We start from the raw sequence: 72,089 nt of genomic DNA, 5'->3' as shown, positions 1-72,089 counted from the left end.
TCGTCGCCCCGCCGTTTTTCTATTAAATTGTTTTTCGTTCCATCCTGTGTGCGACTACTCCCAGACGAAAATTAGGTAGGTACTTACTACCTATCTTAAACGTACATAACATAAAGTATATTATAGTGTGCAGCAGCCAACAGGTAATTATATGACGTATACGACTGTACGAAAGAATTTAAAATGATGCTTAGACGTAAATATGTTATTATTTGAAGAGAACACAGTTAGACATTATAATCATTCATCAATTACTAAACAAAGATATATTTTCACATTCAAATCGATCGCTTATATAAAATTATTTTATACTAAACATTATTTATCAGATACACATTAAAATTGGTCAAACTTATAAAGGTCATCGCAATAAAATTTGAGCTGACCGTAATTCGGCAACCGAGAACATAATATAGAATCTAAATAATATACCATATTATCTTATGTGGTTTACTCGATGGTCGCAATGTCGCTGTCATTACTAACATTTTATCACATCGCATTCGTTTGATTTCCATAAGAATTATCGAGAACACCATCGCAGGTCGGGTTATCGCACACAGACTACTCAGCTAACGTATACTCACAACATATTGCATATATTACTATAACAATTCTTATACAAAATCATATTCACATACACTGAACATAAGTGTATAAATGTATAATAATTATTATATGTCACGCGCGCGCGTGTGTGTATGTGTGTAGAAAAGACAAATTCCCGAGTACGTATTTAATATAGTATAATAATTATATAATTAATAAATAATAACTGTTTGATTAATCATTTCGTATGAGTTACGATTTATGAATATAATGTAATCGTTTAAACTCAAGTCTTGATCGAACGTATCCTTCAAGAGGTACCTATATGTGGCCTGGAGTGCTGTAGCAGCAGAAAAAAGATGTTTAAAAAAAACATGTTTATCATTTAAGTAAAAATAATTGTTAGAAATAAATAAATACCATCCAACGATAACCGATCGTTTAGCAAGCCATAATAATGACGACTGAGTAACGAATAAAATAATATATGAATTTTTAAAACACATGAACGTATAGGTATAATATATACTATATATTATATAGTATACTATTGCACCGCTTTTGCATGAAACGATGCATATAATATTTTTATATGCATCGTTATACGGTTATACGCATAATATGTGTGTTGAAAAGGACGAAATGCGGAAATTCAATATAAAAATGATATATTCAATGGTATTAATATAATATTATTCATGTCGTTCGTTTAACAGCAACCGCGTTATTTTAAATAAAAGTCACTTATTATTCTAATCCATATTATTGTGTATTAATATTTAATACATACTATTATTTTATCGTTCATTCAACGTACCTAATAGGTACCTACCACGCTGCGCGCACAACAATAAAAATAACTCAAAATTATAGTAATAATACGTATTATATTGTGTAGTTACATAGTTATATAGTACAATATATACTATATACCATGCACACCTATATATACTTAAAGATAACAGTTAGTAATTTAAACCATATGATAAACCCGTAGGCATTAGTTAATACTGATTGACCGTTTAACTCGTATTACAATATTCATCATTGTGCAGGCAGTGCATTTTATAACCATATTATACATAATGCTTTACATTTTGACACACATATTATACGTTTATAACTTATATTGTTATACAATGTGCGTGCAGTGTACGGAAAATAATTGAAGTATATTATAATTATTTGATGTTGAATACAATGATATTATAATATAGTAGGCGGTGGTAATATTTCAACGTATGTTGATTTTAAATTTTTATTTTACAACGATTTTCACACATAATTTTATCGTGATAGTGTGTGTAAGTCGCACGCAATAAATATTATAATTACCGGAAACAATTTGTTTTTAACCGAAAAATTACATGACGTTTTACAAACCGTACGCATGTCTCCTACCCCTCACGCCACAATCTTCAAATCCCGTATTCAAAACTATTATATACTCCACCTCGGAAAATTACACGACCGAAACGTATACCTGCTAACACGCGTGCGCGCGACTGGTCTCGTTCGGACGATTATTATCATAATTATTATATTATTCTCATTTTAGACAAACGCGTCCGGTAATTTAAACGTTAATTGCCGGTTTTTGCTGTATTGTAACGAGAAACATATTAGATCGCGGTATAGTATAGTATAGTATGCAGTATAAAAATGATTATTATTATTATTATTATTATTACTATTATTATTTTTGTAATATAATCTGGTCCGGGACTAATAAAAAACTATCCATATATTATGTAAAAAGGATAAAAACAAAACAAAAACGTTTTTGGGAAGCTTATCATTATTATTATATTTTGTATCCACCTCTATTGTTTGAAATTAATTGGCACCGCCTCTCAGGATGACGGCGAGACCACCTATCTTCCTACGCGAACGCGCGCGCAATGCACAGATACACTAAGATTACACATACCCATGTTGAATATACCTAATGATACATAAACAACAATCGAAACATACGAGAATATATGATCAACCACTTTAATTTTTACAATATGTTTATAAATATATATCGAAATAAAAGAGAAAAACGGAAGTCCTCGCTGATAGATCTATCTAGATTATGTTAATCGTATAGACTATCATACGCGTGTATTGTTATTAGTAATCGAATGAAACTCCTGAAAATATAAAAAAATTAATCGCGAAGTTCACTTGCAAACGAATTTCAAATTTTTAATATTCCACTACAATCCAACGTAAGTTTATTTTTAATTTTCAAATACTTACTACGACTTTTATTTAATAATATTGAACTAAAGCAAAAAAAAAATTGAAATAAAAAGTCAACAATTTACAAGAAAATTTCGTAATGACAAATTAATTTATGATTTCAAGTTTTATTCGATAATAACTATACTGAATAGTTGGTACGATTGGTGTATATGATAGAAAGTCTATTTTGGTTACCCTTATGGGGTAGTACCCGCGGTAGGTATACATATATATACCCTCATCATCATTATAATTATTGTAATAAATTATAATACAATAACGTAATGACACGCGCATTTGGATTTTGGATGTGGTCTGTAGTGGTGCTGTATGTAGAAGTATAAATATATATAAGTGTACTCATAAATATCTACATAATAAATGATATAAATAATATATGTATATATATAGGTACGACGTCCGAGCAGTAATTAATAATTAAAGGCGCTTGATAACGATATTTCGTCGGGTTGATAAGACAGCTGGACATGTCATCGCGTGTGTACAGCAAGCGGATAAGATCGCGGAGATAATTATATAGTTACATATACACATAATAATATGGGGAATAATTTCACATACTATCCCTATAAACATTTTATCGACAACGAACGCCATCTGTTGACCGACGTATGCATAAACCTACCTAGGCCTCAGGTATGGATTACACACACACATATATATATATATATATATATACATAATATAGTATACGCTCGCATAAAGGTATATAAACATGTAGGTATATCGTATTATAAATGTATATACATGTATATATACACGAATACACTTAATACGTATTTACGTTTTATTATATTGTTTTGACAATGGCAATTTACATTTTGTTTTTCATTTTTGTTCCACTACTAATTTATCGCTGTTAATTAACCGTCACGCCCGCACGGCCGACCCGAAACAACCACGAGACGGCGCAATTAATAACCGCGGGCGGCGCGACGTTAATTTTTTATTTATTTATTTTTTTTTTTTTACTTTTCCTCTCCGATAATATATACACATTTCACCTCCACCGCCCTGCACACTGTCCCCTCGGGCCCGATAACGTGTACACATTAGGTATTATAGGTATTAAAACATATAATAATAGGTATATAGCTATATTCATTATTCAATATTATATTTTATATATATAAAAGCGGTGCTACACGAGATTCGAAAAGCTGACCTATTATATAATTTGTAAAATAAAACTTGTTAAACACCACCCCTAGGGCGCAATCGTATGTGTACCTATATAATTCAGTAGCTCAACCGGTCGGAAACGCGTCAAATTCGGTGGGCAAGACAAATCCTATAATACGCTGAAAACCCACGCAAGAAATTCACAAAACCACGTTATTTTATATTTTCATGTTTTTATACATTATAATATCGTACATAATATGATCAACATAGATAATAAATACGGTGTTTTTCCTAATATAATAATAATACTTCATAGATTTTCAGCTGCCGGCAAATTATTTTCGTCAACATGGTTTTAAACGCGCTCCTATTTATGTATGTGTACATTATACAGCCGTACTCTAATAGTCCGACTATAGCTACTACAAATATGTAACATTATAATAGTTGTTAATTTATTCGATAAAAAAAAAAAATTGAAAATAAACCATACAACAATAAATATGATAAAATCAAGTCAAGTTACAATAACAAATAATATATATATATATATATATATATATATATATAAATGTATTATAGATACAGTGATGGAGTTAGAGGTTTTTTTTTTGCCTTTTTTATTTTATAGTAAAACTTACACGTATATAAATTATTTTTAATATTCCTCCCCCACCCGTTATCTCGAGCTGTATCTGCCTATGACCTGATATAAAACTAAAACAGTGATCAAAGAATACTGAACTATACTGAAGGCATATAATAAATGACACATATTCTGTTGACGCAAATTAAATATCTAAACAAGTGTAAAATATAAAAATACAAATTGTATTTTACAATCGATTCAATGTATATTGTCGTCAGTAATCTTGCGAATTTATTAATGTTGTTCGCAGCGGCAATATATATTTATACATATAATGTACATTTATACTACCAGAAAATTGAAAATAATCTACCAAAAAATATGGGTAAACCTAAATAGATACAAAATTTGCGAAGTATTAACTTTTATCTATAAATAATATTATATTACAATATTCATCATTTAGACATTTGTGTACGAATATCATGGTTAAACGCGTAATTTGAACGGTAGAAAGTAATATATGTTTTTTTTTTTAATATGATAACATAAAAATTGTAATAATTTATCGGATTCACATGAATGTTATATTATTGTTTGACGTAAAATATTATAATAACAAAAATCTACATGAAGTAAAGCATAAAATATGTTTGATATGTATATATAATACAAATGACGACTTAATACATATATTAATATTATTATTATTTATTATTTATTATTTGTATTCGTATTAATATTAGACATTCAAATTATTTTCAAAGAAAATTGACTAAATAACTAATAAGTACCTAAGTACACATGTAATGTATAATACCTACTACAAAATATTATACAAATCAACTTATCATCGGTAAATGAGTTAGTATATTTACTAGCATACGATGCGGGCTATGAAAAATTATGATTTTTTTAACCGATCCGCGGGCGACAGTGGCTCGTTTAACTACTCTTATATAGTTATATATGCTATCGTATATACAGAGTACACGTATTATAACAATCACAACAACATCCGTGCAGTAATTAGTAATTTGAACCTTAATGCGCATACTTATTATAATATATAATGTACCTATAATCTATATATATAACAATATATGCAACACACAGTGGCTTGTTATCGGTTACTTCATAGGATATGTTTTTTTTTTTTTTATTTAATCGAAGTCATTGTATCCCAAGGAAAACTGTAGGCAAGTATAATAATAATAATAATATATTATTATATAGGTGTACGTACAATACTAATCATATAGATGTATAAGTAGGTACAGGTTCTCTTCATATAGGTACACGGACTATTAGAAACAGTCATTGCGCGTGAAGAAAATATTGGGATGACGAAAGAAATACCCAACGCTGCAAAAATTTTGGATAAATAACATTAGGTATAAGGTATAAGTATAGTGTATAATCAACGCGTTTTGAAATGGACGTTTATTAGAACTTATAAGTATACATATTAAAAACCTCGCTAAGTGTATAGTTATAACGTGTCTCTCATAGATAATAAAGTATAGTTCTTGTTCTCTATTGTACACGGTAAATGGACAATTTCTGAATTAGCAATAATTATCGGTGAAACAGATTAAATTATTAATATTTTTTTTATAATTTCTTATTTGGTGTGCTACAGTTTAACAAAATAAAAGAACAAATTTCCAAACAATTCTACAAATATATTTATTTTCATGTACATTTTATGATCGAATGATCGTGGTTTCTTAAACACAACAAAGAGTATAGGTACTCTATTAATAATAATAATAATAAATAATAAGTACTTTTTAAAACGCCAAGAAGTCAAAATATAACTATAAAGAAGGATAATAGAATGACTAAAAGATTTTGTAAATAAAATTTAAATAATTAATAATCAATAAAAATAAAATCCTATGTACAGATTTCCTACACAAAAATACTAGGAATAATTTACAAAAAGTCTTTGGTTTGATATCATATTATTTTTTTGTTATCTTTAAACATATTACGTTTTAGTTTAAAATAATATTCGTTTTAGACATTGTGTAAGAAGGTATACTTATAATTATTTTATTTTTATAATATTACTTGTAAGGGGCAGGGGAAATTGTCTTATAGGTACATTAGTATACACACCACAACCGTACGAGCGTTCTCTAGAATATATTATACAGCATTCGGTCTCTCGTTCAAACAACCCATTCCCAAGAATGGGTTGAAGAAGAACAAATTACATTATAACAATGTTCTTTCGGTATATTGTAATATACATACATATGTGTGTGTGTGTGTGTGTGTGTGTGTGTGTGTGTGTGTGTGTGTGTATAAAACACTATATAGCGTATTAAACACCAACGAACGACAACTTTATGAGCAGTGCTCACTGCATCATTATGTTAACTTAACAACGCGTTATTATATATATTATAATTATATACAGTTATTATTATTGGACATTAATTATATGTACGCGATTATTACAATATTATTGTCGCTGCTGTAATTTATTTTTGAGTATCTAAAATACATATTATTTATGTGTTTGTGTCTGTAATATATATTATTATTATACATATTTAAGTGACTATATACAATAACCAACCACAGACAGGGTGTGTCGTGACTATATATACACGGTAGTGAGTTAAGTACCTATATATATGTACATTAAGCATATACACGCCGTGTTGTATGCACACACACAAAAAACGGAAACACGATTTGTTTACTACACACTACACACAATTGTTTATAAACAACCATGTTTTTTGTAGTTGTTTGGTTTGTACTTATATGCAACTATATAATAATATACGGGAGACTGTATTGATACACTATATTGTATAAACGAGAAAAATAATCCTACTAGCATGTGAAACAACAAATCCTCTTTAAATCTGTACCATCAAATTCAGCAATAATAATATCTTATAACTTATAAATTTCAAACACATATACAAAAATTATGTGGTGTAACAAATCTCGTTCTTACTTAGATCATTAATACCTATAAACATATACACCTATACTATATGCTAGCAGTTCTCAAAATTGTTTGATTTACGCATCTCCAAAAATAAAAAAATTCAATCACGTCTTCCTTGAATAAATGAAACAAAATGTTTTATTAGTGTATAGTACTAAATTAGTACTAGTAATGAATGCCTATGTACAATATCAATGTTTATATCGCGCCTCCCCTATTAAGTGCTTGTGCCTTTCAAGGGAGCCACAGCTCAGTTTGGGAACCGCTGCTACATGAATTACATGTGCGTTATATTATTATGTTACGGACATCGTATAGTATATAATATATAAATGCGAATAGTGTTGGCCTCTGTAATGATAATATTTGCGTTAAGACATAATATATAATATAACCTGTGCCAATGCGGTTAATGACGACCGAACACGCTATATTATGTATAGCTTTTATATACATATTGCGGACATTATTAGGCACCTACATACATCTACATTGTACGCCTATATATTATATTATACATTCTACAGTAATATAGTATGATTCTCAGATACTATAATAGGCATTAAAGATAGATACGCTCAATAGTCTTGTGCGGATAAACGTCAAACAGGAGTTAAAATGATATACAGCGTATACACATAATCAGTATTAGTATATTATACATATTATTATATTATTTATACATTCAGTGTTCTTATAATCTTATACATATATCAATAGGAGTTGTAGTTATACTGAAAATTGTTCAAGTATTTGTTATTGCTTTTTAGGAATTTATAAATTCAACATTATTTTTAACCGTTAGCACGTATTCTACTACGTAGACATGTATACATTATTATTAAGTGTTAAATCGCATACGTCACGAGGAAGACCTATAACGGGACTCTCATAATATATTGCGCAAATGCGATGTCTAAAAAAAATGTTATACAATACTACCTTAGTAATATACAAAAGGCGCTGCAGGAAGAGTCAAAAATAAAATATATATACATTTATTTGGGTATACAGGACACCCACTGTGATATACGAATGTTAGGACAAAAGTTTTATGGTGACCAAATTTTTTTTTCTCAAACGGGATCCGAAAAGCATTATAATAATACAATAATAATGATCCGCGTGTGCGCGTTGCATCATAACATTCAATAATAATAATATAACGTAGGTACACCCCGGAACACCTTTTTTTCAATACGCGCACATATTACACTGTACGGCCAAGAATCGTTTATTTACCTACTACAAGAGTATCATACTATCATATTGTTATGAGTGTAGGCGCTACTACACAACATATTATGTTTATAACTTATTGTAGGACAAATTTTTATTGGGTCATGGTTTCCTTACATCCCGCCTGCTGCCGAAGCGTATATTTATACATATACATGTGCGCTATTAGCATTAATCTGTACGCCCAAAACCAGCGCCTCCCGTCGTCTTAAATAGTTCTCTATACATAATCAATAAAAGTATATTTAGGTAGTACCGATATTTGTTATTATTTCGGTTATTATAGAATTCATATTATTCATCGAATATAACCGTACAACCTATGCAGAATTTCGACCGGCCGTGCTGTACGCGTACACTCCAGGGGGTTTCAAAACCCTATTCACATTAACTATAAAATAATATTTAAACGAATGGGGTTTTATATCTTGTCAAAGCGAAATTTACCAGAAATTCGATTTGTAAAATAATAATCTCCCATATAGAACCATAGTATTATACGAGGTATTATATTTGTTTATAGAAATAGCACATGTTGAATTGTTTTGTGCATATAATAGGAATCTACCTACCTATTATATTATATTGCGCAACTTGGTCATTTTTTCACCATAACATCAATACACTGGAATTTAGGAGGAAAAAAACAAATAAATATAACAGTACCCTTACCTTTTTTTTTTCTTCACGAATATTATTCGAATACGAATAGATATAAAATTATAAACGTTCAGTATTGGTAAAGTTGTGCGGTAGGGATGATTTATAATATACTATACAACGACTAAAATATCGACGTGTGGTCACATAAAATACGCAAATATGTTTTGTTTATTTAAATAAAACTCATTATTTAATCCAAAGATCCAATAATAAAGGTTCACCTACAAAAAGGCGGACATTGCGGCGCAAAAATATCCGTGACGTACTTAGTACACGAGCATATACGATTGAGGCGGGAAAAAAATTATGACTTACTACAAGTGAATACGCCGCACGTGTTATTATAGTATTCTGTAGTACCTATATAGATAACAATAAAATTGTCTATGGGTGTACAATGTATGTATATTTATAATATATATAAATATATGCGTTTGTTTCGTAAAAATGAAATAACTATACAATTAATATAATGTATTTTGAGATATAATATATATGTTCTATGTATATAATAATACAACGGCATAATGTACTTTATATTCCGTAAAGATACTTAGACGTGTAATAATACGTACTTGCTATATCATATATAGAATGAGATTTCATAAATTAAATATATATATTTGAATGTTAAACACTATTTTTATATTAAGAAATATCCAAATAATTGTAATTTTAACGAACTTACAATAGAAATAAACGCATGTAGAGATTATAAAATTGGTGTGATATAAAAAATAGATTATTTATGCTATATAGCAGTATTACAGCCCATTATTTATTAATACCTAAGCATATATATAAAGTTATATTTAAATAATAATTATATAACGTGATAATAATACTTAAATACACCTACCTATATATTTTACAAATATGCCTATCTAACAGTGTTTTTCGAACATCATGTGATAAAAGAATCAAAGGTTTAGATTTTTGATTAGGCATTGAAAAGTTCGTAATTTTTACGCACTACATTACACAAGTTTTGAACAATAATTTATAATATTTATGAAATATATATATAGGTATATAATATAAACTGCACTTACCGCCGGGAAACCTGTGCGGAAATATCCTTCCGTGCCGGGACAACAGCCACGGGTACAGGGGATACGTGTCCCGGGTAGGCTGGTGTTGCGGGTGGTGCGGATTCGGCTGAAAGTGGTGCGCCGCTGCGGCGGCGGCTGCGGCTGCGGCAAACGCGAACGGATGATGAGGATGGGGGTGGGCGGGCGGCGGCGTCAAAGGTTCGTGCACGTACTGCAACCCTTTGGCCAAGTGTCCGGCGGCTGCGGCGGCGGCTGCTGCGGCGGCCACGGACGATGATCCGTAACCGGCGGCAGCTGGCAGCGCGGACGGCTTGAACACGGTCGTGCCGCCGGTGCCGCTTGCCGCGGAAGTCTGCTGCTGTTCGTGTTGCTGTTGCTGCTGCTGGTGTTGGTGCACGTGATGGGACTGTTGATGTTGGTGTTGCTGATGCTGCTGCTGGTGATGGTGATGGTGGTGATGCGACGACGGCGGCGGCGGCGATACGCTTCCCGGGTTCAGCGGCGAACCGGCGGCCGAACTGCACGCCTCGCTCTCGTCGTGCGCTACCGACGAACCTTCGCTCCTGGCCGGCGACCGGGAACCCGCGCCCACTATGGACTCGATGGAGAATCCGATTTTCGGTTTGACGATCATCGGCGTCGCGGCCACTTGTATCATTTTAATCGACGCGGAAACAGTCGTTCGTATTTAATATGTTTGACAGGTATGTTTATACGAACTGCGACGTATGATTGGTGTGCTTAACAAACGAAACTGTCATTTAAATGGAAAAATCGTAAGACGCGGAAATACGATCACTCGCGCGCCAACGACGTACCAAAAGCGGCTGTTGTCCGCTGCATTCGAGCGGGTCGTCTTGTAGGTATACGCGCACTGCACTTCGGACGCACACGGCTGCAGTACTAAGCGCGGCGAATGAAATGCGACAATAACAGTACAGACGGGTTATAAAACAACGATCTGCAGAAACGACGACTGTAGACGACGGTACGGGCGCATGTAACGGACGGACGACGACGATAGACTGCTGTCGGCGGTGGTCCAGGCCTGTGCGCGGTCGACGCGGCGGCGGCGGCGACCGTTGCGGCGGTGGTAGGCGAAGGTGGACGGGACGGGCGAGCGGGACCGGTGGAGAGGGAAGAGCGGCGCGCTCGGTGGGCGTGACCGACGGCGATCGCGGTTGGGCGGCGAGACCGGCCCGGGAAACGAGACGGCCCATTGGCCGGCCGCTTGCGGCCCGCCGGCGCGCGCCGTGTTTACTTTTAGACCGTCGCCGTCGTTAACGCCATAACAAACATGTGTATTTAAGGTGTTAACTGTATACCATACACTGCACTATGGTTTAATATGTAAAACTGGTTTCGATTATTGCGTTAACTTACCCGTATAATATATATATATATATATATATATGTAGGTATATACACATTTACCTATCTTTACAAATATAATATATAATATGCGTGCTCACCACCGTACTTGTGCTGTCGCCACTTCACTCCTCTGCGTCGCGTACGCTAACCCTCTCCATGTATGATAGGTACTATATAATTCGGTATGGGTGTACATTATGCGCCTTCCCCTCGCGTGCGTCCGCAAATGACGCGGATATATAGATGAAAAACGTCGGGCTGTAATTTTTTATAAAGTATATTATATTATATTGTGACATAGGTTAGTGTATATAGTTATAAGTATATATAGATATAGGTACGTCGTACGTGGTACCTACTTGTGTATAATGTCACACGACTGTTGTTATATAGCTGTATTTAAGTAAAAGTAAGCATATAACTTATAAAGTACGGACTCTGATGCACGCAGCGGCGGCACAACATAGATAGGTATAGGTACTTCGTGCGGGATTAAATAAATTATTATGCATATATATATATATATCGGTACATTTTATTTTATAAGTATCTAAGTAAAATATAAGTTTTATAAGTACATTATAGGTACACAATTTGCTCCACTACATCATCATTTTTTTCTCAAAAGTATATGAATATATAGGTATATTGGTTTATATAGGTACTTGGTTATATATGCAAGGCACTGCAACGATATAAGTATATAATATATAATGTATTGAATATAGTATATACTACACCCATCATCGCTTATGCGTTAAATGGTACAAATATGTAGTTTATGCTTTATATACTGAAGGATGAAATAATAATTGCACGAATTACCTGCTTAATGCATTTAGGTATATATCGCTTAAGGTACTATAAATATATTTCTATCTTTATTATAGGTACTCTATTTAATATTGTTTAATATTTCCACTATAATAACTCTCTTCAATACGCATCAGCTGTTCTTATTATATCTTAAATTATATTTACCTATACCAATAATTACATAATTTAGATTTTTTAAATCAAATTCGTGTATGTAAATGTAATATCAATATCTTGATGGTTGGCATTCCAAGGATTGATAAATTTGTTTGGATATGTAGAATTACTTATAAATGTATTTTATTCCTCTACAATTATTGTAATCGCGTTCACAATGTATAATATATTATTATAATGTTGATCTATCCCATAATCGTGTTATCAAATAATATCAATAATAATAATATATCACATACATATATTATTATATGCGTATGGTCATGGGCATATGCATACCTATTTATTTATTTTTAAAGTTTTAATAATTATTAAGAGTATAATTTATTTAACCTATATAGATATTAGAAGCTACCTATAAAATATAATTATCATAATTATATACAATCTGGCTACAGGTTATATAGGTACCTTAACCATCATAGAAATTTAAAATAAACCTAAAAATGTTTTAATCTTCTGCAATAATAAAAATAAAAGGGGGTAATGGGTATAGCGTAGTCAAGTATATAATATGTGATCTATTTAAAAATTATAATCATGGTTCGTTGACCGATATAACTGACGACTATAATATTATCGATAAGTATTAAAAATATATAGGGTCTAACTTGATTATTACATAAAATACCAGCTATTATCGTAGCGATAATCCATTTGGGTAAGTGCAATTATTTGGGAGTCGAACGTTTCAACATGTTTAAATGTATAGATATATATACTGTATATTATTAGATTATGATGAGCGCGATTATAGAATATTCAAATTAATATTCATGACCTTTTATTTAAACTATTCGTTTATATTGTTTATCAATTTATATTGTATAATTTGTTATATACCTAGATACATAGCGGATTACCCGGACTATTATAGGTAGATCATATTTTGAATTAGCGCCAAATAATTAATAATCCAAATAGTTAATTTATACAATATCCACTCAACACTATAGGTATAGTTATTTAAATAAATGGTTATAAAAAATATAAAATCAAATAACAAATATTATGAATACGAGTAAATGAAAAAAAAAATCTAATTCACCAACAAAATAATGTCTGTATTATATATTTACTTGAGACAGAAGTCAGAAACATTTTCATTTTGTCTTATTGGGTGTCTACTAATATATATTCAATTAATTTTTATCCAGTTTATGTGTAGGTACATATAACATAGATATAATTGTTTTAAAACAAATGCGCACCTATTGAAATAGCTGCAGTTAGTAAAAATATTAAACTCTCAAGTCTCAACCAATAAATTTATTTATACAGAATAATTCATCAAGCATGCTCCATTTTTCATATTCACTAATAATAAAGTTATTCAAAATCTAAATTAACGATATTTACAATGGGACATGAGTTAACATTGTTAGCACTTTATAGAGACGTAAATTTTTATCCAAAAAAGCTCTTAAAGTCATAGCAAAAAATAAAGAAAAATTTATAAAATTTCGTAAAATTATTCATAAAAACAAAACAAAATAATTTAAATTTGTAAAGTGTAATGCATATTGGGTTGTAATAATATGGGGGTATGGAAACATAGCTCATTTTCAATTAATTTGTATATCCTTATCCTTCCTCCAATCATCATGAGAACACTAATGGCGTTATAATTTGAAGAACAAAAGTTTGTATCTCACGATAGATATACCTACTCCTATATTAATTAGTACAAAAGTCATAAGAATTCAAATAAATTCATTGTTAGATGGAAAAATAAGCAAGAGCATATATTTTTGGTGAATCATACTGTATATATATATATATAGTATATATTTATGTATAGGTACAATACATTGTTGATTAATTCAATAATATCATTCACACAAATAACACGATTATATACCTATATTATATATGTGTTCAATAAAGTGTTAATTGATTTAAAATTAAAATATTTTACCTACTAACGTATAATCATTGTCAATCTTATAAAATGTTTTATATATATTAATATGACTGTATCTATCTGTAATATGATGACTTAAAAATAAATAATTAATAAGCTTTAAATAAATATGAAGAAAAAAACAAAAAATAATAATACAAAGGTATATACAATTTAATTTATACTATTGATTCTAATAGTTATATTATACTGCAAATACAATATTTATTAATCTACTCGTATTATAGTTATATTTAATCTTAATTAATACCTATTATATTGAGTATTATGAAATATATTCATTCGAGAGTTCAAAACGCTATAACTAGCTATGTAAATTATATACGAGTCTATATATGTAAAACTACATCATATAATACCATAATTTCTATATAAATACGCATTGTATTTCTACATCACTATTATACTATGTGATTGTTACTAATTTCAAATATCAGTGTCCTATTAAGATTAGTTTTTAATGATTTAATACTATTTCAGTATAATTAATTTTTTATAATTATTATAATCATTGTATTATTGTGTTATAAATCTCAAGAATGAGTTTTAATATCAATTATAAACTAATACGTTTTTGGTTTAGGTATTATTATAGTAATTATTGTAAAATTATTAGTTAAATGTGATTATATTTCTATAATTGAAGTTTTAGATAACTTCTAATGAGTGTATTATTTTGTCTTTTAATAAATTAATGATTAAAATTTGAATTTAGAACCAGTTAATTATTTAAAGAAAAAATAAGTATGTAAAATTTAAATGAGTAAACTTACATTATACGGCAAATAGTATCCTATCTTTATAGCTATTTAATTAAATACATTTACTTTTTACTGTACAAGATGATCTATCCAAGCACTTAATTATATCTATGTACGATTATTTTCAAATCAAAGAAGTATGTCCACATTCAGAAACTTAAAAAAAAAAATAACGATAAAAATAGTTGTTTTGTAAACAATAAACTCATGACTTTATAACTTAAGTTGTGTAAAAAATGTTTTTAAAAACAAAATTACTTAAAGTGTTTACAGTTTGAAGAACTTTCCCCCTGCGAATTATATCTATATAATAGAGATGAAAAAGTTATTAATTCACTTACTGACTACTGTTATAATACTTAAACTTTATTTCGCTATTATATATATTATATCAATATTAATATTAAAATATTTATACTAATTATTATTGATATTTTAGATCAATATAGTAGATACAACAATTATTTATATCTCATGTATGTGCTTAATGATTTGAAAATAATATACAAGAATATTGTACCTTTAAAATAACAAATTCAACCGGAAACTGTTACTTATTGTTATTCTATTAACTTATAAATATATATATATATATGGAAAGGTAAGTAAAATATCTATGTGCATACAAAATTTAAATAAATTAACATATATAGTTTGTAGTAAGCGATATTATCTTAATTCTCTCGACGCCTACTCTTATATTCTCTGCGTGTAAATGCGCACAGAAAAGATAATAAACCACAATATTACAATATTTAATTCATAGCGACATCGAGAACAACTCATTTACGACGGTATTTTGTTACGTCTACCAAAAGGATTGAACTTATAAATATACAATGTGGTTTAAACAGAATTTAAGTACCTTATTGCTGCTTTCTTTGCAAGAAAAAGAAATAATATGGAAATTTATAATGTGACATAATTTTTATTTTTTATACCATATTATAATAAATTCTTTGACACTCATCGTTAGATTATAGAACAGACTTTTAAATTTTAATTAGGTATTTTATATGATTAAACTATTATTATTTTTTATTATTATTACTATATAACATAAGCCTCGGCATCTAGGCCATTGACAGATAACTACACTATTAGATACTCATATTGTCATATATATATATATATAATATATATATTAATTATGATATTGCGTTATCGCAAATGCATTGCATCAGTATTTATACATATTTTAAACATATAATTATAATATAGTATCTCAAAAACGTATAATAACTTTTGAGTAAATTGAATTTTAATATTTTCAGCATATGATAAAACATATATTAATAAATCAAAAAGTATTTAATAAAAAAAATTTGAAATTTGGTACCTTATTATTATTATTTATAAAAAGTGCGTTGCTTATTACTCTGTTAAAATATAATTAACAATTTTTTTCGTGATATTTTTATTTTTTTTTATTTTTTATTTACTGTTACTACCTATATATACACTAATGATTTTAAATGATCGTCATAAAACCTATTTTAGGAAATAACTACAAATTTTAATTAACAATAATATATTTATATATTAATAATTGCAAATAGTTCTTTTTAGGAATTATTAATTTAATATACCAAATGCGAGAAGCGAAAGATTCAAACCGTAGTCCGATGAAACCGCAAAAATAGAACCTTCAACTATATTAATTAAAAACACTCCCATGAACCCGATACCAAACACTGTTGAAGTTAAGTCTCCTAAGGCTAGTAGTAATTAATGTAATACTTTAATAATAATAATTATCATTTTTAAGTTATACGTTTAATATTGCAATCGATACACTACACTTGTAAAGCAAAAAAAAAAAAATATATCACATACCTAATTGGTAAAACATTTTGTACTTTTACCAACACTAATTATCTATCCTAAGATATTTAACTGATATCTGTAATTTTACCGTAATATAATAACACAACAAGAAAACTATGGCGGATAATGTCAAATTTATAGATGACCTTCGTAAATAAATAATGTGATTTTGGAAAACAGATTGATGGCTTTAGCTGGATAAATAATTGTTTCATATGATATTAGGCTTTATTGTGTAATATAATTTTAATTACAAAATTGAAAATAATATATCTTCATTAACCAATTTTCTGCAGCAGAAATAAGGATACGCGTCAAAGAACAAAATCTGACTAAGGATTTATAATAGTATAAAACAAACTATGTTTTATCAGCGACAATATAGGTACCGTACATATAAAACCTGCAAATAGTATTAAGTAATATTTTTGTGAATTGATTTAAATTGATTAAATACTAACAATGCTTCCTAACAAACCGATCTCAACCCTTATACGTAAGCTAAAGACGGATGAATTTCAAGTAACTGGATTACTGCAAAAATTGAAAGAAAATATGAATAAATTGTTGGACAATGCGAATAGTCGTTTTTGGAAACGAAAGCGGACTCATTTCAAATATTATATCAAACGTAAGAAATGATTAAAAACTCTTTATATATATACCTATTGAGTTAAGCTTAAGTAAAAATGTGTTAAATTTGAAAATCCAATTGATTTCCTTAGAAATTATTATGTTATATACTTATATATAATATATAATAATCTAATTTTTAATTATTAATTACTAATTATACATTATTTTTCATCAAAAACACATATTTTTTATTTGCCATGCGTTTTTTTGTTTATTTAGAAAGTAGAAAAGTTTAAATTGTAATGTATTTGTACATACAGCGTTCACATTTAAAGGACTATATGTCTATATGAAAATGTAATTGTTAATAATAAATAATAAACGACTTGACATTTCAATTATAATTTCAACAGTACAAATAAATATAATAATTATAATTATTTGTGTTCACAAAATAACATTAAATGCTAATAATGCATAATAGGTATGATTGTAAAGTATTAGACATTCGTTATGGGTATACAGTTCATTTATTTTGCAGCTATATATATATATATATAAATATCTATATAGAATGCACAGTTTAATTTTTAAAGCAATGGATTATTTATACAATTTGGAAGTTGTAGTTATTAATATTAGCAGTAAAATTGCAATATGAACCCGCGCGTAGTCGTATCTTAATAAAATTCATTTTATTTGTGCGTGCATATAAATATATATTTATCAAAAAATTATTAACTATTTTCATTATAACAAGGTTCAAGTGATTTTAATGAAATACTAATTTATATATACTATATTTATACCAATCTATTAATAAATAATTAATAAGTTATCGGAAATCTTAGAATCAATTAGAAATAAAGAAAAACTAGAAAATAAACGTAAAAACAAAATTGTCAAGTACACTTCAAAACAAAATATCAAATTCAATTCAATAATAGAAGACGCATATTACAACAATCTCAACGATAGAAAGTACACAACTTTATACAATCAAAAATTTCTCCTGTATCTAATGGATCATCAAATTCCACAAAACTAAACTCTGAGCTAACAAATTCAAATTCAAATTAAAAAAAAAACTTATTAAATTATATTATAGTATCACTTTTTGAAGAAATACTTTATTATATAAAATAAAAGCAATATTTTTCAAGTCAGAAATGTATTTAAGAATCACAATCATTCACGAAAATTTTAAAATTAAATAAAAATCATTACATACCTTCTCTAAAATATTATTCCATTTGCATAACGGAAACCACAACATATTTCAAAAATAGTATAAAAATATAATATTATGTAAAATATCCGGTAAATATAACTTATAAGCATAAAAATAACACTATCGTTACACATAGATACATTAAGCAAACAGAAAAGTTTAAAAAATACTTTAAATGTAAATTAATTTCTTGTATTATAGTATAAAAGAAGATAGAGGTATCTAATAATAGTAACTGTAACTAGTATTAATATAATAATATTATAATCTGTATCATCAAGTCAGGTATATGACAACAATTGAGTATCGTGAAACTATGGTTAATCAGGCAAACTTTTGCAGGTCGTAAACACACGTAAATTAGGTACTCAAATCGACAGAAAAATTAGCAATCGCGGTCTGCAGTACTGCAATAGGTATTGTAGTATTTTACGTCATTATTATGTACGTATACAAAACGGTAGATACCTGCGAGACATTATAGTTGTCAAAGGTTTAGCGTTCCAAAGCGAAACAAACGATATGAGTGGTTGATTTAGAAAAAAAATTATAATATTCTAGTAAATCGATAGATTTCCATTGACGTGAATCATTTAATTATATTCTGAGCATTTTCAAATAGAAAGATAAAAATAATAATCAAAAAATGTTCATAACATCTACGGTATGTAAACTTGTTAGGTTAAAACTTAAAACACAAAAACATCATGGGTAATTCTTCGAAATAATAAAATGTTGTTAATGAAATAAACATCAACAACGTTCAAACATACGCGTCGTCATGAATCATAATGTTATATTTATATACCTACGTTACCAAGCAATCCAGCGAGAATGGCCAATAATAAAAATGCTCACAATAGGTAAATTGTATATTAAACCAATTTCGAAAGATTAAGTGCCTATCGTACTTCGTAGTTATAAATTATAATTTGTTATACTTACATGATATAATATTTGTACGTAATTGCATTTACTCTACAGGTCTAAAATATCGTAAATTTTTTTGCACGATTCATTTTGTTATTATTGATGTTGTTTTTGGTTATTCGTACTTTAAGCACTAATATATTTGTTTGAACACAGACACAAAACATCTTCCGCGCGCTCCGGACGGATCAAAGTCTGCGACGATGCGAAGTGACAGTCTTGGCATCATAGTTATGTTCCCTCCGGGTGGTCATGCTGTAATCGCCGCCGACTTGTCGTCTCCATCCCGGTCGACCGATTTGACCGTTGTCCGTTTCGAGTTTCTGACTTGCGGCCTGGTCTTTCCGCGGTCTGTTGTCCCGTGTCCGGTACCGCCGCCGTTCCCAGTGCGCTGTTGGCGTTGTCGCGCGCACCGAGTTTTTTATGATCGCCTCAACGTCACGGTGTTTATTTTATTGCATCTTTTTTTTCTATCGTTGATCGGTACTGCTGTGACCGTTTTCGTTAAAACGGCGACATGATCATCCAAAAACCCTGTGTGCGGTCCGGGTTGGTATACGCCATATTAATAGGTACCTATCGTTATTGACTACGCAGTTTTGTGCGTGGTTACCCCATTGGACGTTTTCCAGTGCACAAGTGGTGCTTAGTGTTTACCTTTGCACGTTGCTTTTAGACCTAACCTTATCTTTGGTCACCATTCGCTTTGTTGGCACCCTGCTGCTCTGCCGTTCGAAGCTGATCAGTCAATGCTGTGGAAGTCCATCGTCTCATTGTAAGATTGTACAACAATATTATATTCGTGTTATCACTTAATGATATCCTTATTATTAGTATATATATATTTTTAATTTTTTTTATTTTATTGTCTATATGTACAATTCTATTCATTATTTTATCATTGTTATTAATATATATTATACATTTTTTTTTTTTTTTTTTGGTTGCCCGTTACTAATTACTAATAACCCGTTACAATAATAAAAATTATACAGACTCCTTAGACTAGATCTCCCACTACTCCTTTAACCGAGGATATTGGACAGGATGACGGTGATACAAGAACCGAAATAATATATGATGATATAGAGCACAAACGGTGCCCTGCGGTATTTTACACTTGTGTGTTCTCCGGCCGCTTATCGCCGTGAGCGGTTCGACAGGAGCCTGATGACTGCTCTGGTCACGTTGAGCGATAGCGGACGATGACTACGGTAGTGGTGGTGAAGACTTTAGCATGGATTTAGTAACGATATAAAGGACAGAAACACGGATGTCAGCTGCGCTGGATCCGCGGAAACTCAACGTTTCAGGGTCCGACAACGCGCGACTCTGGCTGCTACCGGATGTAGACGAGGTGAACTGCGAAATCCTCGAGGAAAGCATATCAGGACTGCGGCGTGATGACTCTCTTTTACGCTCCGAGGCAATCCTGCCGGCTAGGTCACACATCCGGTAGTCGCTATTCGCCAATTTCGCAGCATCTTATCTTCGCTTACCCGTGCTACATCGATCTTCGCCATTCGTTGTTCGCAGAGTTATCCGTAACGCCATCGACGCACGCATGACGTCACACACTTTAGCCGCTCACCGTCAATACCGTCACTGCCGTGGCCAGGGTTGTAAAGGGTAAATCCAGAATTCCAGAGGGGGGACACTGGAAGCAAGTGCCACCCCCGTTGGAAAAAAATAATATTAAAAATGTTTGTATTAGTGGGGGCTATATCTATATTATATAATTTTTCCTTTAAAGTGTCCCGATCGTATAACTGGATTCTTTCTTGGGGGCTGTCTAGTTTAACTTTCGGTCACCCGAAATCTCATTACGTGCTCGACCTACGCGCCTGCGACGCCGTTATCAGAGGGACCGGCCGCGAAAACGTTGCGGAAATGACAAGCGGAGCCTACACGGAACGAAAATTCATTAGTAAATTCAATAATGTTTAATTTTCATACTGTCCTGCACTCGTTTCACCATTTCGATATTCTTCCCATCGTTTATTGTGTTGTCCTGCCCATATACTCCTTTTCCCATTTTTTTTTTTTGTCGTTATTATTAACTATGAAATGTTTAGTGAGCCACTGGGCAACTTTTTTTTCTTTTTTTCTATTGACTAATTATTTATTTTTTATTTTTATTTATACATTTTGGTTTAATTTTTTTTTACATCAAAATTGTGCTTTACATTGAACACTTTCATTATTTATATAATTGTAATACGTTATACTCGTATTCTGATATACTTAGTATTTTGTGATTAAAAATTGTTTAAACAAAACATATCGTTTTTTTCGTATTGTGGAGTATGTAAATCATTTATTATAAAATTAGCGACTTTTAAAATCATTAAAATATTTTCATAAATCACATATTTTTGATAGATTAAAAGAGGAGGCAGCAATAAATAGGTTCAACGATTAAAACTATGAGATGAATACTATCTAAGAGACCACTAGGAAGACTGTGTGAAAACCGACGTGAAAAAGACTTAATCATTTAACCAAATGTACCATAGTACTAGCATATGTAGTATTACATAGTAATAACTGCAGAAGAAGAGAACTGATAGAGAGGAATTGGCTATGACACATCTCAACTTTTATAGACAACACCTTATTATTTCCTACAGAGTACGGATAAGTAATACATAATTGATAGGATAATTGATGTAAATATGTTTACCAAATGGAATAGTATATTATTTATATGTTTTGTCCTTCACATAATATAATGAGTGGCTTACAACAGAAATTATTGAATACATTATAATAAATTGCTCATGTAATCATATAAGTAAGAATAACATATTATTATTGAATGACATATATTTATGCAATTGATAATAAATGTAGCCTGTAGCTAATTGATTATACTTACCAATTATCAATTCTACTAAAAAAAAATACGAATAAAATATGTGGTTGAATTTATCTGCAGTATACCTAGCAAAAACTAATTAATTATTAATAATAACCAACGAATAACTTTGTTAACAACTAATAATTAAGTACAAATTTGTCCTCAGAAAAAAAAATTACAACAGAGGCGATTCTAGAGACTTAATTGGAGGAGGGGCTAAGTTATAATATTCATAATAATATCATACCATAGTATGTTTTATATTATTATCGTTTATTTATACTTCATAGTATATTAGTATAGATAATAGTCAATAAGAGATATATACACTTAACTACACCGGTGGTATTGAATTGAGTCCATGCTACTTTTATGTGTTTGAATTAAGTCCATATAGATAAAATGTCTTAACACTCATAACTATCTATATAGCCGGTGAAACACAATTAGTTAATACTTATTTAATTATCAAATTATTACGAGTGAAAAATGGAGTGTATGTTTAGATATTCAACCGTAAAATAATTATTTCTTCTCAAACAATTTTTAATATTTTGTTATACCTTTATTTCCAAAACCAATAAAATAAGTATGTACTTGAAATTTCCAAATTATTATTTTCAATATCTATATTATGAAAAAAAGGTTCAACAAATTTTGACCTTTTTTGAAATATTTATAAGTATGACAAATTTTCAACTTTTTTAGTATTTTTTTATAATCGTTGATAAAAAATTATTCTTAAAGTAAAAAATGTCTTTATACTTATTATTACAATTAAAAAAGGAACTCAATTCAATATTTGGGACTCAATTCAATGTTATCCAACTACACACTTGTACATATATAATAATAGTATAACGCGTTTTTTTTTATACAATTTTTTTAGAAATATGGGCTTGAGAGGGACATGGTCTCCTAAACCACTCCTGAATCAGTGCCAGATTTAGAGAGGGACAAGTGGATATCCTTCAAGCATTGTTACTACAGGGGCGCTCTTAAACTTATGAAAAATAAAAAATAAAAGTCATGAACATAAAATACGTATAAATTATAACATATTTTCAAAATTTCATAAAGAAAAAAAATTATATTACACATTACTTATTTAAAAATATATGTTTATCTTTATTTTTTTATCTGGTATTGACATATTTCATAGAGTTGCTATAAGTTTTTATCAATTCATCGGTTGACCGACGATAATTGTTTATTATTTTAATGTTAAATAATTGAAATACGATGTACGAATATAATATGATGATAAAATTTAAATTTCCAATATTTTAAAAATATAATGTTTTGCTAAATTAAAATAAAAAAATTTTAATTCATAATATTTTATACATATATTATGTTCTATACAAGGTAATACATTATGATGACAATGGTTTCAATAAAAATATTTTTAGGTAATATAAAAATATACTTTTTTATTTATATTTAAACATTTTGTTTTATGTTGACACCCGACGTACCACATGGAATTTACATCAAATTTTTATATTGAAAGTTTTTATATTATATTATAGGCGGCATCCTATTTGGCGATATTCGAATAGCTTCAATACAATTTATTAACGGTTCGTGAATAGGACTTCAATACGGCAAACGTCGTTAAAATAAAACACAATAATATAATAAGTACTCTATAAATGTAATGTAATACGTGGAAAAAATATTTTATTTTAATCGATTCTTATCCAATTTTATCTTTTTCTTGTATCATATTAAATGACCTGAACCATTATTGCTATAAGTATATACACATTATTGTGTGATACATATGCACTTACCGACTGACGTATGTATGTAGGTATATAATATACCTATAGTCAAATTTTTGTATCGTTCAGTTTCAACGTGTATTGAAGAATGTATATACAAGTTATATTATGTTTTTTTTTTTTTTTTTTGTTACCTATAGATATGAACAAGAGCGACCGCCCGTCGAGAAATGCTGCGCGTTTATTAGAATTCGGACCATCCGAGCGAAAATTCAAAAGGACACCACTGTATATTTCACCTTTGATATTAAACGATCTTCTTGTACATGTAATAATTTTAAAACGGTTACCTATTGAACATTGAAACCCATTTTCGTTACCCTTGGAAATACTTTTGATGTTTATATAGTTATTTGCTTAACGATCAAAAAATATATGTTCAGTATATTATACATTTATAATATATATATATAGTCATATTATAGAAGGCTGTATAATATTATATTCGTTTTATGTGTATCTATCAATGCAGTTTAATATTCTTGTATACACATTTATATATCGGTTAAATGTATATAGTTTATTTCAAACTGCAATATTAATGTCAGTTATGTCACAGACTACCAAATGGAGGTTCCATTATTCTGAAATTTTATCATTTGGTTGTGGCATAAAAAATTTATGCGTTTTTCACATACCTACAAGTTTAATTCTAGATATATATTTAAAAATAACTGTTCAAGATTTTGACGAATAAAAATGTTAAGTTATAATATAAAAAATAAATAAGTTATATGGTTACCTATGGGTGGCCACCTACTGGCTATACTCAAAAAACAAAGTACCTATAGGTTGAATTAATTTACGCAAAAACAACACTTATACATAATATACTATAATATTATTAGTCATTAATCATATTTTATTGAATATTATTAGTCAATAACGCCTTATATATTATACTATACAATAGTGTATTTGTGTGAATAATAGATTTGAAGTATGGTATAAATAACTTAAAATTATTCTACATTTAGGCAATACCTACTTAATGTCAAAATATTTAAATATTATTCAATATTTTTATAATTCAATATTCTGTGATTAATATTATTTTTAACATAATATATGTATTACAGAGTACTGATATATTATTATAAGCCCGATAAGGGGTGAGGACAACTTAGTCTTCAATTTTATGAATTTTTATAAGGAACTCCAAAATAATTGTCATTAAAGTATTGGGTAACTGATAAGTGATGCCAGCCACACCGTCCATATGTGTTGTTTCTGTCTTATAATTTACCTATTATACATTTATACAATATGGCAAATTTTACATTCAAAATAAATAAGCCATTTTATTCTAAGATATTTTCGATACTTAAGATAATTTTATAATTTACCTACAATTTTAAAATGTTTATAACTTCTTACTTCGTGATTAAAATTTCAATAAAAGTCTCAGTGATACTTTAGTTAATAATTTCGCAGTTAAATTTTAAAATAGATCTATTTACTCTAAATAAAAAAGTAAAATGGATTATTGTTAACATAAAATTGTTATGTTAATATCTTCATATAAAACATGCGGGCATGTAACATTTTCTGAAGACCAATTTTTATAATAAAAAAAATACCTTGTACAATTATACACTAGTATTGATGTCGGTGAAGAAATACATAATAAATTATTTGAAAATTTTGATCTATAATAGTTTTCAAATATTACATTACTATGGCTGAATGAATATACCAAATATAATAATGCTAAAGGCCGTAGGTACAGGGACTGCAGACAAATATTTAGTTTAACCATGTAACTCCAATAACTTCATGTTATACAAGGAATAAGTATGGATAAGGGATAGTGATTGGTAAAATATACATTTTTGGTAAGAAACTTTATATTATTTATCTATGGTTACAAGCACAAATAATAAAATCATTTAATAGTATTAAGGTTAACATTTTAGAATAAAATTACTAACAATGAGTTTTGCTTTAAAATTTAAATTATCTATTACTGCTTTAATATTTTATAATGAAAAGATGATAGTAAATATTTAATATTCAACAGTAAAAATTAATCAATAGGTAAACAATAGTTAATTTTTATACTCGATAATTTATGAAACTTACTTTTTTATACAAATAATTAATTTTTTTAAATTCTGTTTTTGAACATATATTATATTGTTTATATTAATTAAAACATCTGTAGTGATAAAAATTAATTTTTTTCAATTAATTATAACTATTTAAAAAAAGTTTACTATAATCCTGACTAGAATATAGTAAATATCAAAGTACCTTCAAGTAATATGCTTTGATTAATACAGGTTAAATAATATTAATATTATCACTGATTATTCTTTACTAAAAAAACATACCAATATTGATTTTTCTTAAAAAAAAACCAATTGAATTTTTTTTATAAATTTATCATATATTACCAAAAACAAAAACATAGTAAATTAAGCTTTAATTTTTATGCTCTTAGAAAGATTAACTTTAATACCAGAAATTTCTCCATCATAACGACGAATTTCTTTACGTGGCTCTGAAATCTGAAATGAAATACATACAAATATTAATACTTAAAATCATATAAAATTTCAAAACTAAAATTTGATTATTAATTTAGCTAACCTGTCCCTTCCTACGGATTTTGGCTTTACGATATTTCATACGATTCTTCACTCTTGGATTTCTAAGTTCTTTCTTACGTCGAGGAGTAAGTCCCTTATTCTTAGCTATTTGATAGGTTATACCACGTTTTTCATCAGTGGTCATCATTGGTTCTTCTATAACATAAATAATTTGTAATAAAAACACTAATATTTGTAATATTATATTAACATTATACCTTTATCTTCTATTGCATCATCTTCGTCTTCACTATTCTCAAATGTATTATTAGATTGGTTATCATTTGTTTTTTCCAGAACATTTTCTTTGGGTTTAATTGTATTGACAGGTTTCTGTACTGGTTTTTTCAGCAGATTAAGTAATTTTTTTGGTTTATTTTTATTTGCCTTAGAGTTAGATCTAAATTTTAAAAAGCTGTTAAGTAATGAAAATGTTTGTTAAATTAAATAATTTCTTACTCTACTATATTGATATTGGACAATATTTGTTCAATCTGAGGTAATATTATTGTTTCAAATTGTTTATTCTGTTCACATAAAATTTCACGGTATCGAAGTAATCTATTCATAATAGGATGACTTTGCACTGGTTTACGAACAGATTTCATAAGAAAATAGAATCCAATATTGGTACAGTAACTAAAATAATAATACAAATGTAAAGTAAGAATAATTTCAACAGTTGATGTAAAATATCAGTATTACTTCAATATAATTTCAAAATAACATTGTGCATATTCTGTAAACCGACTCTTTGGTATGTCTCCAGATCTAACTAACTTCAAAAAAGGAGATAATTTTTCTTGTGCATTTCTCATGTAGTCTATGTTATAAAAATAAATTGTTTTATTATATATTAAATAACAAATTATATGAATTTCTATATTAAAGAAAATAATGTTAAATATCAAAAAATAATTACTTTTGAAATCTGTGATTAGTCCAAAAAGTTCAGGAGATTCTTTCATTAATAATTTTCGTTTTTCACGATCACTCATTGAACTCAAATCTTTTTTAACAGTCATCATTTGTGTTATATCACTCGAGTCAGTTCCTTCTTTTACATTGTCTGTTACTTTAGTCCCCTAGAAATAATAAACATTAATAAATCAAAAACTTACTATAAATAAATTTTATTTACAATAACTTACAATAAAAAGTTCACTATCAAGGTCCACATTTTCTAATTCAGACATCATTCTTTGATGGATTTTACGCGCTTCTTCTTCTTCCATTTTAGCAGTTTCTTCATCTTCTTCCCCCTCAAAACCTATATAAATGTATTTATATAAAATATTCAATAATTAAATATAAATAATATGTTACCTCCATGATCTTTATCTAAGTAGTCTGTATTATAAAATGATCTTCTTAGTTGACCCCAAGCCTTGTCATTAGGTAAATCATCTGAACCACTTTCTGCGCCTTCTATATCACTATCACTAATGTGTTTTTCTTCATCATGATCTGAATATTGTTCAATATCATTTTCAACTTCATCATCTTCTTCACTGTCTTCATACTGATCTAGTTTATTACGTAGTGGAAATACTTCTTCCTAATTACATGAGTAAACTAATAATTATCATCCACTTTCAAGATTTCTACTTATTTTCAATAATTTGTAGTTATAAATAAAAATGATTTAAAAAGTTTTAAATAATTCACTATAAAAAACAAGTGTTTAAGTTAAAAATAATCAATTCAATTTATAAATATTTAAATGTTTACTTAAATAATTTGTTTTTTTTAAGCGAAATTACAATAATTAAAGAACTGTTAGGAATAAATATTTATAATATATTTGATACAAAAAAAAATCAAAATTATTTTTTGAATTTGTTTTACCTCAATAAATAAAATTTCTTGATTCAGTTTTGGCAATTTAAATAGTTTTCATTACACAATAATAATTTATGTAAGATTAGATAAAAAGATAATTTAGAAGTACTTAGATTTTAACATAGAAACCATAATGTACAAATTGTATATAATATAAATGGTGCATAAAATGAATTACTTCGCTCTCCTCATCTGAATCATATGGTCCTTGAACAAGTTCTTTTCGTGTTTTTTCTAAGAGAAGCTTTTCGTTTTCATCATAATCACTCTCTGAATTTTCACCATCAAAATCTACAGAAGCGTCATCATCGCTCTCCACTTGCTTGCGCCCCCTTTAAAAAATATTTTACATTAGATAATTAGGTATATAATTAAGATAAATAAAAATATATAGAAACAACTAAATTAATTTATCAATTGAATAAATTCATTAGATTTATGCCAAACATTTTTCAAATATTGTTAGAATAAACTAGAACAATCCAAAAAAAATTTATAAGTATTTCATCTGTTTTTGATGACCATAGTATGAACCACTTTAAGCTCTGTAACATATTTAATCAATTTATTTACAATGTACTATTATTTTGTTAAATATCTAATTCTAAAAAATGTTTAACTCATACTTTTTATGAATTTTTATAGTTGTGCATTTCTAAACATAAATAATTTATGAATTCATTGAAAATCTTTTAATTTCTTTAAATCTAGATTAGAATTAAATTTAAGATAATATCTTAGCTTTGAATTTAATTTAAAAGAATACCTTATACCGTTATACATAAAGAACACTTTTAAAGAGATGAAAATATTTCAAAATTGGAAGAATGATATAAATTATTAGTACGTTTGATAATATTGGTACTGATATTCAAAATTTAATAATATTTAAGTAGGTTGATAAATGAAAAAGTAAATAACACTAATTCAATTTATATTTAATTACTGGTATAAAACAGCAAATTTCTCAGGATATTCTCTCCAATAATTGAATTAATACTAAGCAAAACGATTAGATACAAATAATTATTATCACAAAAGTTACATTACAAATCATTGTTTCTTATAATTATTCATTTTATATAAACAATTATCTTGAAAATGGAATTTATTTCAAATAAAATAACAAGTCAATATAATACTCTTACTTTAATAAAAACGTAGTAATTAATATTGATTTGTATGTACTTACCAAGGTTTCTTTTTCATCGTGTTTTAATAATTTATAACTATATAATATTAAATAATTATAAGTTACAGCACATTTGGCACCTATTTGTATGATAAATTTCTTATGTTCAATTATTCAAAATAAAGACTTAAGAGTAAGACTCGACCACTTAATTGTTATTTGTTACTCGGGTATGGGCTATGATTGCTATGAACTATGAAGTATATGAAAATATGAAATACTGAAATAGGTAATCTCCCAATTTTAAATTTAAGCTTTTGAGGTTAAATACTACCACGAAATTATACTATCAAATTAAACTACACCATTTAGTACCACAGAAATAAAGAATAACCGCGTGAATACATGGTAGAAATTTTATTCTTATTTTCTACCATGAATCAATGGTATCTGAGATGTTGTTATCTACTGTCCTCAGTGATAAAAACACATGTTCGTTGTTTTCGAAATACATTTATCTGCTATCAAGACTTAAAGTTTAAATATAACTGTTTTATTAAGACTATAAATATGGTCATTAAATATTAATAATCATGCAAAAATGTACTACATTATACCTGATGGCATAGTTAATTGAATTGTGTTTTGTTCGGTGGTTGATTATCGGTATTTACTATTTTCTCTTAACCTCAATGATCATTTCACACTTTCACACTGTGTTCAGTTTAAGATCTAGTGTTTTGGACATTTTGGTCATTGTCCGATATTGAATCGGTTTATGACAATTTGTTTATTGTGATGTTCTTCATTCTTGATAATCTTACATTAACTTCTTTATTAAATAATATTTACTTTAGTTTATTAATACATTGATTTTATTATGTTGTGAATATTCTAAAATGGATACAAGCAATGATTATTTATTCGCTCTACAATTGCAAAACGAGTTGGCCAATTTTGAGGATAATGAAGAACTACGTTATATAGATTTGACAAAATCTACGACCAGTTTGGCTTCCAGCCCTAGAAATGGTAGTATAGTTGATTTAACTGATATCAATACTAATGTTAAAAAACAAAAACGTAATGCTAACGACGATCTGCCACGACCAATTAAACGAACTCACACTCAAAATATGGAGACTACTGAAAGTGTAGTACACCATTCTTGGGAAATGTTAGACCCTAATCCAGATATACATGGTTTATTTTTGGCATTTAATCGGCAGTATTTTTGGAGTACATTGGACTCGGTTATGGTACAATGGAGCAAAAGAATGACAGTCTGTGCTGGTTTATGTAGATATCAAAATGGATTTTGTTCCATAAGCCTTAGTGAACCACTTTTAAAACTCAGACCTCGAAAAGATTTAGTTGAAACGCTGTTACACGAAATGATACATGCATATTTGTTTCTTACTAAAAATAAAGATCATAGAGATAGAGATGGGCATGGACCAGAATTTTGTAAACATATGTACAGGATAAATGTGGGAGCTGGCACTAAAATATCAATTTATCATGATTTTCACGATGAAGTAAATTTGTATAAAACACATTGGTGGAAGTGTAATGGACCATGTCAAAATAATAAGCCATTTTATGGATATGTAAAAAGGAGTATGAATCGTGCACCAGGGCCATATGACAGTTGGTGGACTAAACATCAAACTAATTGCAGTGGAACTTTTATTAAAATTAAAGAGCCTAAAGGATATGGATTAAAAATAAAAACAATTGTTCCTAAACAATTGGATGTTAAACCTGCTAATAAAATAACAAATTTCATTACAATTTTGAATCCTCCAATTAACAAAGTTCATGATGATTCTGAAATATATTCCAAATCAATAGAGAATGGCCAAAAGTTAAATTTAGATAATAAATCAAGTTCATCCCCAAAGAAAGATCCTGAACAGAATGCTAACATGCCTTCTGAATCTGAATCTGATTCTGATGAAAGTGATGAAGAAAATGATCAACTAGATATATCTTTAAAAGAATTAGGTAGAACTACATTATGTCCTATTTGCAATGATCCTGTGCTTGCCAATTGGTTGAATGACCATTTACAAAATTGTGATCAACTGAGAGAGATGTTTGGCAATGAAATTAATGATAAATGTAAATGCCCAGCATGCAATGATACAGTTGATAGATCCTTAATGAATGAACATTTAAATAATTGTAAAATGTTGATAAATGTATTTGAAAATGACTCTGTAGATGTTCCTGATGATAACAATTATATAAGCTGTCCATGTTGCGATAAAATGGTTAAAGAAAGTAATATTAATACACATTTAGATATTTGTATGTCAATAGAAACACCAGAAACACTTAAACCAAATGTTAACAAAAATAATTTAAAATGCCCATGCTGTGAAAATATATTTAAAAATGTAATAGAGTTAGATGATCATATAGATCATTGTTTGTCAATATCTTAAAAATCATGATTTATTTTATGTTTTACTTATTTTTATACATTATAATACATTAGATAAAACATTTATTTATTTTTTATCTTCATTGTATCTAAAATTAAAATAATGCTTATTTATAGAAAATTTAGAAAATATTTTATATTTAATTATTTTAAATGATTTGTATAAAAAGTAAGTATTAAAGTTTAAGCTCATATGTTTGCACTTCAACTTGTAAAAAATCATGTTTTTACAAAGAAAATGTCTGGATATTTTGTGATTATCATTATTTAAAATATCTATGTTTATTGTTTAATATTTTATATATTATATTAGTTGTTGCAGTATAAGAATATTAATTTTAATTTTATGTGTTAATTGTATTATATTTGGATATTTTTTTATGATGTTCCAAAAAGTTACTCTTTGTTGGCTCATAACTAAAAATATCTAAATCAAGTATGTTGTAACATAATTTTATTAATATTCATTTTTTTTTTTATTATTAGTTATTCTATCATTTAACTTTTGTATAATGCAATAATGAATACTAAATTCTGTTAAATATAAAAATTATTTTTGAAATTAATTTTTATTCTCATTATTATTATTTTACAAACAGAAAACCATCAAAAATATTTTGTGATCAATGTATTGAAAAATACTACTATCAACTATTCTGCTGAAAGCATCATAAAACCTGACACCAGCACTTGGTTACCTCATAAGTTATAACAATATTTATGAAGTGTAACTCCTAATTAGTTTAATTTAATGGTAAACAAACTACAAACAGTAAATTCTAGTTGTTTTGAGTTTACGGTAATGACCATTCTTGGTTTATCAATCTTTAGTATTATTATTTTTATAATAATATAAATATTTAGTGTTCAGAAAATAAGGAAAAGTTACACTATATTTAACATTTTGCATATTTTTTAATTTAATTTGCAGATATGAAAATAAGACAACTAGGCAAACAATGTTTCTGTTTGACAATTATTTTAATTTATGTAGGTATTCTAAATATGCATAACACAATTTAATGATTTTTATTTAATTGAATTTTTTTCAAACCATTTTTGTGTATTGATTTTATAATATGTACTTAATCCAAAATAGCTATTTCTGATTTATTTTTTTGTCTAGTATGCATTCTGCATGTAGGCTGAATTTTTTTTACTATTAAATATTATAATTATAATTTAAGATAGATTAATACATTTTTATTGTACCAAGGTATATTTAGAATTAAGTCTTGGGTAAATACATTTAAAAAAATATGTTCATAACTACCATTTAAAACATTCATTATTCAGTCTATTCTAGATTTAAAATACAAGTTGATACATCAAAATAATTTTATGACATTTAATCAACTTAAGTATGTTATTAAAAGTAAGGATTTTCATTTAAATTAAAAAAAGTTGTTTTCCAAGCGCATAATTAAAAAATGTAGAGAAATTTATGACAAGTAGTCAGTACTCTGTTCAAGTCAAGAAATATATTTAGCAATAATCAGTTTTCATTGGCAGCAATCATAAATTGTCCTTCCTTTTGAGTCAACCGTTAATATATCCACCATGAAGTTTAACCATACTTTTGCAGATTAGTCAGCTGTTTCTTAGTTTGAATAGTTTAACTGTGTGCAACCCAAGTTTAAAATTTGTATAATGTACAGTTACTGTGAACACTATAACTGGATATCAAAATATATTCAGAAATAAATTGTAAGTTACTTTTTGATATTTGTTTAATTATCTGTATTTCTTTTATGCTTAAAAAAATTAAAGAATAATCTCTTCAAACTATTTTTTGTTTAGGATTCAATTTTTAATTATAAAGATGCTATAAGAAACTTTTTGAGGATTTTTCCTACTTACATAAAAATTATTGTATTTTTAAACAATTATTGTTTAAGTAGGTATGTAAAACGACTTTAGTTTTAAATCTTACACTATTACAGTTTGTCATTTCTTTTTTAATATACCTAATTAAAATTAAAATTGTTAGTTTAACATAAATGAATTCAAAATTAGATATTTTTATAACATAACTTATTTATTTTGTAAATTTATCAACTACAAAAAATCAGGAATATTATTTAATATGTTATTACGTCAAAAAACAAAATTTTAGAGTTCTCTTTTTGAGCTTTTATAAACAAATGGCTTCAACTAAATATTCTATTACAAATAAATACTGCATACCTATAACATTTCTTTTTTTTTTTTTTAAACAAGTTACAAACATAATACTATACAATTTATTTTAACAAAGAATAAGTATACATGTTTTTGATATATTTTTGTATATTTAGCTACATCATACACAATTGCATTTCAAATTTTAGGTCGTATTAATATTGCTACATAAATTATGTAAAGGCCGGTCAAATCCATAAAATAAAATACATTTTTTTCTATTAAATATTAACATTAACTGAATACATAATTTAATATATGTAATAATTAATGGTGAAATTCTATTTAAAATGTATATTGTACATAATTTTTTACAATAATAATAATAAAACAAGTCAAATTCAATAATTCTAAATTTAAGATAGGTACATAAAAAAAAAAAAAAAATGATTAAAAATTAAAATTTTTTTAGTAGCAATGTAGATCACATCATTAATACACATTTAAATTTTATAATTTAATGAAGAGATGACATGGGTGAGAAATTTATTTATAATTAAGTAAAATTTATTAATTTTTCTTATTATAATGATATGATCAATAACAAACAATACAAACGTGTGACAATATATTTAAATATAAGATATGCCATTTTGAATAATTGATTAGGACCATAAGATAATGCATAGCAATGTTTCTAAATTTATGTTGTTTTAAAAAATGTTTATTGTTCAATAATGTTGGAATTTATGCTAAAAGCAATTTAGCAAAAATAATAAAATAAAGAAAAAAGTTTAATCAGTTTTAGAAAAAGTATTTGTTTTCTTATACAGTTATATTATAATCAAAATGCATTAAAGGAATATGTAAATATACAACAATATCACCACAAATAAATAATGTTGATGTTTATGGTAAAGCATTTAATGGTGAATATAAGTATTTTATTTCTAATACGTACATTTTTTAAATTTATTCTATGCATAATTTTACAAATATAATTTAAAATACTTTATATATTCTAACCACTAAACTTTTTTCTATAATTTTTTAATTGAATACATTTTATACTATGAAATATGGACAAATCGTTTTTAAAAGATTTTACTCAATCTTGGTTATTTATTATACAATGATTGTATACTCAAATAATAGGTAATTTAAAACAATTATTCTATTCTTTCTTCTAGATTTATTATGTCTATACACACATATATATATATATATATATATACTTTTTTTTGTTTACAATTCTATACAATAAATTGTAGTATTAACCAGATTCTTAAACAAATATAATATATATAGTAAATAGTTATTTCATTAAAAAAAAATAAAAAATAAAATAAATAGGAACTAAAATTGTTCAATGCTATCATATTTTCATCAAATAAATATTGAGGTTATCCCAAAGAGGTAAATATTATTCTTAATTAATAAATCATCTATTCTCAACAATTGACATTTTTTGGTTTTAGTTTTAACTAATATTTTATAAACATAAATGTAAAATAATACAACATATAATTATAATGTATAATTTATGCTATATATATTATATACTTTCGACTTAATTTAAGCTAATATATAATTTTGGTGTAATTAACATAACATTATTCAATGATTATATTATTGTTATATCAATAAAAAATATTAATAATTTTAAATTACAAAGATATTAAGCTTATTAATGAACAGGAATTTAAAAAAATAATAAAATTATTAGTCCAGAATGCTTTTGATTCGTTACATTTGTTTTTATAGCATAACAATTTTTTTTCTTATGTTCTATAACGTATATTGTGAATAACATTCTACACTCATTAGGTTTTAAAACAAAATATACTTTTTGGTACCACAAATCAAATTTTGACAATTTGTTTTGGCATGTAATTAATTTATACTGTTAGAAATGTACTTTGTATCAGAACTTAATGTATATACATACATAATATTTGTTACATAAGATTATTATTTTATACCCTATGAGGGTCTCTAGGAACAAGTAATGACAAGTATAAATTATACAAAGAAAAATAGAAAATACTGCTTAATAATAGTGGTTGGTGTTTAATTAGTGTTTTACATATAGTCTAGATCAAAGGTCTTTGGCTAAAAAGGTTGAAAATCCTCATTTTAAACCGAATTAAAAAAATAAAAATTAAATAATTAATATCATAAATAGTAACTGAGAACTCAGTAAATTGATGTCAACTGCATATATAAATGATAGTATTATGTTGAAAATAGATTGAGTGACTTTAATAATACATATTCAATATTTCTGAATAAAATAAAAAAATAAATTAACTTTACTAAATATAAATAAAAAAGAAGAATATTTAATAATAATATTAATAGTTAAAAATAATTATGTATAAAATTTCAACTAGAAAACATTGCTTAATAAAATAAAGTTTTTTTTAAAAAAATGACTAGATATTTACTAAAATCTATCTTACTTAAGACCTTGTTAATTGTTAGTTTTAAAATTAGATCTAATTTTAATAATAATACGAGCACATATTAAATACTTAAATTAATAAGGTATTCCAAATTTACTAAAACTAGTCACTTTCAAAGTAGATTCGATGTACCAAAACTTGGTTTATTTCACTTACTATAACGCAAGTTGTATGTTGTTATTTTTCCATTTATAAAAGCTATGATTAATCATGAGGTATGATAACATAATAATTCAAAGTGGTGCATAGAGAAGTATAGTGTTTACATTATTTTTAAAATAAGAAGTGCTCATAAAAAAATTTAAATAAAAAATTGTGTTAACTCTGTATTAAAATGTATGTATAAAATTCAATCAAAAAGTCAACAAAAGTAATTCATGAATTCTTAATGGAAGTTAAAATTGGTAACAATTGTGAGAAAATTAGTGTTTATTGAAATTTTTGTTTATTGTACAAATAATTGAGCTATATTATGAGAAAGTTGGAGCACTAAAATATTAAATATATAATTTTATGACAAATTATCTGTAAAATACTGAACACTTAAAGAAATTTAATTGTTAAGGTAATGTTTGTATCACTTTCTTACTGAATGGTTAAATGGATGAAGGTGCTTAGTGTAATTTTTAAACTTTTAATTTTATCTTATGTTATAACGATCATGTCACAATGTTAACTTTATCAACCTATATATCTGAAAGAAATGTTTAAGCTAAGTCAAAAATACTATAATATATATTAAATTTTTTATCAATATAATGAAAAATGTTTTTTTTTCAAAAAATGTTATTAAACACTTTCATCTATTTAACCCTTCAGTTATAGAATATTAAATAATCTATATAAAATTTTTACTGCCCTGGAAAATTATGCTTTCATTTGAACAAACACACAAAATCATTGCAAAACAACTGTTTTCTCATAAGCTACTTTGGGGGATGGAATAGCCGAGCGGACTAAGGCGTCGATTGTGATGCACATCGTCGCTGGTTTGAATCCTGGCTATGGGCGGCATTGCTCTCTGGGCAGGCAACTGTCTAGGTCAGGGTTCAGCAATTAAATTCTATGGAGGTCCAGAAAATCAAAAAAAAAAATTTTCTAGGGCTAGTAAAAACTAAAAACTTAGATATTAGTTAATAATTGTTGTGTTATCGCAACTATTATTGTAAATAGTAATAAACGATAAACATCATCACAATCTCTAAATACGTCATAAAATAGATAAAATATATATTATGTGTGAAAAAACCAGCATTATTAAAAAAAATATTTTTTGTGGTCCAATTATTTTTCCTTCACGGGCCGAATTTGGCTCGCGGGCTGCCTATTGCCGACCACTGGTATAGGTAGCAAGGCCGCCGCCCCTCAACCAGGCATGGCAGAAACCTACGGGTGCCCAACTAAAAATTTTGCTAAATAGGCGTCCAAACTAGGCTTTCAGGTCTACTCCCGAACATAAGCGTCATACGCAAAAAAAAAAAAAAAAATAAGCCACTTTAAATATAGATTGCTACATAAATTTAAAATAATTTTTTTTTTAATATACTTTTACGTAGTTTTTTTACTTCCTCTAGGCTTAATGCTTTCACTGATTTGCCACATGGCTTCTTCACATAAAAACTCATCAAAATTGTTAAAGAATGCAATGATATGATCATGTTTCTTGAAATTATAGCATCTAAAAGTATTTTGGAATAAGTGTTCATTAGTCTAATATATAAAATAAAATATTATTACCCTTTTTTGAATCTCTTCATATTTTCAACAATATTGAACTGCTGCCATCTTTTGGAAAAATTTATTATATTATCTGATATATAGTCATTGTTGCCAATATGTACAAAAGTTAAATCTTGTAATACTAATCCTCTGAAATAAAAAAGTTTTTAAATGTTGATATATATTTAACTATGAAGGTACAATACATTTAATAGTATAATAAATCTGAATTCTTCAAATACACTTTCAGTGTTATTTCAATAATCTTAATGTAAGATGGGCTACTGTAGTAAAATTAGTTGTAAATATTATTTTTGTAGGAAAATGCCAGTATTAAAACAGCTTTATTGTTTTTATTAATTAACTTATTATAGTTGCATATAATTAAGTTAATTTAAATCATTATAATATGCCTGGATACATTAATGTAAACAACAATAATTTTTTCTCAAATAAATTAATCAAAACACAATCATTTATTTTGTTGGTTGATTATTTTACAATAATTAACTATAAAATTTTAATTTTAATATGTATAAATATTTTTAATTGTCTTACATGTAAGGGATGCAAGGAGGATTTGTATCAGCTAAAGCTTGTCTATAAGCTCTAAAACTTGATGAACTATCAATCAGTGCACAGTATTCTTTTAATCCTTCAGTTATATATTTTTGCCATTCAAGACGTCTTATTGGTGCACTATCTAAAGCAGATAAAAGAGCTAAATATGAATTAAAATTATTCATTTTTCTTAAGCTTTTCATTATTTTGATAAACTTTAAAACATAACGTTCACGTTCTTTAGCTTCGTTTTGTTCTAGTATGCGCGACCTTGCCCTAAAAAAGTATTATATTACTTATAAACATAATATTTAGGGTGATTTACCAAGCATGCATAGCCCAATTTTTCCTATACTAATAAATTTGTTTAAACTTTATACTGTACAAAGGTCATATTTTTAGATAATTATATTTATAAAATTTTTAAGATACCCTGTAATGATAAAAATTTCTTTTTTTTAAATAAGAATTTTTTTACTGCATTTTTTAGATGATTTTTTAAAAAAAATATTGATGTATCTAAATCAAAGTTTGAGCAAGTAATTTTTAAGTTATGAAAATGTTTATACAAAGGATATAAGTCCTTCAAAATTGTTTTACAAATTTTAAAATATTAATTACTTAAAATGTTCAAATAATTATAGCTTTCTTACTTTCTAAGCTTAATATCATGAACTTATCATCCTAGTACTTAAAACAAGGATTTGAATTAAGATACATCAAAAGTTTCAGAATATTCATACAATAATCAACAATAATATATAATAATGTATATTGATACAGGGGAGAAAAAGTTGATTCTTAAGAATTACAACTATTGAGATCAACAGGACATCAAGAATTTAAGTATTTAAAAATATGGTTCTAAATATAATATATACTAAAAAATTCCAAAATTCAGAATTCCAATAAAAATATAATTAAAAGAAAAATAGAGATGAACATACTAGGTGAAACACCTGTATAACAAAACAATATATTATATATTAAACGAACATAATTCATATTTTCCTTAAAAACACATACCAGTATGACATTTTGTTAAAATGTTCTGTGAATTCTGTAAGATTTGGACTACGCTCTTCATTTTGTTCTTTAACCCAAATTAAAACCTCAGGTATCTCAATTTTCATAAATAGTTCTGAATCCAACATTGTCATTTGTTCAGCAATAAGTTCTGTTTTATAGTCTAATAAAGTGGCTTGACGAGTATATATATTTTGAGATGGTAATAGGGCATTGATTGAAGTGTTATGTGTCATTTTTGCCTGATACCTTTCCAAAAGTTTTACTCTAAGTGCTTTTGCCATGGTTAAATCACCAGCACATAATAGTTGATACACAAAATCCATGAGAATTTGCAGCACTTCATTATCTAAGTCTGTTAAACTGTAATAAATTGAACCTTTTAAATATTTATTCTCATTATTTTAAAATTTGTATTTACTTACGTTAAATCACTAACAACTCTAACTAACAAAGAAAAAGATTCTCGACCAGCTCTTTGCCTATTTAAATCACCAGAATTTTGGAACCTTTGGTGTCGCATGCATAGTTTTTGTATTAATTCTAAAGGTGATATAAAAGTTCTATATGTTGTTAAAAATGCTTCTTGATACATGAAATCTAAAGCAATCATAAAAATATTATAAATGAATAATAAAATTACACACAGTTATACATTGAGTGTCTTCATTTATAATTTAAAAGTTTCAACTTTTTTTCATTGCAAAATATTAACTTCGCAATTTTTTGTTATCATTTTCAAATTTACTTTTTTGAAGGTTAACATGTATTTTAAATTTCATTTTCTATATCAAAATATTTGAACTAGTAGGTAATTAACACATTGATGTGTGACTGCAGGTAATTGCACACTATCAGAGTATAAAAGTATTTTAATGGACGCCAGCAGTCACACTTTTTTATTATTTAATGAATAATATTTATACACCTTATTAAATAACATGTTCTGAATTTAATTTTTAAGTATTGAAGTACTCCTAAAAATTCATGAAATTATATAAATTTTCAAACAAAACTTAATGAAATAATAAATGTTGACATTTAAATGAATCACTTAATAATATAATACAATTTTACCATTTTTAACTGCGTTTGTTGCATGAACTACAAGAGCATCTGCATGTCCACCACGAACAAGTGGTCCATCTTCTTCTGGTTTTTTAAATAATAACCATTGAGATACATTTAATTCTTCCATAATGTTAACTTCACTAATATCAGTTTGTAGAGGTTGTTCAATAGCACTTGGTGTAACATCCCTATAAAACAAATATTATATTATATTTAGCAAGAGGTAAAAAACTTAAATATTTATGAAAGTAATATAATTGCACAATTCAAATACATAATTGTTATTATAATTATTCAGTTAAAAATTAGTGTTTGATATGTATTTATGTATATAAAATTTATTTATGATGATCAATAAAATAAAAATACTTTGAGAATAATTAAGATTAAAAATTCCATCAGATAATTAATTATCAGATGGCATTTGATAATATAAAATTGATTTAGTTCAATTTTCAATCTATCAATAGTTATAGTAAAAAATAGAAATAAATTAATATCTTACTGAATTTCTAAACACTGAGTTTGAGTTGGAGTTGATATAACTTCTGTTATGTATACTTTATTCGGAGAATTAGGTGGCGTCAGTTCTTTAAAAGGAGATGATATTATTTTACCACGTTTAGGTGGTAATGCTGGTGGATCTGATTCACTGAAATGATAGAATATATTTTTAATTCAAATAACTTCTTGAATTTAAGATTTAAAAAAGCATATTAAATACTTGGTAAAATAATATTGTTGACAAGAATTTTCAACACTATAACTTTGGATTTCACTTTGATATTTTTGAGGTGAATTCCAATTACTTTGATGAAGCATTGTGTATGTATGAACAGAATGGCGTAGAAATTCCGTAGTATTTCCAACATGCGCACAATTACCAAACATTTCCATATATGCCATTACTACAATAATTTAATGTTTTAAGTAAATAAAAATTATAATATTATATAAAGAACATCTTTCTATATTCACTCTAAACTATTTTCAAATTAAATTTGATATAGTTTTTTCTAACTAAATGATAATTAACATGCACAAAAAACCTATATTTCTTAACATCTTACCAGAATATGCCACCGAATGAAACACTAGAGAAAAATAAATTAATAACTATAAATTGGTTTATCATAAATAATAATCATATTAAAAAAAAAAATTCAATAATTTCAATAATTTTATTAATAGTTATTCAATTTTATATAAATCATAAATTATTATTTTTTTCATTATTATAAAGGAGAATTTATTAATTGATGATTATATTTAAAATTAAATAGATATAATAATATACAACTGAATACAGTGAAACCTCTAACAAGTCTAACAGATACTTTAAATAGAAAACATTTTTTTTTATTAAATATTTTACAAACTGAATCCTCTGAAAAGTGGACACAATTTCATTCAACGACAAAGTGTCTAGTATTTAGAGGTTTTACTGTACATTTTTTATCAAGGTACAGTAAAAATTAAATAATTAAATTTATTTATTTGTTCATTCTTATCAAATATTTGATAGTTATTAATTATTGAACTATTAACCAAATATTAGGTAATAATTAATATTTAAATAATAACTGTAGATAATATATTTTAATAATTGTTTACTGATAATATAAATATACTCTAGTAATATTAATACCTCTAATGTTAAAAAAAACATTAGATATTTATTTATCAGGTAATATTTTGATATTTATATTAAGATATGAAAATTTCATTGGAGTCTTATGTTTAAATTTTTGTATTTATTCTAAGTCTTTAAGCAAAAATAATCAAGTTTTAATTTAACTTACTATGTTTCTTTTTTAATGGTAAAGGTGGTGGATTTGAAGGATCAACTGCAGGGTTATCAAGTGACGCAGTATGTGTTAAAGCTTGAATACTACAATGACTGTTATTTCTATGAAAGTTATATTGTGTGGCCATTTCATCCATAGATAAATTGTCATAAGTAGACCTCAGCCTTTGTCTGACTATTCGTTTTTTTTCTGGCACTGGTGGTGGAATCTAGTAAAATTAAAACTTCCGATTAAATATTGTATTGAAATGTAAGACAAACATATTTTTATTTTAAGTAAAATGAAAAAATAAATTACTTCATCATTTGATGATAGACAATTAATTTCGTTTGATACTACAGTTCTATTAGTGATTTGATGTATTGTTGTGGATTTAGAATGTGTCCAAACTTGATTAGATGCCTGATGAATAAATGCAGTTTTCTTTTCTACCATTGCTAATAAACACAATTAAATTATTTGTTTATAACTAAAGAAAATTTTAAATGAAAGAAAAGAAATCAATCCTTCTTTTAATGTTAAAATTACCCATTTTAAAAAAAAATCAAAAATTCAAATGATAAAATTTATATTAGTAATATTTGTAACATTCAAACCTGCTTTCAGGAATCTTTACATTATTAGGCCAATTAAGAAGTATAAAATAAAAATAGAAACATAAGTGTTGTATAATATTAAATGTAACAATGAACAAAAATTTAAAAAATGCTTATGAAAGTATGTACCCATTTACAATAGGTTATTTCACTTTAATATTTAAGTTAAACATAGAAAATTAGATCTACTACACAAAAATTTGTCATGTAGTACATTTGTAAAACATAACAAGACTTGCAGATATATCCTCTTAATATATGTTTCTTCATAATAAATAATTAATCATATTTTTATGTTATTTTACTTAGTTTTTATTAATTTTTTTAGAATAGGTAACTAGTTAATCTTAAGTTTGAACTGTATCAATAAATTGTATATATTGTTATGTAGTTTATTAAGAAACACTTACTATGTTGAGGTGGATACTCAGAAAATGGAGATATTCGTTTTTCATTGCCTTGGTCTACTGAAGCTGAACTGGAAGAACAGTTACAATAGCCACATACATGACTGACATCATCTAATAATTTATATAATAAATAGTATTTTAAATTATTATTTAATAAATAGATCATATTAACAGCTTACTAGTTAAAAAAGAACTATCATCATTGGACATAGCAATGTTAACTTCATCATCATTTAAAATTGAATCTAGCGAACCAATTGATGAAGACCTATCAGAAAGGCTTAATGGCTCTAAAGATAAGTTGCACAGAGTATGCTTGATGTTATGTCCAGTACGACGTTTTGGTGGCAAAGGAGGAGGAGAACTATTTTGGTCAGTCTTTTTCAACCATGTTCTGTTTGGGAATAATTTATTTATAATTAGACAATATTTTTATTACATATTACATGATCTTACCGATCAGGTAAAGGTGGTTTTGAAGGAGGATTACAGTCAACTGTATCAAAGGAATGATTACTCGTTTGTTCTAATATTTCTCTTTCTCTCGGTGTTAATGGTATATCTGGTAAAGAAACTCTTTGCTTCAGTTCATCAGGAAGTTTTAATGAATCCTCATCTTTATACACAGTTTTGAGTACACCATGGTTAAGTTTGTCATTAGTTAATGATACCAAGTTCTAAGATTTACCAAAAATTTTAGTTTATCATTGTTAATTTAAATTTATATAGCTACATAATGAATAAATTACAGGATAATTTATATGTACCCTTATTATTTTAATACCTGAATAGCTAGCTCAACTAAACGCAGTATATCTGATACATTATCTGTATTGATTGCTTTTTCTCCAAAAATAAGAACATCATCACATAGCTTAATCAACTGTGCAACACTTTGGTACACTTGATTTAAAGCAGATACAACCAGTGAACTTTGCTCATTAATATCATATGATTTAAACACGCCACAAATTGTTGTTACTGTTTCTAAAACTACTGTACCATTTCCAGGTAACATTTCTAATTTATTCTTTGTAACTACATCAAGGAAATGTCTTAAGGCTATCTGAACCTAAAAAAATTATTTTTTTTATTAAGTAGATAGTTATTTAAGTATAAATAAAATACTAAATTAACATACTTTTAATAAAAATAAATGATAAAATTAAAACTTACTTGTCTAACATTAAAGTCGATATCATTAAGGGATCGCTTAGGACTACTTCCAGATGAAGCATGTCTTTGCTTCGGTAAACCATTTTTTGGTGAACCACTTCTGGAGCTGATGGCACTATGATTAGGCGATCGCATTGCTGATAAAATATCCAATAAATCTTCTTTAAACGAACGAGCTCGTCTTGCAAATTTATTTCCACTACTAATGTTGCTATTCCATTTTTTGTACTTTTCATCTGGGACGACTCCTTAAGACAAACAGTAAAAATTAATATCACATTTATTTTTAAAATAATTCCACAGTAATGCAATACATTCTAAGTACACTTGAAATGGCACAAAGCTTATATTTAACACATTACTACTACATAATATAGGTAGTTATGTTATTACTTATTTGTGGACCGTTGATGCAAGTACACAGACTATTGAGATAAAGAATCTAAAAATAAAGCATCTAACCTAAGTGAGTGGGGTACGACACTACGGCCGTATACGAATGACGAATACGAAATGACTACAACTCTACACTATACACGCCTGACTGTCTCAGACTATAATACCTACACGTAGTTTCAGACTTCACTTTCAGTGTTCACCACTTATTACTCAACCGAGCCAATCTTAATATTATTTTAGTTAGAAGTCTATATATTGACAACTATCCAATTCTCGTACCTACTTATAACTTATCAAAAAATTTTACATTTAACGGAATCCACGGAAATAGTTTTCAACATTTCATACTCAATGAATAGGTAGGTACGTTTGTGGCGCCTACATAATTGGAAATATTTAATCATTAAAACATTAAAACAATAGATTATAATATTGTATACCTATTTAATTATTACGTCACGTCTACTACACGGTATCAACGATCAAGGTTATTTCTTATCCATACTTGGTCATTTGTTTTAATTTAATACAAATACAGGATGTACGTATATAGGCATTAAATGAGTAACTAGATTTAGACAGAATTCCGATGGATATACCTACATAAAATACGATGCACAACAACATTGACTGGTAAATATAAGTTGATAGAATATTTTTGGCAAAAATTAATATTTAAAAATGTAAATATAGTATTCAGTAGCATTCCAATAATAATACTTAATAATAGATAACTTTTAAATATATATGTGTGTGTGTGTATTTTTTATGAACAGGGATTTAAAAATTTTAATTGTATATATTATTACCTATACAAATCAATGATTCACTGATAGTATTGATAGTACTATACTCACTAATCACTTTTGTCTTATAAGTTATAGGTAGGTATGTACACAATTTAAATATATATATATATATATAATATATTTTGAAATAAGTACGTGGTATCAAGTAGATCATAATTTATTTATTTATACAACGTCTTACCCGCATGTGTTGTCTCTGTCTTGCTAACTTATTACAAAACAAAACTGGAATTGTTGAACACAATTTTTTTGTTATTTGTAACTGCACAGTTATATAAAGATACATCAAGACAACACGTGGGGGTGCATGATATCCTCCATGATTTATTGAAACGTATACTTACATACTTAAAATTATTTTTTTCAATAAATTAAATACACATTTTAAGAATATTAACAATATAATTTTTGATTTAAATATTCACACGTTTCATTAAACTTTAAAAATAGGTAAATATTTTACTTAGAAATCAATTAATCAAAAAAATATTCCCAAGAATTGACTATTTTGTTATCTATTATTCTTTTTTTAAATAATTAATAGGTTATAAATATAAAGCCAGGAATCCGGAAGTTTGTGTACTAATAATTACCAAAATAAGAAATAAACATACAATTTGATATTTACAATAAACATAATGAAAAATAAATTAAAATTTAACCTTTTTGGTCTATTTTCAATGTAAATAAACTGACAGCTTTTTTTAATAGATAGCACTTATGATACTAATTTAAAATACGCTAAGAAATAAATATCTTGTTCAAAAGTTACATTTAAAGTTTGCAATTTTAATACTATGCTAGGCCGTGTATCAGACACTATTTATAATTTGGCACCTAGTTAATACTTATAATTTATTAATAGGACTCAGAAGTAAAAAAGAAATTAAGTAAGCATAATACTTACGGAAAAATTGTAAAATATGCATGAAAAAGTGTTACTTATACAAAACAATTTGAAATTAAAAAAAAAAAAATTTTTTAACTAAAAAAATACGGTAAAATGACAATCGCGCCATTGTCGTCGAATTAATATTCAATTGCAACAATAAAAATAAATACGTAAAATAATACTGAGTTTTAAATTAAATATTATTTAAAATAATATAGGTCCTACTATAGGTTAAGAAAAAAAATCAATTTTTTTTTAGAAAATATTGAATATGCTTAATATACATATCATATAAATTAAATACACACTTTTTTTCAAAATTAACAAAATATGTATTTTAAATTTACCGCCGTATAGTTAGAATTTTTAGGTATATCTGCTGTACGTCGAGAGTATAATGTATAATATTATAGAGCTTGCAACCCTTACAACTTCCGAGCATTATTTATTAATACCACTACATTTGAGTGATAATTCTTAGAGCCACTGCTGCTGTCTTACATTCATTCTCATGAGTCATGAGTATACCTACTAATATATACTTGAGTTTGGTAACCTGGGCTGATAGACGTAAGGAGTGATTACTTGTCATACTGATACAGACATGATTGTATCCGTTAGATAACCTTTCTACACGATGGATGAGTTTAAAATCACACAATTCTTCCAATCTATCTTAGGTGGATTATTTATACACCAAAATGGTTTTAAAGCCTAATTTTAATCCAACAAGATATTTCTGGAACCTCGAGATTTGTAACCGTGACTGGCAAATGGTAAGTGTAAGGAGCGATGACTTGCTATACTTACGGGCTACGATGAATGAGTCTCCAGATAAAAAATAGTACAGAAAGTCCAGGTTTGTAATATGAAATCAAGAAATACACGAGATATACACAGCAGTGCATGTCACACAACCACGCGATGCACTAATACTAAAACTGAATACTTTATTAAGTTGTGACTTTTACATAACTATAGGTATTCGTTTCTAATTTGTATACATTTATTTTTATTTTTTTCGTGTTTTCGTAATCGACAATTTTAAAACTAAGTGCCTGTTAAAGTGCGTTTATTCCCTTATTTCTTTACACTAGTAATTGATACTAAATTTTATTAATATATCTTTTTTCTCGTTTCAATAATAATTATTAATTAGATAATTATGAAAACTAAAATAATAATAATTTATTTTTGAAAATTCAACTTTATACATTTAAATTATAATATAAAACATGCAAAAATATACAAAATAAAAGTACATACATTTTAAAATCTTCATGCTATCGTCAAATTAAAATGTTCTAATTTGATACTTATTATTAATCCAATTATTAAATTTGTAGATTCTACCACTAAGAATTATTTTAATCAATACTTTATTTTCTTTTTTTTCCATTCTATTTTGATATTAATTTCTGTGTTAATTGTTATAATTATAACAGTTTTGTATATTGAACTCGACCCGTTGAAATAAACAAATATACAACTGTAGTTTAAAATTTAAAATGTTTTTACAAATAATATTAGTGCATCTTCCATTTTTTTTAAATTTAGGTAAATTAAACAACTAAGGTACTGATTTGGAAAATGTTACTTAGTTGAAATCAATAGTTTAAAATTTAAAATATATATTATAGTTGTATAATATTAACATTGGATGATATTATATAATTATATAATTATAAATACATTTATCATAAAAAAATCCTTTTAAATATCAAGTATAGGTTATAAACTGTAATTTTGGAGCACAACAAATTTATAGCTGTTTTGAAAATGCACAAGTCACTAAGGAGACAACATAAACTTTACTGAAGATCAAAATAAATAATTTTCAGTTTCTATTGATTATTATTTTTAAAGTTAAATAATAATTGTGAGATGGCTGCTGTTGCTTCTACAATAATAAAAGAAAAAAAAAATAATAACTACATGAGTTTCCCACAATCCAAAGTCCTTATTATTTTATACTATTTTATTGTTAGAGGAAGCTTAGCCCCACCAAAATTACTCATAATCCCTTCAAGATAATTTAATCTTCAAACTTACAATATTAATTCAAAATGAATAATTAGTAATAATAAATACTGCTAAGTAAATATCTAGACATATTCAACACCAATATCAATAATATTGAAGCAATAGACATAACTTCATGATTTAAAATATTTTTATTTGCTAATTATTGTTCTATAAGAGTTTTATATTTTATTGTATTGATTTATTTCACCATGGATAAGTCTAATAATAGGCCTTATTCAATAACAATTTAAAGTGTAGTAAGTACTTATATTTTTGATTATTTGGTGAGTAAATGATAATTTATTTGATTTAGTTTTTTTTTAAATAAACTTGAAATAAGTCTTGGTAGTAATAATTATATTACTAATTGTTTAACTCATTTATAATAATAAAAGAACAATGGAACAAAAGTAAAAAATATTTTTATTTTTTTTCATAAAAACAAGTAATGAATAGTTGTAACATAATTTAAAATAGAGTCATAGCTCAAATGAGCTAATTTTTATGAACATTTTTAGAGAGGTTTTAGACCTCTCCCAAGAACTTTAGCTACTTATTTCTACTCAAGCTGTATCACAATAATTATCAGTCACATTCAAGTATAGTTTTAATGTAAAATTGTCATATTTCTATGAAACACAGTGAGTACCAATATTGATTGTTCAAAAACTAACAAAACATTGTATACCTTATTTATTACATATTGCTGAAATATTTAATATCTCTCCATGAATACAATTATAATTAATAAATGAGTTGTTTATATTTAGAAAAAGTAAACAAATAATTTTAAATGTTTAATGATTTGTCAACTTTATTTGGTAAACATAGGCATGCGTGCGCTCAAAAACAATCTACAATGTTTACATAATTGATTATTAGTACTTACTACATTGCTCAATTTCATCATCTTTATCAGAATCATGTTTATTCGTCGAAGACATATTGTTAAAAACCAATCATACGACGGAACAAACCATAACTGAATGTAATACATTGTTGATCATGTTATGTGTCGTTTGAGTTCAACATGATCAATCAAATTGCTGATAATCATTTTCAGTATAATGAATTGAAATATAATTAAAATGAGTTCAAAAATAACTAGTTAAAGATAAGTATGTGTTGAAATGACACTTTAACAAGGTAAAATTACTACACTTACCATGACTGATTATGCTTAAACACTGAATGGTGACTGTTTACTTGAACCAACTTGATACAAAAATTATATTGTTCCATCATAAATCAGTGATTTTGTACAGATATTCATTATTTGTATGCTACCACTAATGTTATTAAATCTTAATTCAGAACTTAATATATGAAAAGATGTGAAATTACTGAAATTTGTTGGCGTTTAAAAACTTTTTATCATATCATTATCACAATATCATATAATATTGTTTTTGAAACCACGGTATGAGAAGCACAGAAAGTTTTAGATATCAATACACCTTGATTTTAAAAATTTTGTTATCAAATGTTATCAATTTATCATGTATACACTATACAGTAAAGTTGTATGTACGCTATTCGGCATACGGTATGTACATGTAGATAGGTTTAAAATATGTTCATAGTTAAAAAATGTGAATAAAGAAATTGTTTACAGAATAAATAATAATTTTAAGTATTATTAATTTGTGTTTTCTAAATAATTTTAATTTTATATTTTACACTAGCATTTGTTTTTATAAATGTTTCTAATCAATAATTACCAAAGTACATAATATATACATTATCTCAAATTTTTATTCTTCTTATTATAAATTTAATTTGTTGAGATTAAGTTTGAAATTTAAGCTATTGATGCCGAACAAAGACATTTTTTATTCTTCTGATCCCGTTTCATCAGGTAACAAATAGTTGTTGTATATTACTATCGTACTTAAAATATATTAACCTAGAACTGTATTATTGTACAATGTATAGACTATTTTAAATGGTACCTATTCTTATTCTTTTATAATTTAAATAACAGTTGACTAATTAAAAATATACTATTTCAATACATAATAACAGTATTACATAGATTACTAGTAATTGTCATCATATTTAAAATGTTATAAACCACATAAATAATATTAATTATGATCTATTATTAACAGTTGGTTGAAAATATTTTATTTAAGAATTTAATATTTTATGAGAATATATAAGTATTGAATATTTAATTGGTATATCAGTAACAATATTTTAGTAGCTATTAAATTATTTTATATCATAGCCTCTAATAGTTTGTAAGAAAATGTCCCAACAATTTTATTTTATATAAGTTTTTACCACCACTTTTACATAATTTCATAATGTTAAACATTTTTATTGGTTTGTAACTAAACCATATATATATTGGTTTTATGATTAAATTAATTTAATTTTAAGCATCTAGTTTCTAGTATGTGGGAAGACTGCTCTCATAAGTCGATGGAGCAAAATTTATTATACCATTAAATTTACATCTAATATAGTTTTATAGCGATTGTTGGACGTTAGTTCTCCATACAATTTGGAAATTAAAGAATAATTCAATGTCTCCAAATCGTATATAAAAAGAATTTAAAAATTGTTTTACAATAAAAAATGTATTGTCCTCTATTTAGTTTTATTATTTAATTTAAAAGTTATACAAGTAAAAATATTTTATTTCTGATTATAAATAATTTTGTTGGTCAGTTTTATATTATTATTAATAAAAAAAAAAACTTATAAAGGTTATTGAATTTATTGTCCATAGTAAAGTATCTATATAGGTGTGATTTTCTTGGATAGATAATTTTATTAATTAATAATTTAACATTGATTATAATTTTTAGCATTTTTTCATAAAAATGACAAACTTTTTTAATATTAAAAAATAAAAGCAATTGATCTATCTTATTATACGTTTATTTCAAATTCGTGTTTTAGATTAATTAATTATTACCTTTATACAGCATAGACATATTATAATGATTAACAGTTGATATTAAAAAACGTTTCGCAAAAAATACATAGTTATCAATTATTTAGTGGCTACACTGAACGAAATCAACGTACCTATGAAGTTTTTAAAACGTAAAAAATTTTAGACCATGTTTTATGGTAGCCGGCACGTAATGTATAGCTACTGTTAGCAGTTTTAATATTTATTTTTAATAAATAAAAAATAGTAATAAATATATAAAATACTTCAGAATTTTTTTTTTTACGATAAAAACTATGCATTTAAAATAACGATAATGTTTTTGTTATTGACAAATGAATAATCATTTATATAAATATATTATTGTTTTATTTTAAATTAATATAAGTCATGTCAATATTAGATCCTACCGATATTTCTACTTTACCTTGGTATTATGACGAATTTGGTAAGTATTTTATTTTTATTTTTATTAGGAATGTACAACATAAACCTTAGTTGGACAATGGTAAAGATTTACAATTTTTTTCACTTATAAATATTTCCGTCGAACTAAATAATATTTGATATTTATAATTATTGTAGTTCTAAGAATTATTTGATTTGCTGTCCAATTATATCTCAAGTATAGAGATAGATTTATAAATGTCGAATACATTTCATGAAGCGGTTTATTTTTAGTTTACTTCAGTACATATATAATATTGAAGTAATTTTCATACTACATAAAAATATAGAATTATTGAATATTTAACAATACTTTCATAATATATAATACATTCTGCAATAGTATTTTTTGTTTATGATATTCATATTTCTACAGATTATATAATTTTAATTTAACATTAAACATATTGTTCAAGAAATTACTGACGTACAATATTATTAAAATCGCGAAGTTCGATATTTTAATATTAGTATTTTTTGTTTAAGGATTATAAATTATAATAGTCGTTTATTTGTGTAAGTAATAATTATATACGTCGATAAATGATTGGTAATATTCAGTTTTTAAATTAAAAGTAAAAAATTGCCGCCCATTAACTTCCGAATTTAGTGATAGTATACTGTGTAGTAGAATTATTATATTAATAATTGCAGTGTTCCTCATGCTAGTACAAGGATTTATATAGGATCATTGACCTTCTTACATGGATATTATCTCGAGTTCAAGGACATTACTTGTTATGTTTTTACTACACATTTTAATTTTTTTTTCCATGGGTTTGCAATAAAAAAATGTCCTAAACTAATGTATTTTATTCTACGTTTTTTAAATTTAATTTAATATAAAAATAATAAATAATTGGATTCACCTAGCTTTATGTGTGTTGTATATCAGGTATATTAATAAATTATACCTAGGTATTTATATCATGCGATTTATTGTGTTTAATTTTTATAGTAATTAAATTAATTGAATAATTTTTATATAAAATTTAAAAATTAAATATGTATTAATTATTAATATATTAATTAAATGCACGTTTAAATTAATAATAATTTTTTATTAGTAAACAATAAATGATTGATGTTTCTATATTATAAAATATAAATGCAACTTTTATTTTTGAAATTGTAGATTCTATTTTTTAAAATCTATTATATATTAAATATATTAAATATTTTTCATTTAAATTTAAGTAAGGAGTTCATAAATAATTTTGTATTTTTAATTTTTAATTGTAAAAATTTGAACTTAAGTTTTAAAAAAAAAAATTTTTCTGTGTATTTTTTATATTTTATATGTTAATTATAAAAATCATACATGAAAAATCTTGTAATCAATTTTTGAAGTTTTTAAAATAAAATTTTTTAACAGCTTCAAAAAAAGACATTTACTTTTATATATGTTAGTGGATATTAGAAACTATCTGTTGTTTCTCATTGAATTAAAACAACAACTGGTGTTCTGTAAATATCCTATTTCCCGCTATTTTGTTAATAGTTCTTTACAGTTTTACACAATTATTTTTAAACTATACTTTAGAAAGCATATATGAAGTTAAAAGATTTTAAAGATTTTTTTTTTGTATTTCAAAATATATAATATAATAATGTGTAAAAATAAAAAATAATGAGGATATTCTATGGCTATATAGTAGGTGTCAATATACTTATTAAATTTGAATTTAATGGTTAGTCATTTCAAAACGATCTGTCAGATTATATTACCAAGTATATTTTATAATATAATTATATTTCTAACAAAGTAATTTATTTTACCTACTATTAGTAATAAAGAAAGTTGAATTAATTTTTGCCAGACACATTTCATTTGTTAAATTATTAAGATTTAACTATTATAATAGTGTATATTAAATATATTATACAATATTGTTATTAATTTTGAAGTCAATACCGAGTACTAACTTACTGTAAAAGGGTGTGAATAGATATGTCATATAAATAGGCAATATCATAAAATTAAATCTTTTAAAAATGTAATTGTATTTCATTAAAATATAAGTACAACAGTAAAAGTTTTAAGTCTCCACAACAAATATATTTAAAACAACAAAGTAATTAAAAGTTGCAATTCTTTTTTAAATATCTGATTTTGTTCAAAATTTAAATTTAAATTTATGTAAAAAAAAAAAAAATATCTTAAATTTAAAAGATATCAAAATGTAATAAAAATTAATTAGTATATAAAATAAGAAAACCACTTTGTTATGTCATTTTTTGACTATTTTTTTAAATCTATTTAATATTTGTTGGTTTATAATTGTTAATGAACTGTCAACTTATAGACAATATTATTGATAATAACTAAATAATAACCTACTCAATGAAATAATTATGTTATAAACTAAAAGCATACATAAAATTAAAAATTGTATTTATATATTTTTTTTTAGGAATGATGGATGTATTAGTTGAACCTAAGGATAAACTTTTTGAAGTAAGCTTGTATAAGTTAAAATTAATCAGTAAATAATTTTTCCTAATAATATCAAATTTTAATTTATAAAATTATTCATATATATTATATATATAGATTGATTCTCTTAGTATGTCCATTTATTTTATTTATTCAATAATGCAGTTATTTAAAAACTATTTTTTGGTATTTTTGAATATGCTTTAAGACTAAATTTTCAAATACTTAAGATTTTTTTATATTATTTAAGAAGTATTCTAGGATACACAAACTTCTGTTTTTCAGATGACAACCCCCTTTATACAATAAATCATTTAACAAACAATTTTTCTGAAAATGTTGATCAAAATTAAAATTTTAAATGATTAGTTTTTGAGTTATTTAACTTTGTATATTAAAAATATTTTATAGGTTTTACGATAATGGGTTTAGAAGATATGAAGGCTGTGCTAATTTTAAAATTTTAATAATTTATATTAATATATCAATATTTTTAATTTGTAAAAGTGATCCAAATATCATATCTGTTATAATATATTTTTCATATATTTTTAAAACCATTTTAAAGGATTTTCTTTATAATAAACATTTTAATAATTGAAAAAGTACTTATTTAAATTTAATTTAGGTGAATTAATTATTTTTGAACAACAGTAAATAAGTGAGAAGGATTCTCTTTTGAAAAATAGAAGTTTTTCCTGCCACTTAACATTCCTTAAGTTGTATCAAAAATCTCAAAAATTTGAAAACATAGTTTTTAAGAATATTTAAATTTTCTATGTATCAGAATTTGAATAAATTTATTATTAAATTAAAAATAGGGAATCATGCTTGGTGAATAACTCTATATATTTAATTTATAATCATCAGTTAATACTTAATAAACATTATTTTTTTTCTTGCGCCATTGATAAATTTTTAATTAATATGTCTTTTTCCCATTTCAGTTTGATGAGCTTAAAATGGAACCATTGTCACCTTATTTTGGTGATGATATCAAATTTAATACAGGAGTTAGTGATTTAGATAGTGATTATATGATGCAATGGAATATTGAATCATGTTTAGGAAATGGTAATATTGTTTCAGTTATACTTTTATTTTTAGAATAATTGGTTTTTATATTTTAGGTATTGATTTGGAAAAAGATTCATTCAAATCATCACCTCCATCATCTCCTTCTAATGAGTCAATGCCAAGTGGTGATTCACAATCATCATTTGATTCAAACCAAGTATTTGCTAAAATATATTTTTATATCTAAGTGTATTTATCATAATTATTTTTTTATTTTTGTTTTTGTTTAAAAAGATATTACCAAAGATATTATCATCAAATATGAAAAATATAAATGCAATTTGTGATACTAATACAGTATTTGCTATAAAATCTATGAATGGAAGTAAAACATTTCCGAAACTGAAAATTTCTCCAGCTCCAATTAAACCAAGTTTTAATGCAGCTTCTAGAACTAATAATAATTGTAAATTATATTCAGATAAATTATTTTTAAAAACAATTTTTAATGGTGTTTCTAATTTTTATTTTATTACATTTATTAGTCAATGTTTCTTCAATGCTCACTGATCAAACTAATCAATCTCCAGTCACAATTTCAAAATCATTTGGTAATAATTAGTATTATATGTTATAATAATTTTATTAAAACAATAAATCCCCTGAAATTTAGTCTCCAAATTAAAGGATAATTATAGGAAATTTTTAATAATTTTTTAATAAACCATTTCAGAATAAGTAAAATATTCATTTTTTTACCTTGTTAAACCTTATTGATATCACAAGGTAAATAAAAAAGTATGTTTTTTTTATTTGGAGGTTAAATTATATTTTTTGATTTCACTTATATCATGAAATATTGATAAACACTTGGTGACTAAATGTCAGATGTATAATAAAAACATAATTCATATGTTTTCAATATACTAGATTTTTAAATTTTTAGCATCAACTCTTCCGCGAAAGATTATATTAACTCAAGATCAATTTTCAAAAATAACTAAATTGCAAAAACAAAAACAAATAGATTTAAATATACCAACTGCAACACCATTAGTATCAAGTACATCAGAAGTTAATACTCAATTGACATTGCCAGTTGTTGAAATTGATTCAGCAAAGTCTAAAAATTCTACTACCACTTTACAATATAATCAAGTAAAACATATATTATTAAAATAAACAAAGTATATTTGTTGTATTATTTTTTTATATTATATTAGTTAAGTGCAATAAAACGACATCAACGTATGATACGAAATCGAGAAGCAGCAAGCTTATCTCGTAAAAAGAAAAAAGAATATGTAACATCATTAGAAGAAAAAATATGTGTATTGGAAAAAGAAAATCTGGAACTAAAAATTGTTAGTCAATTAAAATAAATTTTCAAATATTAATAATTTATTTTACTAAAATAATATATTTTTTTATTTAGGAAAATTCAGCATTGAAAGAAAGGCTCAAAATTTTTGACAAATTATCTTCAATAACAGATAGACCTTTTATCAAAAAAGCCAAAAAAGCTACAGTTATATTATCAGTAGTTTTAATGATTTCTTTAAATATTGTACCTTCGGGGTAATAACTGATAAATTATAATAAATATTCATATTTTTAACTGAAATAATTTTACTCTTAGGATTTTTAATATAAGGCAATTTGACAAATCAGAAATGCAAATAAACCTTGGAGATAATTATAATACAAAAAATGTTGAAAACATAAACTTTCATAGTAGAAATCTATTATGGGTCAATGACTTTGAAGACAGTAATTCGTCATTGAATGCTACTGAACATTTGATGTGTCCAACATTTATAAATGTATCTGAATCAAAAAGGTTAGTAAACTTATTTTAATTAAATAGATTATATTGGGTATTTTTTCCAATTTTTAAGTCTTATATTTGTGTGTTGTATAATTTTATTGTTGGTTACCTACTTGGTAAAATTATTTAATATATAGCATAAAAATAATCATATTAATTTAAAGAGATTTTTAAATTTATTTATTTTTTGTAGTATTTATGATGTACATTAATCTAAATGAAAAACAAAATTATCAACTGTTCTTATATTTAGAATTGATAGCGAACTTCGAAAATGGATTGAACCAAAGAATTTAAAGTTGTTGAATGACAACTTATCTATGGTTTATGTTGAACCTCCAATTATAAGTACTACTATTGAACATTCTAAACACAATGAATATATCAGAAATAAAGTCAAAAAAATGGAAAGATCTCAAAAAAGAAATTTTAAGTGAGTGCATTACATCTTAAGTAAATTAAACAAAAATAATATTCCTTATAAATGTATTTTTTTTTCTTAATATTTAACTCAGAAAAAGAAAGCATGTTCCATCTAACAATGATTTCATAGAAATATTTGGCCAGTTGAAGTTAGATAGTAAAGAAAGTTTATTCGATTCTATTGAAAGGCAAGATGATACTTTCTATGTTGTATCTTTTTCTGGTGATCATTTGTTATTACCAGCTAGTCATAATGCTTCTAATACTACCCTTCGACCAAAGATGTCACTTGTTTTTCCAACTCTATCATCAAATGGTAAGAATTAATATATTAAATTTTACAATATTATAATAGATTCTATAAACACACTGACGTATCTTAAACATAAATATTAATTAAGTACTTGCATTTAAATTTTTTATAGGTTCGGATTTTGTCACTATGATTCAAATTGATTGTGCTGTAACTGATACAAAAACATTACATATTCGAGATACTCACTTAAGACATAATGATTTTAAAAATAATGGTTCTTCCAACTTAAAACAGCACAATGGTATTACATTATTTTATTTATATAAAATAATTATACTAAACATGGATTTTTTATTTAATAGTGTGTTTATGAAACTAAACATTTTTTTAAATATTTTTATAGATCATAGAAACAATATAGCACACAAGCCCTATTTTATACGACAAAGTTACTCTGGTTCAATGTTTAGCAAAATGAACCATGAACTTCCAAGTTACTAACATTGCAATGTATTTCAAAATCAGAAATCATATCTCAACCATTTTTTCTTATATTTGAATGCATTTTTTTCTTCTTAAGCATAAATAAACCATATACTAATAATATGAATTGTTATGTTTACAAATTCCTACAAAAAGTGGCATTCAGTTAGAAAGTTAAGCTACTAATATATGATTTAATTTACTTATTTTTAGATATGTACTTTATTCATAATTTAGCATATTATATATACAGTAAAATATAAAATATAATTTTAGTATGTAATTTAAATTTAATATTATAATAGACTTTTTTGTTGATATTCTTCAAACTTTTTTTATAGACAATTTATTATTATATATAGGTAATTAAGTTATAATAACACAAGTTTTTTTCATTAGAAATTTTCATTTTAATTGTTTCATCTTAAAAATTAATACTCATTAATGTTCTTGTCAAAGTCTTCTGAATGTTTTAAAATTGTTATAATAGAATTTTATTGTATTGTAATCTGAGTTATCTAGATTGGCAATTTACAAAAATAATAATATTAGAAACTTCAAATTTTGTAGGTTTTTTAGTAGTCTGAACTCTATTTAAAATTAGGTTTTATATTTAATGATTGTTGCTTTTATACTTTTTCATTAATCATTCCTATCAGTATTTATAAAGGAACTGTTATATATGTACGATAAATTACCTTTTATTAGTTTTATGAAACTCAAAGATTTTAATTATATCTTTCAACTATTGATTGGAATATTTATTTAAATTCTAATTTGAGTTATTAAGACTACTGTATTATTATATAGTTTAGGCAAATATAACAATAAACTAGTAACTACTGATAATAGTTATTATTTTGTATTTAAATCATCTAATTTGAATGATCTACATAGATTTGTGGTAAATATATTCATTGATATATTGACTATTATCATTGTAAATCGATATTATTTATTTTGATTCTATATTTTACATTTATACTATACTAAAAATAAAATGTATTAAAAAGCATTAAATTTTAGATTGGTTTGTAATTTTATAATATTTCTAGGTTTTATAAGATATAACTAAAAACAAACAATAATTTACTATAAATTAATTTGATATTATTTGATATTATATTTGATATTAACTCATATTTATAAATATTTTATGATCAAAAATATATAGTGGTATTCGAGGTTGTTTTATTTAGATTTTTTTATTTTATATTTTAATTTATGTTAAAACAATTTGTTTATGTATTTCTTTAATAGTTCCTTAAAAAAAAAATGAAGTAGATTTATTTATTTGTTTTGATTATAAATGAAATTCAGCTTTATTTATTAATGTATTATAATTTATTTTCCTTTTTAAATGTTATAAAATAGGTAATGTAATATTAGTGTGATTTTTGTTTTGTATGTCTTTTAAACTAATAAATGGAACACATTTATAAATATTGTTTTAATGAATATTTATTCATTTTTTAATTAGTGCATTTACTTATTCAATTGCATTTATCATGAAATAAAAATATTTTAGTACAAAGACAATAGTTTAAGACAAATAATAAAAAATAAGATGAACTTTTTTATAAGATACAATTTAAAAAAAAAATAGTTAAATTTATAATTTTCCTTCACCGTGGTATTAAAATAGAGAAATGAAACCTATTTATTTTGAATTTAAAAAAAATATCCAACCATAATTTTTGCCTATGATTTAGTTTAGGTACATAATTATAATGAAGATTTAGGGAATATTACATTCTATTGAAATAAAAGCATTTTATTATTCCATATTTCCATATAATTATTTTAAGGGATATATGTTGATTTTAACACCTTATCCTACAAGTAACTTGTATAATCAGAATAATGTACTTGACATGTCTATAAAATAATCGTCTTTTGGATAATTTTAGGATAGATTATGAAGGACATGTATTAAATTTTCAAACAATTTGACTGATTGCGTTAACATTGTAAAAAAAAAAATGAACGAATGGATAACATTTGATAATTTAATGTAAGGTTCTTATAATAAGTTGTTCATTTACAAATTATAAAATATCGAAAATTAATAGTCACGTTTTTTTATAAGTATTTCAAGTTAAATTCTCCAAGAAATTCGTAAAAATTTATAAATTATGTTAAAATTAGAAATTTATAAAAATGTCTTTTTAAATCTATGCTTAGAACATTAAATACATAAGTCCTCTTCGTAGGTTTTTCTGCCTGCAAAAAAAAAAAGTTTATTGAAATGTCAAATTAATTTTTTATGACTAAAGTTTAAGCTTTTACGATATTAGATACTCACAAGTATAATAATTATTTTTCATCTTTTATCAAACAATTAGTATTTCTTAATACTATTTTCATTAAAATGTTGATGTTCACATTTCCTACACATTTTCGTTTTTAGCTATTTAAAGGTATGAGAAATGTTTTATTTTTTCCTCTATAAATATCGATAAAAAAAATTACTGGGCTAATAAAAAGGTACTTTTTAATTATCGCGACTACTGACAATTTTCAGGTACCTATCGCACTATCGTCATTCGATTATCGCAACTACTTATGTGGCTATGTACCTTTATTTATACGTTATTATGTAGGTTTTTCCGTAGAAATGGAATTTCTATTTTCGTTACATTCCATTTCTACGAAAGACCCACGCACTAAAATATATTCGATAGAATATATTATATTATCATTATCACAATTCACTATATTCATTATTCAGTATTTACTTTATAATGTTTAACTTCGTGGAGTGCTAGATAGTGTCAAAAATAAGACTATTTTACTTTTACACTGTTATTTAATTTTTACTTATATTGATTATTACTAGGCCCGGAATTATATGTATTTGCATATTGCTATTAATAAATGTTAAGTTGAAAAAATAGCCAAAAGATACAAATTCGAATCTGAGTCTCATGAATTAATGGGTGAAATTTGATTTCGTATACTTTTGAATATTTGGTGAATTTCTAATTATCGTGCATAATTTGGCGTTTTTCGAAAATATAATGCATATATTAAAATAAAAATGGAATTAAATTAATATTACTTAACACTATGGTCTATGTTCTACTTAAATACCGCGAATGTGAAAAGAAAAAAAATCATGTAATATAATACAACTATTACAGCTACATGAATTTTCCTCGCAAATGATCCACATAACTATCTATAGCTTATGGACTACATCGGATACCATGAAAAATCTTCAAAAATCCCTTCTCTTTTTTCAAAAATTGAGGAACTATAATCGCAAACACGAAAAAAAGTAAAAACCTGCACGTGTTGAAGTGTTTAAAAATGCAAAGCTGGGATTTTCTGACAAACGAGAAAGAAACCGTTACTATTTATTCTGGTTGTTGGCATGGTTATAAAACAAAAAATTAAAAAGACTGGTTTCAATCATCAGTTATTCACATACCTACCTATACGGCTATACAATTTTATAGATCTAACAACGGGTGCTTATACATAGAATATTAAACGGTTTTGGAGATCAGTTAAATGGCAAAACCAACAATTTAGTGGAGCATCTCGTCAGTATCTCAATAATTATTCGATTGAGTTGATGTGATGTCAAGCTCTTTAAACAGACCATCCTTCCGTCGAAATACTACTAACCAAAATATCTCGACATATTTCACCTCATGTAAATTATTTATCAATTATATCAAATTGTATTTTTTTTTTTTTTATATTGAAATCAATATTATGTTATATCTATTTAAAATTTTTAATTATCGTCGGTAGTCGCGATAACCAAAAAGTACTTTATTTTTTAATTATGGGCACCATCTTTATGTCTTATGATTCTTACATACACATATGACTATTATGAGTATAATAATATGTAGGTTGTAGGTATCTAAAATCGAGATATATGCTATTAAATACACCGAAACTCAAAAAAAAAAATTATTATTTTAAATTTATATTTTCTGTAATATTAAAATATTATTATAACTTTTAGAAACGTTGAAATATGCATTTATATGCAATATTATTTTTTTTTTTAATTTTGTTATACTTTTTTTTTTATTTTAATAAAATATAAATTTTGGTATAATGTTAAGTAAATTAAGTTTTTATTGCTAAAAATGTTTTAATGCGGGTCTTTTTCATTTTTTTATCTTAATTTGTCATTTCTTAAGTCAACTAAATTTCGTCTTGTCGATAGTCTCCAATAAAGGCAATACCTAATATGTTACCAACTATCCTTTTTTTATCCTGGTACAAATTTTTAAATCTAATAAAGATGGTTAGAAGATTAGTTTTAAGGGACATCCTTATTATTTATATTGTTAAGTCTAGAGTTAAAATAATTTTACTTGGATATATTCGACAAAAAAATATAACTTGTGTTTAATTGTCATTATTATTAATACAATAATACCTTTATATTTAATATTAGATATTTTTTTATGTTAATTTTTTTTTTTAATTTTAAAATTTAATTTAATTTAAAGTTTTTGTTCTTTTTTACCGATTACCATGCACAGTTTGTGTACAACATTTATCACCGACCACGCTTATAGGAAGATATTTTGAGTCTTTGAGATCATAAAAAAGTACATCAAGATCCGAGATAATGTCATATACTCATATTCATAAAAAAATTAGATATATAGTAATTATGTATTTAAGTAAATATGTTAGTAATATGTCATAATAAACATTGTTGTGCATATTATATTTGTGTCATGGATTAAACTACATTAGTACATTACATCTAAGACTAAGTTAGTATAATATAAATTATAATATAACGTAATGTATGTTACAGTTGTTACAAACATGAAGTATCTTATCATATTATAATCCCAGAAAAAAAAACAACAGTAATTATTATTCCTGTCGTATCACAGCTGAATGAATATTATTGGGATTTTTACTTTTCCAAGTTGGCAGTTTTGAATTTGAAAAATTAAATTAATTTATTTTTTTCTTATCACTTCGAAAAAATTGTGGGGTATCACCATATTCACCATATCAATTCAATAATATATATAATATTTTATGTTACGACTCAGAGAGAAATAAAGCACTGCTATTTACTAATAATACTTTAAAGGTACCTAGTAAGTAGCAATTATTACACATTTATATTATTATTGATGGTATCCAATTATTCCAGTCGTTTTGTATAATTAATACATACTCATAGTTCGTCGTAAAAAGAAATGATGCCAGATGACAATCCTGCAAACGACCAAAGGATTTCTTTATTTTTAAGGAAACTTTGGACATTGGTCTGCAGTAAAGAAACCGATAATGTGATTACATGGAGTGAGGTAAATTTACAAATTTTGATTTATTTTTCTATATTATTTTTGGGTAGATACCTTTTATAAAACTTAATATTTTATCCTAAAAGGCATCCCTGCAGTTAAAACTTATATTATAACATGTTATGAATGCTTGTATATTTTTTTTATTTTTTAGGAAGGTGACAGTTTTATTATACATAATCCTGTAGAATTCTGTAAGGTCCTACCAAGATATTTCAAACATAATAACTTTATGAGTTTCGTACGGCAGTTACATATATGTAAGTTAAATTTATTATTATTATTATTAGTACCTAATAAGTTTGAAGTGAAATAAATTCAGTGTGGCAGTTATAATGCTAACATTAATAATGATTTGTCATCTAGTTACTGTATTAAAAGAATTATTGAATAATATAGCTACAAAAGTAACAGTTTTATCCAAACGTCAAGTTAAAATTTGAAGTATCTATTATTATCTTAATTAGTCATATATACCCTATATCATTTAAGAGTAACTTAAGAAAGAAACCCATTTTTTTATACATAATTTTCATTTTGACGATCGCCTCATGTTAAGCTATGAAATGCAAGTTATGTGGTTGTTGAAATAATAAAGTGACACATCCTAGAGTGTGGCACTATATATATATTGACTGTATCCATTATTGCAACCTTGTGTTAGAGTCTACTATCTGAGGTTACTTTAATATGTTATAATATAGAGCTAGTATAAGTATACAACTTAGTAAAATACTTTTTAAAAATTGATTTTTTATAACAAATTTATTATTATTTTTGAATTTCCTTTTAATTAATGTGATAAGATTTCAAAATAATAAGCTTCCAATTTTTAATTAACATAAAGAATTGTAAAAATATTTATGCCATTCATTCTTTAAAGTATAGTAATGTATTATTTTATATTTTAGATGGTTTTAGTAAAAGAATATCTGATGTTGATCACACATCTAATCATGGAACATCTTGTGAATATGCTCATCCATATTTTATGAAAGAACATCCTTGTTTATTGTTATCAATTAAGCAAAAGAGAGGGGAAAAATTGGTGAGTAAACTTTATACACAATTTATTACTTATAAACATAAAATGTTAAATGTATTTATTTTTTCATTAATTGTTCAAATAGCATCAAGGCATAAAAACCGATATTGATTCAATTGAAACAATAAGTACACTGTTAAAAGAAGTAAACTCAGTTAAAGATAAAAATAAGATGCTTGATTCCAAATTCACAGCTATGAAACATGAAAATGAATGTTTGTGGCGTGAATTAGCAGTTATTCGACAAAAGCATATGAAACAACAAAGAATTCTCAATCAGGTTTGAATTGAATTAGACAAATAGTTTAAATATTAGTTAATAAGTGTGTTATTTTATTAGATATTTTACTTATAATATTATGTAAAAATTTAAAAGTTACGATAATATTTTACTTTTTTTACTTTTTAACAGAGAAAAAAAAATGACATATAACTATGATAAGTACAATATTATATACATATATATACTTAATATGATGATTATAATAATTGTTCCTCATTTTTTCAGTTATGTTTAAAATAATAGTCAAATACTTTTTTATAAAATCAATGACTACTTTTTTTTTGTATTAACAATGTGTCAAAGACTAATTCAATAAAACAAACAAATAAAAATTTAGAATATTTATGTTATTTTATACAATTATAGTATTATTTATATATATGTATAATAAAACTTCTAACAAACACTTCTAAATAGTACATAGTAAACTATTATATTAATATATAGAAGTTAATTAATATGCAATTAAATGTTTAAATTTGAAGTTGTATCCATCAAAATTAATATTAGTCACTTAGTATTACTATATAAACTTAAATAATTTTAATATATTTTCATGATTTTTTTTTAACGTCTTATTAGCAATTAAAATTATTATTTGCATTAATTGTATTTTTAATACAAATATTTTAAATTTCAGTTAATCCAATTTTTAGTTACCTTAAGACAACCTAGTACTAATAATACACTGTGCCGAGAAGTAAAAAATAATGTCAGATATGTTCTCCCTATTATGCATCATAAGGCATCAGAAAAAGCAAATTCTGGAGAAACATTTACTGTAAGTTTCCATGATTTTTTTTTCTATATATAAATGAAAGTTCTTGTTTTATATCTATAAAATATATTTTATTATTTAAAGAATCCAAAGTATAAACCATCTACATCATCAGGACCTGTTATTCATGAATTAGATGCTGCTGATATTCTTAACTCTAACGAAAATGTTAGAACTCAAAGAGAAATTTTTAAGTAATTTTTTCAAGTCATTATAAAAAATAAAATTTGTCTCAATAAATATACTATTATTATTTTGTTTCTTATAGTGAAGCAGTAGAGCCAGAAGGTGTAGTACTTAGTCCTAGTAGTGTCTCGCAAATGTTAAGTAGTCCTGGTGGTTCAACAATTGAAGAAATATTTGCACCAAATGATATTATAATGAACTCACCTTTAGACGACTTGATCAGAGAAGTGTCAGTATCCCCTACTGAAGAATTATTAGAACCAAAAACAACTATTGTAACTGTTCCTTCATCTAACCCAGTTACAAAAACAACTAAAACCAGTAATAAAACATCTTTAAAAAGGACAAAAAAAGATATTAATCCTTCAAAGAAAAAAAAGACAACTATTGCTGATAATGTTCAAAACCAAAATCCTACACCTTCAGCAGTACCATATGTTATTAAAGTAGAACCAATGGGAGATGATCCACCAGTAATTTCTATTCCTGACACAGATTTCATTGAACCTGAAGTGTAAGTTTAAATTTATATATAATAACTATTGGTTATTTTTTGTTAATATTATAGTAAAATACTCATAATAATTAGGATCTGATATATTTTGTTGAGTGACTTTGTAATGATACTTTCTAATTATTTATTTATGTTTGTATTTATAAGTTATATAACTTAAAATTTAAAATATTTAAAATATGATTTTATTCCTAATACTTTATTGTCACAAACTTTTTTCATGATTTTTCTCAGGATGATCCTTATTTTATTATATCTACTTTAACAGACTTATTTTCAGTAAGACCTATTTTAAATGCTTTCCCTGATTAATCATAAGTTTTTTGTAATGAATGAATTTATATTTTCATTAAATATTATGGATACAATTTGATTATTGTATACTGAAATATTTAGTTGTACCTTTTTTTATATTTTTATTTTGTTTTAGAACTATTTCTAATAATGATGATGATCTATGGAAAAATGAAATAACTTCAAATTCTGATAATATGCAGCTTGCTAATCCAGAACCTAGGCAAGTTAATGAGTGTGACGGGAGCAGTTCTGTATCACCAAATTTTCTTAACAATGTTATACAAAAGTATGATGTTGCCTTATTACTATTATTTTGTTTTGGATGGTGATTAATGGTGTTTTAACATTTATCACATTTTATTAAATCTTCATTTTTTAAATGAACAATCATTTATTAATTAATAATTTTAAAGAAATTTAACTTAAATTTAAAATTTAAAATAAAATATTTAGTAATAAGTAATTAACTGTATATTTAGTTTTTTTTATCTTATTTCTTATTTATAAATTACTTGATGTTTTTGGTATCTACCAATTTGTTTTATATGATAGAACAAGCCTATCTAGTATAACTTGCATCAGAAATTAAGTTTTTAATCCAAGCGTAAAAAAAAAAAAAAATTATACAATCAAATGCTCTAGATAAATTATTTATTTATTTATGTTTTACAGAGAGGCTGTTTCTAAACAAATTGATTTGGTTCAAGCTGACTTGGAAAATTTATTAAAAGGATTAAATGATAAGTACACATTTGACGCAAATATGTTTCTTAATGTAAGTAAAAATTTTTGTTTGTAACAACAATAATAGTTTTTAAAATTAATAAAAAATTTTATTTAGTTTATTAATGATGATCCTACAAATTTAAATTTGCCTATAACATCAGAAGAACAAACAGTTAATGATGGTATGTATTAATTCTAACTTTTTATTTAAGATTTATAATATCTTTATATTTAGGGTATAAATTTGTTGTTTAGCTTGGGAAATGTTAAGTTCTTTTAGCTTTTCTATTGTTTCACATTTAACATTAGATTATAAATAACACATGTAATAAGAAATGATAATATTATTATGTATATATAAATTAAGTGTAATTCTAAATATTTTAATTGTTTTAACATTTAACAGTTAATTATTTATTATATTTTAGCCAAAAATGGGTTGAATGTTACTCCAGATAATCAAATTGTGTCATGTCTATCACCAAATACATATGATCTAAACGATTTAATGACAGCTTCAGCAGATTGGACAATACCAAACACTCCCATGTCATTTGATTCAGCATATGAAAATGATATATTAAATACTCCAGTTATAACTGATTCTTTATTAAATACTGATCCTCTTTGTCCAAGTATATCCTCACCAGAAAAATAATTTAGACATAGCTAAGTATAGATAAAATTTATAATATGTATAAGTATATTTATAAATTTTTTTTTGTTTGTTAATATTTTGATGTCATTAAGATCAAATTTTATCGTAAAAAAGGAAACTTGTTTTTTCTAATGTAAAGTTTAGTTTTTATCAAATTAATTATACTTCATTTCTTTTCTCAGTTCACATTTACATAATACAATTCAGTTTAGTGTTATTGATTTGTATTGTGTATCTTAAAAATTTATACTTATTATTTTCACAAATTTAACTAATTTTAATGATTAACAAAAATATAATAACTTTTTTTTTAAAAATTATTTATTATTTTCACGATGTTTCAGATTTCAGAATTATGAATATGTTTATTAAAATATAATAATGTAAAATATATAAGTTTATAATTAATAGGTAATGTATAACTTGTTATATATTGTCATACATAAATTTAATTCCTAGTTTGTTTAATTTATCAATAAATGTTTCTATTTATAACTATCTTTGTCTAAATAACAATGTGATTTATTTAAATTCATTAACACAACAATAATATATTATTAATTTAATATTTAATTAATAAATAAAATTATTAATACAATTAAAATTTTAAAATTTTATTATTACAATTAACAAGTAGGATGTGTTTAAATTAATTGGATGGATTTATTTAAAATTCTAAATATTTTTGACTTAATGAAAAATATTTAGTATTTTAATTAACAATAAATGCATCTCGTACAAGAAAAAATATTTTTAATATATTAATACATATTATTTTGTTTTGTTGTAAATATATGTTTAAAAATAGTTGTTATAGTAAAGTTAAGTTTATATATTAAATATAAATTATACACTGATAAGACAAACTTTATCATACAACTTAATTGTTAAGTATTTAACTTGACCAATAATAAACTTATATAATATAAAGAATAAATAATATTTGGAATATATTGAAAATGTTGAGTAGTTTGCTTCATGTGTTTATTGTTTCTTTTTACTTGACATTTGAAATTTTGCTATAATTCTTAATTTATACTTTGATATTTTTAGTAATATTGTATTACGTTGTCTTTTTAATATGTTTAAAAAGTATGTGGTATGTGTACTATAAAGAACAAAGAACAAAATAGTAATGTAGATTTTTTAGTATTAAAAAATCTGTATAATCTTTTTTCATTGATAGGCCTCTGTATAAGTGGTTAAGCCATTCCAGAGGATATTTTATCATACTCTAAAATATAATAGTGAATGGGTATATTTTCATTATTTTAGAAGAAAAGTAAATAAATTTAAAAAACATTTTTTATAAATAATTAATGTGCAAGTATATAGTATAATATTCAATTTAAATTATCCGTGTATAATCAAAATTGATTTTGTAGAAATTAATTTCTGTTGTAATAAATAAACATAACAATGATAAATATTATTTTTAATTATTTGATAATTATTATCAAACGGTGAATTCATAAAAATTTAAAAATTAATTTGGTATTTTTACTAATTTTTAGATTTTGAGCATGTTAGAGTTTTGTAAATTATATCATTAAAGTATCAAATAATAGTATCTTTATTCCTCTAAAAGTTCTAAATAAGAAAAAGAATTAATTCAATAACAAATTCACGAAAAATATTACTGATTTTTTACATTTTAATTGTATTTAAAACTGTTCAATGTGGGAAGGTTATTATAAGTTATAGATGACTTATTACATGTTTAGGAGCACTTATATGGATCCAAATAGTGTTTACTGAAAAATGTATAGTAAATACTCATTGATCATCATTTACCATGTAAAATTTTTAAATTAGGCATAACAATTTAATGCAGAGGCCTAGCAATAAATATAGACTGTAGGTAATTTAATTTTGTGTACCTATATATGTGGTATTTAACTATATTACAGTAAGACTTGATAACTTCCTTCTCTTAAAATTTTTGAAAAACAATTCAAGAAAGTTAGGTAAGTACCTAGTTAGAAACCTACCTACCTATTTATGAATAGACATAAGTTTATGAGAATTATGTAAAATAATTTGTATTAGTTTGAATCCTAAAGTATCAAAATACTGGCAAAAAAGACCCTGCAAGAAATTTGTAAAACATAATTTTAAATAAAATAAATATAAATATTGTAACTATTATAATTAAAATATGATTTGTTGTAAGCGTAACAACAATCTTTAACAATAAAATATAAATATAAAAATTAATGGAACAAAATTGTATTAGCTAATTAATAATCTGATTAGTGAATAATAGGTATGTGGAAAATGCAAGTAAATAAATTATTTTTTTGTTCGGTTATGGACATTGAATATAGAATAAATATTGTAGGAATAGTAATAAAATATGTGTACCCATCAGGTAATTTTTATGGTAAAATTTAGCAGGGGTTTCAATCGAAATTCTTTTTTTAAATTCATATTTTCTTTAGTACAGGTACTCTATGAATATTTATTATTTAAATACGGTTACCTGCTTCTTGATCATTAAACATTTCTGCATTTTACCCGAACGTAAAAATTTAAATGAATCCTAATACTATATACTTATAATTACATTTTGAAATTGTGCTAGTAAATTATTTTAAATAACCTATATTACTATAATAATTAGGTATTCTACATTAATCGATTTTTTTAAAAAAAAAAAATGTTAGAAGGTCCATGTATATGTAATTATGTTTTTTTAGACGTTTTA

The 72,089-nt window shown here is 25.4% G+C and overlaps 7 protein-coding genes across 19 annotated transcripts in view; 4 read left to right on the top strand and 3 right to left on the bottom strand.

Moving 5' to 3' along the window:
• LOC112591064 (homeobox protein EMX2-like) overlaps positions 1-11,479 on the bottom strand; it is a 23,325-nt gene extending 11,846 nt beyond the window's left edge. The window contains exon 1 of the mRNA XM_025334716.1: positions 10,445-11,479. Coding sequence (XP_025190501.1) covers positions 10,445-11,102 — 658 coding nt within the window. The 5' untranslated portion in view covers positions 11,103-11,479. The remainder of the gene's footprint in view (positions 1-10,444) is intronic.
• Positions 11,480-20,399: 8,920 nt separating this feature from the next.
• On the top strand, positions 20,400-25,011 carry LOC112591046. Its single transcript, XM_025334695.1, has 3 exons — positions 20,400-20,632; positions 20,737-20,835; positions 24,848-25,011. The coding sequence occupies exons 1-3, from the start codon at positions 20,578-20,580 to the stop codon at positions 25,009-25,011; spliced, it is 318 nt and encodes a 105-aa protein (XP_025190480.1). The 5' UTR covers positions 20,400-20,577.
• Positions 25,012-27,075: 2,064 nt separating this feature from the next.
• LOC112591043 (something about silencing protein 10) lies at positions 27,076-30,534 on the bottom strand. Its single transcript, XM_025334692.1, has 10 exons — positions 30,333-30,534; positions 29,319-29,472; positions 28,625-28,856; positions 28,450-28,568; positions 28,221-28,383; positions 28,004-28,121; positions 27,758-27,937; positions 27,517-27,698; positions 27,300-27,454; positions 27,076-27,217 (listed from the first exon to the last, which is right to left on the bottom strand). The coding sequence occupies exons 1-10, from the start codon at positions 30,347-30,349 to the stop codon at positions 27,125-27,127; spliced, it is 1,413 nt and encodes a 470-aa protein (XP_025190477.1). The 5' UTR covers positions 30,350-30,534; the 3' UTR covers positions 27,076-27,124.
• Positions 30,535-30,702: 168 nt separating this feature from the next.
• On the top strand, positions 30,703-32,759 carry LOC112591042 (sprT-like domain-containing protein Spartan). Its single transcript, XM_025334691.1, has one exon. It carries the CDS (start codon positions 31,172-31,174, stop codon positions 32,720-32,722), a length of 1,551 nt encoding a protein of 516 aa, XP_025190476.1. The 5' UTR covers positions 30,703-31,171; the 3' UTR covers positions 32,723-32,759.
• Positions 32,760-36,552: 3,793 nt separating this feature from the next.
• Positions 36,553-51,168, bottom strand: LOC112591027 (guanine nucleotide-releasing factor 2). Of its 9 annotated transcripts, none has more exons than XM_025334647.1 (19): positions 50,965-51,168; positions 50,689-50,845; positions 45,675-45,922; positions 45,283-45,570; positions 44,955-45,175; positions 44,678-44,892; positions 44,499-44,609; positions 43,790-43,929; positions 43,487-43,700; positions 42,755-42,778; positions 42,409-42,592; positions 42,190-42,336; positions 41,691-41,872; positions 41,039-41,213; positions 40,614-40,976; positions 39,585-39,863; positions 39,045-39,176; positions 38,854-38,985; positions 36,553-37,126 (listed from the first exon to the last, which is right to left on the bottom strand). In XM_025334647.1, the coding sequence occupies exons 2-18, from the start codon at positions 50,741-50,743 to the stop codon at positions 38,856-38,858; spliced, it is 3,108 nt and encodes a 1,035-aa protein (XP_025190432.1). In that variant the 5' UTR covers positions 50,744-50,845; positions 50,965-51,168; the 3' UTR covers positions 36,553-37,126; positions 38,854-38,855. The 9 variants fall into 9 exon arrangements, with proteins under 9 accessions (XP_025190432.1, XP_025190431.1, XP_025190434.1 ...); XM_025334646.1 differs by lacking the exon at positions 36,553-37,126 and adding an exon at positions 37,246-38,750; XM_025334649.1 differs by lacking the exon at positions 36,553-37,126 and having other exon boundaries at positions 37,246-38,985; positions 50,689-50,903.
• A 398-nt stretch (positions 51,169-51,566) lies between these two features.
• Positions 51,567-59,844, top strand: LOC112591037 (cyclic AMP-dependent transcription factor ATF-6 alpha). 3 transcript variants are annotated; one of them, XM_025334680.1, is made up of 14 exons: positions 51,567-51,657; positions 55,566-55,609; positions 56,536-56,662; positions 56,719-56,822; positions 56,900-57,071; positions 57,151-57,216; positions 57,552-57,763; positions 57,829-57,969; positions 58,041-58,183; positions 58,245-58,445; positions 58,687-58,866; positions 58,949-59,172; positions 59,282-59,413; positions 59,516-59,844. In XM_025334680.1, the coding sequence occupies exons 1-14, from the start codon at positions 51,612-51,614 to the stop codon at positions 59,611-59,613; spliced, it is 1,890 nt and encodes a 629-aa protein (XP_025190465.1). In that variant the 5' UTR covers positions 51,567-51,611; the 3' UTR covers positions 59,614-59,844. The 3 variants fall into 3 exon arrangements, with proteins under 3 accessions (XP_025190465.1, XP_025190463.1, XP_025190466.1); XM_025334678.1 differs by lacking the exon at positions 51,567-51,657 and adding an exon at positions 53,036-53,152; XM_025334681.1 differs by lacking the exon at positions 51,567-51,657 and adding an exon at positions 54,007-54,046.
• A 4,745-nt stretch (positions 59,845-64,589) lies between these two features.
• LOC112591038 (heat shock factor protein) lies at positions 64,590-69,423 on the top strand. 3 transcript variants are annotated; one of them, XM_025334683.1, is made up of 12 exons: positions 64,590-64,678; positions 64,742-64,898; positions 65,050-65,155; positions 65,807-65,943; positions 66,026-66,220; positions 66,864-67,004; positions 67,086-67,195; positions 67,270-67,701; positions 68,132-68,284; positions 68,671-68,773; positions 68,840-68,906; positions 69,153-69,422. In XM_025334683.1, exons 2-12 carry the CDS (start codon positions 64,788-64,790, stop codon positions 69,380-69,382), a joined length of 1,785 nt encoding a protein of 594 aa, XP_025190468.1. In that variant the 5' UTR covers positions 64,590-64,678; positions 64,742-64,787; the 3' UTR covers positions 69,383-69,422. The 3 variants fall into 3 exon arrangements, with proteins under 3 accessions (XP_025190468.1, XP_025190467.1, XP_025190469.1); XM_025334682.1 differs by having other exon boundaries at positions 64,600-64,685; XM_025334684.1 differs by having other exon boundaries at positions 64,625-64,898; positions 68,132-68,218; positions 69,153-69,423.
• The last annotated feature ends 2,666 nt before the right edge of the window (positions 69,424-72,089 follow it).

This window comes from Melanaphis sacchari, unplaced genomic scaffold (assembly GCF_002803265.2).
Source record: "Melanaphis sacchari strain LSU unplaced genomic scaffold, SCAv2.0 Contig128_pilon_pilon, whole genome shotgun sequence".
NCBI classification, from domain to species: Eukaryota; Metazoa; Arthropoda; class Insecta; order Hemiptera; family Aphididae; genus Melanaphis; species Melanaphis sacchari.
Note: the sequence above shows the minus strand (reverse complement) of the source record. Positions and strands in the feature narration are given on the sequence as shown.

Coding starts and splice junctions, on each gene's coding strand:
- LOC112591037 (XM_025334678.1), top strand. CDS start 53,095: ATGTCAATATTAGATCCTACCGATATTTCTACTTTACCTTGGTATTAT. Junction 58,446..58,686: donor AATGTATCTGAATCAAAAAG/GTTAGTAAACTT, acceptor TCTTATATTTAG/AATTGATAGCGAACTTCGAA. Junction 59,173..59,281: donor TCCAACTCTATCATCAAATG/GTAAGAATTAAT, acceptor AATTTTTTATAG/GTTCGGATTTTGTCACTATG.
- LOC112591046 (XM_025334695.1), top strand. CDS start 20,578: ATGATCATCCAAAAACCCTGTGTGCGGTCCGGGTTGGTATACGCCATA. Junction 20,633..20,736: donor GGTATACGCCATATTAATAG/GTACCTATCGTT, acceptor CGTTGCTTTTAG/ACCTAACCTTATCTTTGGTC. Junction 20,836..24,847: donor TGGAAGTCCATCGTCTCATT/GTAAGATTGTAC, acceptor TGTTACCTATAG/ATATGAACAAGAGCGACCGC.
- LOC112591038 (XM_025334683.1), top strand. CDS start 64,788: ATGATGCCAGATGACAATCCTGCAAACGACCAAAGGATTTCTTTATTT. Junction 67,005..67,085: donor ATTCTGGAGAAACATTTACT/GTAAGTTTCCAT, acceptor TATTATTTAAAG/AATCCAAAGTATAAACCATC. Junction 68,774..68,839: donor ACGCAAATATGTTTCTTAAT/GTAAGTAAAAAT, acceptor AATTTTATTTAG/TTTATTAATGATGATCCTAC.
- LOC112591042 (XM_025334691.1), top strand. CDS start 31,172: ATGGATACAAGCAATGATTATTTATTCGCTCTACAATTGCAAAACGAG.
- LOC112591027 (XM_025334647.1), bottom strand. CDS start 50,743: ATGTCTTCGACGAATAAACATGATTCTGATAAAGATGATGAAATTGAG. Junction 40,977..41,038: donor AGAGTTGTTAGTGATTTAAC/GTAAGTAAATAC, acceptor AATTTATTACAG/TTTAACAGACTTAGATAATG. Junction 39,864..40,613: donor TTTAACAAAATGTCATACTG/GTATGTGTTTTT, acceptor ATACTTTTTTAG/GGCAAGGTCGCGCATACTAG.
- LOC112591043 (XM_025334692.1), bottom strand. Junction 28,384..28,449: donor TTGATAGTGAACTTTTTATT/GTAAGTTATTGT, acceptor TATTATTTCTAG/GGGACTAAAGTAACAGACAA. Junction 27,218..27,299: donor AAATCCGTAGGAAGGGACAG/GTTAGCTAAATT, acceptor ATTTCATTTCAG/ATTTCAGAGCCACGTAAAGA.